Source organism: Mastacembelus armatus, chromosome 9 (genome assembly GCF_900324485.2).
Source record: "Mastacembelus armatus chromosome 9, fMasArm1.2, whole genome shotgun sequence".
Lineage (NCBI taxonomy): Eukaryota > Metazoa > Chordata > Actinopteri > Synbranchiformes > Mastacembelidae > Mastacembelus > Mastacembelus armatus.
Window position 1 is genome coordinate 11621501 of NC_046641.1, and position 53536 is coordinate 11675036.

Below are 53536 nucleotides of genomic sequence, written 5' to 3' on the forward strand. Positions count from 1 at the left end.
AGACTGATGTTGGTTTCTCAGTTGTAACATCTGTCCTTAAAGCATCACTTGTTTGTTGTATAGAAGATGCTGTTACAGCTGAAATCTCAGATCTGGTGACTGAGGAGTCTGTGGATTCAGAGGTCATTGATGTTGGTTTCTCTGTGCTAAATAATGAGGAAACTGTAGAAGATAAAGTCTCTTTGCTAGATGTCTCAGTTGTCCCTTCACCAGAGCTATCTTCTTCTGTTGTTGGAAAAGTGAAACTTGTCTCTGATGTGACTGACTCATCCTCAGATTTACTTGTTGAAACAGTCTCTTGTGATTCAGGGTGAGACTGATGTTGGTTTCTCAGTTGTAACATCTGTCCTTAAAGCATCACTTGTTTGTTGTATAGAAGATGCTGTTACAGCTGAAATCTCAGATCTGGTGACTGAGGAGTCTGTGGATTCAAGTGTCATTAATGTTTGTTTCTCTGTGCTAAATAATGAGGAAGCTGTAGAAGATGAAGTCTCTTTGCTAGATGTCTCAGTTGTCCCTTCACCAGAGCTATCGTCTTCTGTTGTTGGAAAAGTGAAACTTGTCTCTGATGTGACTGACTCATCCTCAGATTTACTTGTTGAAACAGTCTGTTGTGATTCGCGTGAGACTGATGTTGGTTTCTCAGTTGTAACATCTGTCTTTAAAGCATCACTTGATTCAGGTCCAGAAGATACTGTTACAGCTGAAATCTCAGATCTGGTGACTGAGGAGTCTGTGGATTCAAGTGTCATTGATGTTTGTTTCTCTGTGCTAAATAATGAGGAAGCTGTAGAAGATGAAGTCTCTTTGCTAGATGTCTCAGTTGTCCCTTCACCAGAGCTATCGTCTTCTGTTGTTGGAAAATGGAAACTTGTGTCTGATGTGGCTGACTCATCCTCAGATTTACTTGTAGAAACAGTCTCTTGTGATTCGGGTGAGACTGATGTTGGTTTCTCAGTTGTAACATCTGTCTTTAAAGCATCACTTGATTCAGGTTCAGAAGATGCTGTTACAGATGAAATCTCAGATCTGGTGACTGAGGAGTCTGTGGGTTCAAGTGTCATTGATGTTGGTTTCTCTGTGCTAAATAATGAGGAAGCTGTAGGAGATAAAGTCTCTTTGCGAGATGTCTCAGTTGTCCCTTCACCAGAGCTATCTTCTTCTGTTGTTGGAAAAGTGAATCTTGTCTCTGATGTGACTGACTCATCCTCAGATTTACTTGTTGAAACAGTCTCTTGTGATTCAGGTGAGACTGATGTTGGTTTCTCAGTTGTAACATCTGTCCTTAAAGCATCACTTGTTTGTTGTATAGAAGATGCTGTTACAGCTGAAATCTCAGATCTGGTGACTGAGGAGTCTGTGGATTCAAGAGTCATTGATGTTGGTTTCTCTGTGCTAAATAATGAGGAAACTGTAGAAGATAAAGTCTCTTTGCTAGATGTCTCAGTTGTCCCTTCACCAGAGCTATCGTCTTCTGTTGTTGGAAAAGTGAAACTTGTCTCTGATGTGACTGACTCATCCTCAGATTTACTTGTTGAAACAGTCTGTTGTGATTTGGGTGAGACTGATGTTTGTTTCTCAGTTGTAACATCTGTCCTTAAAGCATCACTTGTTTGTTGTATAGAAGATGCTGTTACAGCTGAAATCTCAGATCTGGTGACTGAGGAGTCTGTGGATTCAAGTGTCATTAATGTTTGTTTCTCTGTGCTAAATAATGAGGAAGCTGTAGAAGATGAAGTCTCTTTGCTAGATGTCTCAGTTGTCCCTTCACCAGAGCTATCTTCTTCTGTTGTTGGAAAAGTGAAACTTGTCTCTGATGTGGCTGACTCATCCTCAGATTTCCTTGTGGAAACAGTTTCTTGAATTTCAGCTGAATCTGATGTTAGTTGCTCTGTGGTAACATCCGTCCTTGACGTGTCACTTGTATCAGATTGAGGAGATGCTGTCACAGCAGGAGTCTCTGATCCAGGGACTGAGGACTCAGTGGATGATAAAATCAATAACTCTGTAGTAACATCCAAAGTGTGGTCTCCAGAGAACTCTGTGTCCGTGGAACTGAAAAGTGATGTAGTTTCAGGTTGCACAGTTGAGCCTACGATGGAGGGAATGGCTTCAACTATTGATGAGTGAGCACTAGTATCTTCTGGGTCAGGAAGAGCAGACGATGCAATAGTGGACAAACTTTCAGAAACTGTTCTTTGTGTCGATAAAGGCAGATCAGAAGTTGAAGAAGCTGATGGTTCCTTTGTGTGATCAGTCTTTGGAGAAACTGAAGGCTTTTCTGTCTGTTCACTCAGAGTACTTTTTGTTTCAGTAGCTAGCACTGATGTTGAGTTTTCTGTGCTAAATAATGAGGAAGCTGTAGGAGATAAAGTCTCTTTGCTAGATGTCTCAGTTGTCCCTTCACCAGAGCTATCTTCTTCTGTTGTTGGAAAAGTGAAACTTGTCTCCGATGTGACTGACTCATCCTCAGATTTACTTGTAGAAACAGTCTCTTGTGATTCAAGTGAGACTGATGTTGGTTTCTCAGTTGTAACATCTGTCCTTAAAGCATCACTTGTTTGTTGTATAGAAGATGCTGTTACAGCTGAAATCTCAGATCTGGTGACTGAGGAGTCTGTGGATTCATGAGGGACTGATGTTGGTTTCTCTGTGCTAAATAATGAGGATGCTGTAGGAGATAAAGTCTCTTTGCTAGATGTCTCAGTTGTCCCTTCACCAGAGCTATCTTCTTCTGTTGTTGGAAAAGTGAAACTTGTCTCCGATGTGACTGACTCATCCTCAGATTTACTTGTTGAAACAGTCTCTTGTGATTTGGGTGAGACTGATGTTGGTTTCTCAGTTGTAACATCTGTCCTTAAAGCATCACTTGATTCAGGTCCAGAAGATGCTGTTACAGCTGAAATCTCAGATCTGGTGACTGAGGAGTCTGTGGATTCAAGTGTCATTAATGTTTGTTTCTCTGTGCTAAATAATGAGGAAGCTGTAGGAGATAAAGTCTCTTTGCTAGATGTCTCAGTTGTCCTTTCACCAGAGCTATCTTCTTCTGTTGTTGGAAAAGTGAAACTTGTCTCTGATGTGACTGACTCATCCTCAGATTTACTTGTAGAAACAGTCTCTTGTGATTCAGGTGAGACTGATGTTGGTTTCTCAGTTGTAACATCTGTCCTTAAAGCATCACTTGTTTGTTGTATAGAAGATGCTGTTACAGCTGAAATCTCAGATCTGGTGACTGAGGAGTCTGTGGATTCAATAGTCATTGATGTTGGTTTTTCTGTGCTAAATAATGAGGAAACTGTAGAAGATAAAGTCTCTTTGCTAGATGTCTCAGTTGTCCCTTCACCAGAGCTATCTTCTTCTGTTGTTGGAAAAGTGAAACTTGTCTCTGATGTGACTGACTCATCCTCAGATTTAATTGTAGAAACAGTCTCTTGTGATTCGGGTGAGACTGATGTTGGTTTCTCAGTTGTACCATCTGTCTTTAAAGCATCACTTGATTCAGGTCCAGAAGATGCTGTTACAGCTGAAATCTCAGATCTGGTGACTGAGGAGTCTGTGGATTCAAGAGTCATTGATGTTTGTTTCTCTGTGCTAAATAATGAGGAAGCTGTAGAAGATGAAGTCTCTTTGCTAGATGTCTCAGTTGTCCCTTCACCAGAGCTATCTTCTTCTGTTGTTGGAAAAGTGAAACTTGTCTCTGATGTGGCTGACTCATTCTCAGATTTCCTTGTGGAAACAGTCTGTTGTGAATCGGGTGAGACTGATGTTGGTTTCTCAGTTGTAACATCTGTCTTTAAAGCATCACTTGTTCGTTGTATAGAAGATGCTGTTACAGCTGAAATCTCAGATCTGGTGACTGAGGAGTCTGTGGATTCAAGAGTCACTGATGTTGGTTTCTCTGTGCTAAATAATGATGAAGCTGTAGGAGATGAAGTCTCTTTGCTAGATGTCTCAGTTGTCCCTTCACCAGAGCTATCTTCTTCTGTTGTTGGAAAAGTGAAACTTGTCTCTGATGTGGCTGACTCATCCTCAGATTTCCTTGTGGAAACAGTCTCTTGTGAATCGGGTGAGACTGATGTTGGTTTCTCAGTTGTAACATCTGTCCTTGACGTGTCACTTGTATCAGATTGAGGAGATGCTGTCACAGCTGAATCTGGCAAATCAGAGGTTAGAGAAACTGGTGGTCTCTGTGAGTATAACATTTTTGTTGTTTCCTCCTGAACTTCACCTTCTTTTGTTCCAGTTGATATCGTATGTGGTGACTCAGTGCTGTAGATAAATGATTTAAATGTCACCTCAGAGGTCAGAATGACCCTGTCTTCAGTCTGAATACCTGAGCCATCTTCATCAACAAGAGCCAGGTAAGAGCTTGTATGACCTGTAGGGACCACCTTTGTTGTTGAACTGTACTGTGTGCTTGTAACTGTGTCAGGGATGTCACTAACTGGTAATTCCTGTGAACTGGATGGTTCATCTGTTTGTTTACTAGTCCCTTCGATGTCTAAGCTGAATTCAGAGGAGGGTCCTGGGCTCACACTGGTCTCAGAAGAAATAGTGCTTGCTAATATTTCCTCAGATTTTAATGGTTTTATGGTTCCCTTTGTAATGCCACCCTTTGATGTTTCAAGAGATAATGTCTGGCCTTCAGAGCTCATCTCATGTGTCGATGTGAAACTTGAAGCAACCTCAGAAATAGCAGATGTCCCTTCAGCTGTCATCATTTCTGGTATTCCCTTCAAAACCGATGACACTGTTGGCATGTCAGTGCTAAATGCTGAAGGATCTTCAGGGTCAGTTGTTGACCCATTAATTTTTTCATGCTGTGTTGTTCCTGTAACTCCTTTCTCTGTGCTAGTCATGCCAGAAGTTTGGTCATCTCCATTTTCTGCAGCAGTGATAGAATAAATTGAATCTGTAGAAATTGTCACTGCTAAAGTTGTGGTTAAGATGTGTGAGGAAGTCTGATCACCGGACGTCTCCTTATCTGTGACCCCTATGTCCGTTTCCTCACTTATATGAGGCAATTCAGTCGTTATTGAATCTAAGTCATTATATCGTGTTGAGGATTGACTGAAGTAATCAGTGAATGAGGATATTGTTGTCTTGATAATTTCAATGGCACTGTAGAAGGGGGAAGCAGTGGTGGCAATAGATTCATGAGAGGGCAAAGCTGTTGTTTCATCTGGTTCCCTCTCCTCCTGTATGGTGATGGGTGTTTGCACCGTCTCACCAGTAGCAGGAATGGACATTTTATCTGTGCCTTTTGTTTGTATCTTTTGTGACGTTATTTCACTTTCCCTTGTATCTTGACTTGTCACGTACGAATTTGGAGGTGATGCTGCAGTCCTTGCAGAGGCATGTGATGGAGACCTGGCTGTAAACATGTTTACCGTTTGAGCCTCTGAACCCTCCTGCTCAGGTGTAGACTTTGCATCAGTTATTACTTTCTCAGGGGGTGAGGTCAAAAGTGTATGACTGACGGTACTCCCTCCCAGTACAGTCTCTGAAGTTTTAGCCAAGGTAGTTACTGCGGACAATGATTCACTGCTGCCTGCATCTATAGCTGGTGTTATCTCAGTTTTGGCTGTCGGTTCAGAAAAGGCTGAACTACTAGATACTAAAGGAGACATTGTGCTGAAGGGAAATTCTTTTGGGGTTTGGGTCTCTCCCTCTACATGTTGAGAAGACCTCTGTGAGTCATTAGTTGTTGATGTTGGTGTTTTCCCATCAGAGGAAGGGGGGGGGCACAGTCTGTGACGTAGACTGAGTGCTGCCTTCAGCAGCTGGAGAGACAGATGTGCTCTTTGTTTCCTCTGTGGGTTCAACTTTATCTCCAACGTCGTAAAGTTTGGCTGGCGAAGTAATAAGGGATTGGTCCTCAGCCTCCTCTGTCTGACTCACCTCTGAGTCACTTTTCACATATGTAGGAGTCCTCCTTGACTCGCCTACTTCATCTTGTACAGATGTGGTGGTGACAGTGGCTGTTTCAGTTGTAGTTTGGCTTTCTTTAGTTTTTTCTGTGATCTGTGACTCTGTTGTTGTTACTGTAGGAGCAAAGTCAGCAGAGGTAGTTGTAACGTCACTCATTCCCTCTGTTGTATCTGTGGCAGATGGGTCAACTTCACTTTTCTGTGTAGTTTTAGATGGAGCTGTGTCCTCAACTGTTGAAGCTGGAACAGAGGTTGAGTCTGTTGTTGTCTGCTTATCAGAGTAAGGCGGACTGAATTCAACAAAAGGTGCATTTGAATCATATTCATCATCATCTGTGATTTGTGTGAATTCCTCTGTAGATTGGCTGGAGCTATCAATAGCCAGATCATTCCAACTGTAATCTATTACTGTGGTCATTTCACTGCTTGCTCCCAGAGTTGTCATGTTTGTCAAAATCTGGGTACCTTTGACTTCTTTTTCTTCTGGGCTTTGTGGCTCTAGTGTGATCTCATGTTTACCATTTATAAAGCTAACCATTGGACTGATGGTTGCAGCTGCTGGGGTGGTAATGTCTGGGTCTCCACCCGACTGGATGTGCTCATCAGTGGCTGTGGATGGGGAAGGATGGTCAGGTACATGTGGTGTGGCAGGAGAATTAAGTTTTTGTGGCTCTAGAACCTTGTCAGCTGTGAAGAAAACAAAGAAAAGACCACGTTAGTGTATTATAGTAACTGAAAGTGAGCAAATGCAATCACAAAACTAAAAACTATTACATATTTTAAACAAAATTGTTTGAATTATTGTAAAAGACTATCGATGAAAGTTGAATTGGTATGTTCTGTGTACAAAAACCGTAAAACACTGTTTTAACTACTTTTTCTAATTCTGTATCCACTATTGATTCAGTGGATTTAAAAAATAACTACAAATCAAAGATTACCTTGAACATCTAAATGTTGAATAGTGATTTATGGTTATCACAGTAGCAATTCATTCACAGTTCTTACAAATACTCTCATTAAATAATTCTTTCAAACCTAAAAAGAAATAAACACTGCACCCTTGGCCAAGATTATGTCTGAACTTAATCCAAACCATGTTTCGAAGATTTATATTCTAATGAAAATTGAATTTGAAAAGAAAATATTGTCAGGAGGCCACTTGAACATGATATTGTCTATACTATGTCCTTTAACAATGTTAACTAAGCATGCATCTGTTGATTTATTCAAGGTACTGTACTATGTACTGTACTGTACTATGATTGTGTATTATGAGAAAATCAGTGACATGAAAATGTCCTGTCTTCAATGAAAAAAGTAAACATATTTAACAGAGGGATTATGAATCATAATATATAGTATATCATGCAACTTCAGTTGTAACTTTAAATACATTTATAATATTGAACACTGAACACACCATCAACCTAATGTACAGCTTATGATTAGAAGAGACATGAGCCAAAACATTTTCGTTCAGTGCATCAGCATCATGACCTTCGGAAAGGTAACGTGACAAATTAAGACTATAGCAATATGTTTTCAACAGTGTTCATGTTATTGTGCCCTGTCTCTGTATATTATCTAAACAGAGCACCACAGACTAAATGAGTTCAGATGTCAGCAGTTGTCTGCTCGTAATTTTAAGTCTAAGACAGAAGCAGCATTCAGTTCCCTTTACAGCATGCAATGTTATCATCATCTACCTACGCTGTGTTGCCTCAGATGGCTTTATCTATTTATATAGATAAATAAGATGCTGTCTGGCTGGAATAAAATCCACTTCATGAGTCAAGAGAGTCACTTTTCAGTTCTTTGAAAAAAGCAATGAGAGTGAGCCAAAATGTTGCTGTGATTAATCCTACAGTGAACACTTTGTCCATGTTTATCAGTGACAAATGTAGTTCTTGAAATCCTTTAGTACGCAGGCTTTCCTGTTTCTCTCCCGTAACCCCCCACCCCACCCCCCCACCCCGTTTCCCACAAATGGTGTTTCACAAAGATTGTTGGTTGTGACCATGAACACCTGGGCAAGCTCAGCTGTGCAGAATAACACCTGTTTAAAACCCAGGTCAGGCCTGGGAATTCAGACAATTGACCAACTGCACCGTATCTCACACACTGTCTCTCTCAGATCCACACGTGCACAGGCCTTTCCCTCTAGTCCCAGGGCACCTTGCAGCATGAGTTGGTTATACTGAAGCTCCCAAACTCACACTAAACACGAATTCCAGATCATTCCAGAGTAATGCATTACAAACGTAATGCCATTGCAATAACATATACATTTTTTGCTGTAATAATTTTATACCTGCTACAATTTCAGTAAACGTTGTTACAACAAGGCATTTTAACCTGAATTTACGTGGTGTTAGTTTTTTTTAAGATTTTACCAACAATGTCAGATATCCCAGGACAAAAGCAGGTAAAAAAAAAGTACTTGTTTGTCTATTTCCTGTTGCTTGGATTTGATGTTTGCAATAACTGCAGAGATTCTACATTTGAGAGATGGACACACTTCCATTATTTTCAGTTCATCAGACAAAAGGACAAGAACATAATGGTTCTACAGTATGTGCAACACTGAGGGAACTCGCTACATGGAGAAACAGCACAACCTCCATTGGATAAACAATGGACAAATACACTACATATTAGCATTTTAGAATGCCCAGTCACATTCTGTGGTTATCTTGGTAAAAGGAACATAAAAGTAATGTAACGTATTACAATTCAGAGACAGTAATATTGTAATGTAACTAATTAGTGTAATTCGTTATAATTACTAATACATAATGGATTACATTTTGAAAGTAATTTGCTACACTGGTGCCAAACTATGTCTTGGCCAGTTTCCAGCTAACCAGCAGAGACTCCAAGAAGTTATCACTCCAGGCCAAAAACATGATTCAGACATTTGTCTAACTATTCCTTTAAGGTTTAGCTTAGCAATCGCAACAATGTACTGTTGGTGTTTCCGTGCATTGTTTTGTGACATTTATGGTGACACGCCTTCACAGTAATTAATACTTCAACCAGTTATTATATGTCAAATAAACAGTAAACAGGGAACTTAATTGTCTTCATTTACTCAGAAGCACATGGGCACTGTTGGCAATAACACAGATGGCTTTTGAGCAACACAAATTCGTTCAGTGGTTGTTTTAACAGCCTGATATTATTGTGCACTTTGTTACCCTGCAGCCAGACAACACAGTTCTCCCTGTGCCACAATATTTCTCCAAGATTTACCCACGCAAACTGGGAGGGCAGAAAAAGACGACAAGTACTTCAACTGAGCCACATCACATTGTGCAGCAGTAAAGGTTGCTGTAATCACCCACTTTTGTCAGGCAACCTCCAGCTGTCCTCACACACACACACAGAGTTTGTGTTAGTGATCACATCACCTCTTAAAGTGGTGTCCAGCCTATCCTGAAGACAGGCATCTGTGCTTACTCGAATAGACTGCCATGGTGGCCGTCATTAAGCTGGAACACACACTCACAAAAATACTGCAAATGAATACATATATGCAGTAGAAATACACACAAAGTGACACAAGACTGCCTCTCATTGATATATATGACTTTACAAGCACACATGACCATACAAGCTATGTAATTTCTACTGTGCAATTAAACTGATTACACTGAATATACACAGTACTGATGAACACACCAGCATTTTTAGTGTGTATAGATTGAAATGCAACTGCTCTCAGGCTTTTTTTGCACCTACCATGACGCCCGAGCAAATTCCAAACTGTCAAATGACTTGGACACTCTCCAGGTCAACATGAGCTGCTCTTCAGGGGCAAGAGCTGAGTCACCATGCAAAGTTTGTAGCTCAGATGGAGAGAAAATTAAGGGAGTAAAAAATGATACAGCTGCTGTTTGCATGTAACATCATGTGCTTCTACCTGAGTGGTCTTTAGTGGTCTAAATATGTATCTGAAAATTAACAATTCGCTGTAACCAAATATCTATAAATCATGTCTAATATAAAATAATTGACACAACTCAAATACTCAGTTTAAATTAAGTTAAACTTTAGCTAGCAGGATATGTACATCTGACAAAGTTGGATTTAATACTCATGTTTATGGAAAGCTTTTAGCAAGTATAAAATTAGGTTTTATCTTATGTTAGAACTTAAAGTTTTAAATATTTTGTGTATGACACAACCCTGATCCTACTGCTGTCCCTTTGTGCCTTTTTTTCTCTTTCTCTTTCTCCCCCTATGTCTTTCATCTCACTTGTCTTTGTCAAAATCATTATCAGCACACCTGCTCAGATGGATTGACTGAAGATGTCCTAAGGCTAAGCAGTCTCTCAGCAGCAGTCCACACTAAGAAGACATATAAACATGAGCCTGGGGGAACCGGAAAACAAAACACATTGACTTGCCTGACTGTGGAAGATCAAAAAAGACTCCTTATTATTAGTGTATAAATAGATTACAATTACCACTAAACCTTGCTGTTTAACAGTTTATGTGCTTTGGGAATAATAGTCAAATTATGGAACAAAGGATAATGCTTTTGTTTTGGATTTATTTTGAAAATCCAACAGCCCTAACAGCAGAGGTCCTACACATTACCAACATTACCTACAAGCATTCAAATCAATCTCAGTCTTCACTTCAGCACCCTGGACAGAAACTGCCCCCCATTCTCCAACTACTGCACAGCACAAATATGATTATAAACCAGCCTGAGAAACCATGTGCCGCCTGCTTTTTTGTGACCTCACTGTTTTTTTCACTACTGTGGCCAAATAAAAATAAAATGCTAATTCTTTCTCAGACAACCATATGTGCAATTGCACTCACCGTGCAATGACAGTAAAGCCTATTCTATCTTATCTATACATTCTAATTAAAATAGTTTGCGTTGAATGCAAAAGGTGTCAAAAGTTTCAAAGGTTTAAAGTCCTTACCTGATACATTCTGCACATGCATCACAGTAGTCACTTGGTTGGACTGCTCATCAGGAACCACTGTGCTTGGAGCGGTGGTCGTTTCACTCACAGATGAAGCCATGTGAGCAGATGTAAAAAATTCTGTGCCAATCTCTGTTTTGTCGTCCTCTGCCAGGGTGTCAATGCTGCGCTCTGGCACCTCAGTGCTGGACTCATCAAACACACTTGTTGATGATGTCTTATCTTCAGCTGAGATTTCGCTGTCGATGAGGATGGTGGTGGCTGTTGCAGCTGCAGATCTGGTCACTTCCTTGTAGACAGCTGCTGAATCTAAATCCTCCGTTTTAGGTGTGGTTTGTGTTGTCATTGGTGGTCCTGTGGTGGTGATCTCCACCTTTATGCCGGGTTTGGTGTTACACATAAAGGTGGCATCAGTGGGAATGGCCGTGGGAATTGTTGTTCCATCAGTGATACTAGTGCTACCTGATGGGAGCACTACAGTTGATTCTTTTTCTGTGGAATCAGAGGTACCTGCTGTCATGATTCCAGCATCCAGCATAGTTCCCTCAGTCTTCCTCTCAGCAAACATGCTGATAGACGTGTCGGGTATAAGGACATCAGGTTGGATTGTGCTGATCTCGATCACTGACTGATCATCTGTCTCCCCGGCAGGGTCAGGCATTGACTCTGTGTCTGGGGCTTCTTTGATGGGGGGTGTCATTGCAATAATTAACTCTTCTTCTTTGTCTGCTGGAGTGGAGAGAGGTGGAGCCATACTGGTAGAGAACATAGATGGAGGATCTGTAGGAACTGGAGAACCTGGAAACTCTTCTGGCACTGATATAGTTTCAAATGTTGGGGTCAGTGTGGTGGTACTAGTCTCCAGTAAAGGGATGGAGGTAGTGGAGCTGACTGTCATAGTAAGGGTTCCTACCAGAGTCACATCCACAAAGGACGTCTGGTTGATCAAATCTTTCCTTCCTGTGAAAGATACACACATATATGTTAAAAAAAGTGATATGCATATGCAGCAGACACCACGCTGAGGTCTAAATAAAGATAAAGATAAGATCCTTAAAAGGTAAGGAGCAATGTGCCAAAGTAATGTGACACTTAACATTAAAGTACCCAGAGTTAAAGTTTCCTAGAAACTTTAGTGTGAAGCACATCACACCACTCTAAATTTCTTTGTTTAAAGTCCAGATTTTGGCAGATGAGGTCATTTTTTTTTCTGTTTGAAAGGGTTTCAAGCGACTGTATAGCAGGAATTAAACAGCATATAAACTCAGGAATCTATAGCTTTGTGGTTTGGTCGAAGTTCCCTGAGTATTTTCTCCTACCCCATGCACTGCTGTTTCCCCCACCAGTTATAGCCTGTTATTGAACAGCACTCCCTGATTTAATCTATTTAGTTCTCAGTGACGGTTCACACTCATTCCTGTTTTATTAATAAGTAAATTGCTGCATGTTTTTCTTAAATTGGGCCTCTTCCTCCTTATCCCTCTGTCCTACCATGCACTCTTATTCAGCGTAACATCCTTAGAAAGTGTTCCTCGGCGGTGCAGACAAATTTTGAAAAGCTGTTACGTACTGGCCTCACATCTTTCCTCATGAACTATCTCTGAAACAAGGTGTGACACACGTTCTTCCTAACAGGAAAAATAGAGGGTGTGCATTATCTCACTGATACATTTGAGCTGTCGATGTTACCAAGGCTGTTCTCCTCGTGCAATCCAGAGACAAAGTATCTCCCTTTTCCCTCTACATGCATCCGTTCTCACTATCTTTCTGTGTAGTCTAACTGTTATAGACTTAGATAATATTTTTTTAAGACATTTTAGGCATTGCAAAGCAGGAAATGATGGAGGGTGCTTGAAAAGCACTTAGATGTGGGCGTACATACAACATGACTGAGAGAGTTGAATTCACAGAACGGGGGGTGAGGGTGGCCTGTTTGTGTGCCCTCTGAACTCCATGGGGACTTATCACTGCAAGAATTAGCATTGTTCAGGGGGTAGTAAATGTCTAGGCAGGGGGCAGCTTATCTGCCCAACCTCTCATTTGTAAAGATGGAAAGGCCAGGTCAGAGGTCACTAAGGATGACTGAATTTAGAAGTCCGGCGGCAGCTTTGTCCATTATCCAAACGTCAGCTCTGATAAGTACAAGTGAGAATGACAGAGGGCAAAGAGCGGAAATGAGAGGAGAAAGGTGAAATGGGAGTCAGATAGTGAGGTGTGGTATTAGTTACTTTTGCTGCTTCTCTAAATAGAGACTCTCATCTGTCATGTCGTTTTGCCCTGGGGATACTGACTAGTTAAGAGCACTCACATTTTGGCCAATTGCAGGTAATGTCCAGTGAACCGTGACACGTCAGTCTTTCTAGACAGCCGTAGCTATCCTTACTTTTCCTCCTGAAAGGTTGCTTCCATGTATACTTCAAGTCATATTTACATTAAAGTTTATAGAGGTAATAAACTGAAGGATTGTTACATCCCCAGCACACTGACTACTCAGGTTTCTTTTGGACTTGACATGACTGGAAGTACAACAAATTTGGGCCTTTATAAAGCTGATATATAATCTGAGTAGTGCTTAAGTACATAAAGTGTTTGTTCCACATCAACAATGGGGTTGTATAAGCATAAAACTTAGGAAGTCTTGATTAGCCCAGCTGGAAGTAATAAAGATAAAAAACACAGACAGATATTGGCTCTTCACAAACTCCAAACTTCACAAAGTCCACTATTAGTCATTAATCCTATGCTAGAATAAGAACCGGCCTGGCCATTATTTTAAAAGTAGAGTTTACTACTATGATCTCACCCTACTCTGGGCTAATTTTGGTGATACTGCAATAGGCGGGAAAGTAAAACATGAGAAATTGAGGTCATTTGGACACTGCCATGTGCAAGACCACTCTGATGCATAGTGTGCAATAATGAGAGTATGTTTTTACCTTTAAAACAATAAGCTCCAAGCTTCCTGGTTGGTCCTGGGAAGCCAGTCTGGTTGCGGTGGCGGTACATGGTCCTGACACCGAGCAGGCCTCCCCCACACTGCATCCTGGGTACTGCAACAGGATGTCGTACGCTGCCATCTGAGAGCCAGCCATAGTCACATTTGTCCAGGCCCTGTCGCCAGGCAGCATGGAGCTGGCCAGGCGAGGCCAAGACAGCATTTCTCTTCGCACACTCTTCACGGGCCTCTTCAAAAGTCATCTTATGGGTCACAGGAGCAAAGAAGACTTCACCTGAAATAAGGATGAAAAAATGCACTGAAGGCTTATTGCAGAAGCACAAAGTCAGAGGGAAAATGGCAACAAATGGACCAACGGATCAATCTGATTCAATAAGATATGACAGCTTAATTCATTGTTTAAACAATATGAACAATTTTCAAATGGATCAGTACAGTATCATTAACATATGGACAATCAGTTCACATTTCATTTTTAATAAATTATTATGAACATAAAACTAAAAAGCTTAGGATTTGGAGTAATCTGAAACTACAGATTTTTAGACAATTTTGACCTTTCAGAGGAGACACAGCCCAGAAACAGCTGACAAAAGTCATTGCTGTTCAGGGCATGCACCCAGAACATCTCCCACCAATCATATTTAGGACAACAGTAGTTCATTCATTATGTCAATCTGAGGTGGGATAGCAATGCAGACAATGTGCCTGGGCTGTCAGTGAATGCATCTGTAACTCATCTCATGGGATGAAATTACACCTTCTGTGTTTCCTTCCTTCATGTTATTCATGTCAAGACACTTCTGAGAAAGGTCACTGCACTATAGCAATTATAAATATTTATCGTAACCCACAGGACAATACAAATGAAAAACGACAGAAAGTCCAGACTTGAATTGAAGCCAAACTAACAAACATTACAAGAGAGGATGACTGACTACATGTTTTCAGTTAGTCTTGGGTGTAACATTTCAAGTATCCCATGTTGGTTTCATCCCACTGATTTGCAATAGCATCAAGATATGACATTCTTTCCACCCAGAAATACATTCTGTTTTAAGAGCAGACATAAAATCCTCCCAGTCACTTTCAACATACAAACTTCACTAGTTTATGTTCTGCATTCGTGTCTGCCCTTTAAATATAATAAAGAAGACATTTGTTAAGTTATTAATAGTTTCATATTAGAAAAAAATAATTGTACATTTCTGTCTCAAACTCTTCTTGATTCATCTCTTCCTCATGATTAGTGTCAAATTTTAAGTCTAATATCCACTGGGTGAATTTTTATGAATAATGTTATTTACACTGAGGTGCAAACCAATGTGGGTTTCAAAGCTGTTCCATTAACATAAAAACACACTGCTCAAAAGAACAACCCAAATACATAGCATCTATGGAAACACATTGGTATAAATAAATACGCTGGAAACAACATCAAGATACCACCCTGTAATTTATAGCACTAGCATGTCTTGATTTCTTACAAATCATATCAATGGAAAACACTGAGACAATATTAATCAACAATAGTTGGCTAATTAACATCCAGGATGTTGTGACGTTCCAGCAGTCTAAGACACATACCATGTAACCACGATGCTCTCAGTGTAACTTCAGAAAAAGAGCACTGTCACATGCCGTCTTTGTCTTTGTCTCTTTCCTATCATTCTGTATGTTCAACTAACTAATAATGGCAAAAATGCCAGGATGTATTATACTAATTTCCATAACCAATTAATACACACGATAATGATCCAACATATGTTCATTAAATCAAAGCATTTAGAGAGTTTCGATATGTCTTTGTGTGAAACATTGTTACATATGAGCACTCCTTCCCGTCATGTGCAAAAGGCCCAGAATGCAGTCAGATCAAGTAGAAGATGTATGTATATGTCCCTGAAGGGTGGAGTGTTCCTTTTATTACTTCTACATCTGCTCATAGCCCTAATAATATAAATGTCACAAGACTGACTGATGGCTTCATATTCACAATTAATTGGTTAGTAGATTGTGCCAAAAAATAAACTTACATTATGTACTGCAATAGGAGAGTACAAATCCTACATAAGAAGGGCAACTGCGGAAGAATGTAGTTCAGTCAAAAGGGATGTTAAAGCTCATAAAAGTGAAGTGGAGTTGAGTCCATCACCAGTTAACAGGTTGGATAATGAACAGACAGAAAAGGACTGTTGGCTGAGAACATAAGACTTCCCATGAGCTGTGCCAAAGACATTTAAAACCCCCCATTACCACTTTTTTATTGGCAAAGTTTGCAAAAACCATCATGGTGGAGAATGAATTTTGATCTCTGCTTTAGAGTCAAATTATTAGGAGTTTCTCTCTAACCATTACTCCCATTTCACAGCAATTATCTGGCAAATTTATAAAAGGTCACACATGGCTGTGGTAAGGAAATGCACACAGTAAAAGGCAGAGATCAACCTAGAATACACTAATCATCCCCATCACAACATCCTGATGGAGAAGAGAAGATGCTGCAGTGGACGACTCACCTAAATGAGCTGCAGGACTGAACGATACACTGCACTGCTTTATTACTTGCTACTTACTACTTCTGTCAATGGACGTGCCTCATATTGACACCTCATTCAGAACTAGAAAAGCTTAAACTTGTGGCCGACTTACCATTAAGTTTGTCTACATAACAATATACATCATAGGTTTCTGTTGGTTTCCTAATTCCATAGGACCTAACACCAGGTTTGGTCTGAAGGTTGCCGTAGCAGCCCTTCCTTGGCTGTGTAATTGGGTATCTGTACAGATAGAGAAACAAATAGCCATTATAAAACATTAGCTCACATCACCTCTACAATGTACAAAATCATTATACTTCACTTAAGAACAGAATTAAATATATGTCACTAAATAACTCGTTAAAAAGAAATTGCTTTACGGCAGAAAACTTAAATGTAACCAACCTCACTGTCTGGTCAGCAATCCAGCCAGCATCACATTGATCAAACCCATCCTCATAGGCTGCTTTCAGTTGGTCAGATGTAGCAATGGTTGCACCAATATTTTGACAAGTTTGAATGGCCTTTTGGTAGTCCAGCGTATACCTGCTGGTATTTGCCCGGTAGTGAAACACAACACCTGCAAGCAAGTAATAAAAAACATGAAAGAAATATAAATAGGATTTCTATAGAACCATGAACATAACGATCTGGAGTTCATCAATGTAATTTCATAATAATGTCATAAATTATGACAAACATCTTTTAAAGCACACACCATAAGTGAAACAGTCGAATCTCTCAGCTTCTTTGGAAAGGAGAAGCTTTGCAATAAACTAAGGACTCTACAGTTCACCACAAATGAACAAGATAACTGTGGATGATGCCATGGTTCTGAAATCACCATATTTGTGGACAGTAAACAGACGCAAAAGATATGATTGATAGCTCTAATTAACATTGCAGATAGTTCGAAAAGAGGTTGGGCAGATTGTTCACCAGTGAAAACCAAAACTATCCCAGTATCCCCCCACTCCACCCATGTTTTTTACATCCCCACAACATGAGTTATTTCTCCCAGAATACTTCTCAAGTGAGAAAATGTAGAGTGCACAAAATGACACTACGTAAAGTCTTGTAATAGCCACTAGCCCCCTCCCCACCAGAAAAAGATTCTGACTTCTGCTTTGGAAGTAGTGCATAGTAATATTGCATTATCATATACAAAAGCTGTGTGTTGAGGGACATTGGGACACAAAGACAAATGTTGTCTTTGTTTGATGAGGGCAAAGTAAAAAAGACTTGGTAACACCCACTGAGTGCCCCACCTAAGAGAAAAATCTCCTCTGAGAAGGTGGCACCCAAGATGACAAGGACGCATGAGGTTATCTTAGCTTCTGCTTTGCTCATACCAACATCTGGAATTCCAGCCACATTTGGCCTCAAATGGTCGAATGGGTTTGAATGGGCACTGCAGTGCGTGGTATAGACAGGGACCTAAAGTTTCATCTGACTCTTTTCAAGCCTCTGAAATAACAACTGAGAACTGTGGTTACTCTGCATAACTACTGGGTTGCTGCTGCTATCAAATAAGCAGAAGGACGCCCATAGTTCTCTCACGTTGTTTACTTTTCTATCACCACTTGTATTGCATTTCACTATTATTAAACCCTTGTAGCAACCCCTCTACATTTGGTTAGGATCTTGAGGAATCTTTCATCTGATTTCAGTTTGACAAAGGAAGGACATCTTCAATCTCTTACCGTTGACATTGAGGTTGACTGTATCCTGGGTGTCTGCAATCCCATATATGACCTCACAGCGATAAGTGCCTGCGTCGCTGGCACGCAGCTTGACTATTGTCAATGAGGCATCACCAACATCATCAGGGTGACTGGGCACTGATACACGGCTCCTGTAGCTGGATCCTATCTTGATGACCCCATTTTGTGCTACCAGCACTGTGGATTCTATGTCTCCCGATATTTTGGTCCATTTGATCCGCAGGTAATCTCTGCTATAACTGGATGTTCCACTGGGACTTATGACTGGTGCTGAGGTTGGGATGAGGGAGAAGAAGCAGGGAAGATTTACCTTCCCTGATAGGGATCCAGTGACTGGTCTGATTATCGATAGTGTGTTGGAAGCTGAAAGGCAAAAGGGGTTAAAAAAAAAGTCAAATGTGTATTTAATTTATATGAACTGTATTTTTGTGCTGTTCTTTGTCTTTCATTGTTTTTCATTTCATTAAAATACATATATATTTTGTTTACGCACACCATGAAAGATGCAAGTCAGTGCTATAAACCATCTGACTCATTTACATTGAATGGGTGTGACAACTACACCCAGCTTAATAAAAAAAAAAAAAAAAAAAAAAAAAAACATACATCATGGCCTGAAAATGGCTCTTGGAAACTCAAACCTCATCCTTAAAATGATGGGTGTGTGTGGGAACACATTTAACACTGACAGAAGTGTGTGTGTGTGTGTGTGTGTGTGTGCAACATGCTTGTATGAAGTTAAATATAATTGGGAGAATGATGATTGCATCACTTCATGTTATGCTGAATTCTGTACATGTTGGTTTTTCTTCTCAAATAATCCATTCTTTACAGACAGACTACATGATGATCCATAAGAAAAAATATATATCATCAGCGTGATGCAAACTGAAGAAACATGATGTTTATGTCACTTTGCTTTCCCTCCTCAAGAGAAGGTTTATAGTTATCATACTTAACCCCCCTCCCGCTTGAGCTTCATCCATATTTGAGGCTGCTGACTGTATGTCTCACTCCATGTATGAAGCAAACCACACAAGATGTCAGGCAAGATGCCAGACAGGAACAAATGTCAACAGGGTGAATCACAATTAGCCCTGTGGAAAGAAAGGTGTTTTTGGAGGGGGGCTGGGGGCATTCACAGGGAACAGTGTGGGGCATGGTCTGGAAACAGTGGTGAGACAGCCCAGAGGCATGAGTGTGTGTGATTTAACATAGGGCTTTATTAGGATGAGAGGTGAAACCAGCTGTTATTTCTAGTCTAGGAGCAGAGTATAATTGAAAGGTGTGTCCAGTTAAATGCAGAGATAGAGCCAAGGCCAAGGGGCCAGCACAGCCAGGGGGGCCAAGGGGGCCTGAGATGCAAACCTCCATGACTAGGTCACCTTCACATTTGAGTAAAGTCTGGCAGGTTTTATAGGATGAATACTGAAATGGGCCTATCAGAGTCTTCTGCTTTAAGTATAGAGAGTAAACACAATGTTGACACATCACTGTTGGCAACAGATAAACCAGCTAAATGTGACCATGTCAAATGACTTTGTGTTTGATGAAAGATACAAGACCATATGTAGAGAAAGAGAAGAATAGAGGTGAAGAAAAAGATGGGGGCTGATGAAAAAAGGAGGGAGGCAGAGAAAGAGAGACTGAGGGAGAAGGAGAGAGAGAGGACAGACTGATTAAGATAGAGAGGTATACTGAGAGAATAACTTACCTGTTGCAGCTGCAGCTCCGCAGAGACAATATAGCCACAGGATATGCTTTATATTTAGTATCATCTGTTAAAAAATTAAATATGTGCATTAGAAAACAAGGCATACAAGGTTTTATGTGTATTTGAGATTCTTTTAGATAATCCATAGTGATACACAGACATGCTCTGTCTGCTATCAATGTTTAATTTATAAATCTGCTGATAAATCTTGATAAATCTGTATGGGTTTAAAAAAAAACTACTGTATAAACACTTAAACATTGCAAAAAAATCTATCAAATATTAAGTTGGTGCAGCCTAAAATCTTTATATTAAACCAGATTATATAATCTAGAATTTTACTCATCCCAGAAAGCATTTTTTTCTGGATAATAATTTACTGAATCCCTTCTTTAAAATATGCTTACACTGTGACAAGTCGAAGATTTGTGTCAAAAACTGACATTCAATCACCCAGGCTGATGTTTTCAGTGAATTTGTGGGTGGCGGGGTGAGAGGTAAAACTTCCTGTGGGGTCTAAGGGCAGAATTTTAGAGACAGGCAGACAGGAGCAGTAAGCCCCCCGCACGCATTTTGCACCCCACTGTGTAAACACAAGTGGTGGGTCGCAGTGGGACCAGAAAACTGATATTTTTCTTAAAAAACAGACGCTCACTATGTAATGGTAACTGGCAACAAAAGATCATCATCTAAAATATTTCTGGGTGGGTAGACTACAGTCTGTGACTCTGACTAATGCCAGCACTGACAAGTCTACCCTGAATCAGCGGACCCACCCTAATGGAAACCAAATTAATAAGATGTTGTCGATCAGGTCTTATAAATTCACGTGCGAGTGCATATTTATTTCAGGTTTAGGTATAATTTGTTAAAACAAATATCTGTGATATGCAGTGGGCCAGCGTTTTCTAGGAAATCAAAAAAGATTGAAAATGAAAACTTGGTCATCCAAGGAAAATGAGTTGAGCATCACACAGGCTATAATTGGTTGCAGATTTTGGAGACAGTGGCCGTTTGCGCGCAGCTCAGATGATGCTCCATAATTGCTGTGACGAATATCTGCTACTGTGAGCCAAAACACTGTATTCCCACTAAGAAATGATTATTTCATTTGTCTTCCAAAAACACCTGGTACATGTGGAGGCTGAGCACAAAGCATAACAGCAAGACATGGTATTGATTGGAAATGGTAAGTTGTTTTTTAAAAAATGTCTCCTTGTGCTGAGTTTTGGAAATTCACTTGTTTCAGTAGCGGGACACACCAGTTATCTGAGGACAGCGCGGCATCATCCTGCTAATAAACCTGTTGACTTAGACGTTAACACACTGTAAATAGATTCATTGGTTTTTATTTGTCAAAAATTTTCTCGATATCATAATAAAAAGCTGCACACAGGGTAAACATTTAGCCAAGACTTGCATTAATAGTCAATTCTAAGGTTTCGACCAACAGTCTCAAATCGGATATTTAGGTAAAAAATACTTACGGTTAAAGGTGTTTTAATCCATAAAATGTACATGTGCTGATAAATGTCCTTAAACCTCGCTAGTCCCAGCGCGTAGCATGCGTGCGTAAAAGCTATCCAAATCTGTCCTCTCCAAATCGGGGACAAGGCACTTTTCTCCCCGCTGCGCCTTTCTCTTCACTTTGTTGCTCCACAGTTGCAGGGTCCCACTCCGGGATGATCCTGAACTGAACGAAGGAAAATCGTGAAGTGTTGGCAAGCAAGAAGTTCAATTTTCCCTAACGCACCCTGTCGTCAGTGTAAGGAGGGGCAGAGACCCATCTGAAAAGTGAATGAGAGCTCGGGGAGGAGGGGAGAACTTAATTGGGCCCCGCGCCTGAAATACTGCAGGTCCTCATCCAATCGGACCGTTTCGAGATCCAGAGTATCTTGCAGGTAACACGTAGGTCATTTTAGAGTGAGCGCATCTGCGCTTCAGCCACCACGTTTTTGGAAATTAACATAAAAATGATTAAAGTATACTCTGTCAAATATTCAATTTTTATTATGCAGGTGTCGTCTTTTTATCGCGTTCTACGGCTATAATCAACTGAAATCTCCCATTGAAACCTGGTGCAAAGCGCACCAGTCACATCCTGGGGTGCGCGATGGAAATGCGATGGTGCGGACGTGTCCCGGGTTGATTTTGACTCACAGTCTACTGTTTGTTCCGACAGCACATTTCTGTCAATAAAACTGCTTCTTCCCACACATTCAGAATCACTTCAAACAGACAGAGTCGCATCTCTGCCGAGTACCAAGATATAGCGATACCCACAACTGTACCAATTAAGTCTGTATCTAGGATAAGTTTTATTCTAGACAGTTGTAAGTTGTAACTGTAGCGCCTTGTGTGTTTACATGACGACAGTGTACAGGATGCATAAGGAGAAGCTTTGGCTTCATAAACGGATCATCTGAAGTGGAAGTAGATTATCTCTGTATAACGTGACCGACTGACTGAAGTGGCTGGGAGTCAGCTAGAAGTGGGTAACTGGAACCTTTGTGCTTGACTTTTCCACATGGGGGAGAGGCTGGATCACAACTGTATCAACTCTTGCCTAATAAACACCATGGTTGGCTACTGCTATATAGGTAGGAGTGAATAATAATAATAATAATTTTAAGGGTTCAGAGTTTTGCATAAGGAGTCTTCTTTGAGACAATGAAGCTAAAACACTTTAAAAATAGACCTGTCTGCAAATATGAAATGAAAAATTTGTAGTTTTGCTAGTACTTTGAGACATTAATTACATCAAAGAAGCAAAGGAGATTATTGCATCAATACGTCAAGGTGAAGATCAGCATAATGTTTAGTAGTGTTCCTTAATGACAGCCTCTTTAAGACATAGGGGCTTCTGCATGTGAATCAAGACAAACAGGTCTGTTTGCTAACCCCTGTGGGGCGGTCTATCCATCCATTATCTATACCTGTTTATTCCTTAACCAGGGTCACGAGGATCTGCTGGAGCCTATCCCAGCTCTCTTTGGGTGAAAGGCAGGGGTCCACCCTGGACAGGTCACCAGTCCATCACAGGGCCACATAGAGACAAACAACCTCACACACTCACACTCACTCCTATGGGCAATTTAGAGTCACCAATCAACCTGACATACATGTTTTTGGACTGTGGGAGGAAACCAGAGTACCTGGAGGAAACCCGCACAAGCACAGGGAGAACATGCAAACTCCACACAGAAAGGCAACTGAGGGGTTACGAACCTGTGAGGTAACAGTGCTAACCACACAGCCACCTTGCTGCTTGGGGCAGTCTAATGGTTCAAAATCATGGCGCTGTCTTCTGAAGACATTTAAGAGCAGGAGAACAAGTGATAAACCTCTGACAGAAAATACAGCCCCTAAAGGCCCGAGGGCCCTTGTAAAAAAGTCATAGGAGCCATTTCCATACTTGTGTGCATTGTAATCATCTCAGCAACAGTTGTCAATGGCTCAACTTTGCTTGCCAGACTAGTCTTGTCAGACAAAGAGAGGAGGTGAGAGAAACATTGAGGAAGCTAGAATGAAAAGGCAGGAGTTAATCGGTTTTCAATTATAACTCATTTCCTGTCCAACATATACAACCTGCTGCTTACTGAAGCAGTGAACTCAGTGAACTCTCAGTTCACCAAGTTATTAATCATATGCAGTTTAACATACTGTTTGAACTCAGAATCTGCAGTGCAAATAAAGATGCATTTACAAAAATCCATAATAGACTCTGCAAAAAAATAAATCACATAAATAAAATGTATTCTGATTATACAGGTGTACCTGTACCTGTAAGTCCCAAAGAGAACTGGGTGAATTAGGAATAAGCAGGTATAGATAATGGGTGGATGTATGGATGGATGGGTGGATGGATGGATGGATGGACGGATGGATGGACGGACGGATGGATGGACAGATGGACGGACGGATGGATAATACTGTCCTGACCTTGTGTCATTACTGACTAATCAGAATTACAGGAATCTTTGAATAATTTTACTGCTTTACCTTTTTAACTACCATAACTAACAGTCATGTAAAACGTCTCTACTGAGTAACTATGGGAGTCCTGTTGCCTTTCAGCACTGATAAATCAAAGTCAAAGAGCTAATCAAAGAGCGTTTGATCCTGGTGATAAGCTGTGCAGGCCCCAAGACAACCCACAGGATTTATAAAGAGCCCAAAGGATCTGTCCTACTGACACAATTTTAAAGGCCAGTTTATTTTGTTTTATGGAATACGTACAGTACACTACAACCCACATACAGTTTGTTAAATTACCCTTCTCAGCACTACTAGTAGAAAAATAATAATGGTGTGAAAAGGTTGCACAACTGAAATGTCAAACAAAGGCCAACCCAGCAACCCAGAGAAAGAAAAAAGTAGCTTGTTTTCACTTCCCAAGGAAACCTAGCTTGTGTATTTGTGAGTGAACCCCCTGTTTAGAGCAGAAAATGAAATTACCTCCAGGCAGACGTGAACATTGATCCTTTGGAGCCAAGTGTGGAGGCTCAGACCACCAAACCTGATCTCTTCAGCTTTAGGAAGAGGCCAAGAGAGGTAAGCGACAGTGCAGGAACTGACTTTAATAATGTTTCCCCATGCCAAACTCCATATATGCTTTTGTGTGAGGAGAAAATAATAGAAACATACTAATAAAATAATTCTGCTAAAAGGCTAGAGCCAGAGGGAAATGAGATTTTAGAGGCAGACACTGATATTTAAGAAGCTAAAAAAAACAATCAGGGACAACAATATGACCTAGAGCCCTTAAATGTTTATTACTGTGAGAAAGACAACGAAGCAAAACTCTGCTTTTAAACATGACACAGTATTTCTGAATAATAAACCATTAAAAAGACACAAACAAAACCAAACAATTTGAAACGCTGAATGTGAATTAGAAGGAAATGGGTCAAAATGACTAAAGATTTCTGTACTGCAAGCTTACAACCTGGAGATCGATAAGTAATGTTTGCCTGTAAATATACAGTATTGGCCAGGATCTAATACAAGATACTGTATGACATCCCATAAAAAATATCTCATCAGGGCAAAAAACATTTGGGATTTTTCTCTAATACAGGATATTCCCGTCCTGGTGGTTTACACAATTATTGACGCATTTCCTATTTTATATTGGAAAATGTTGGCTGGATCTCCCCAGATATGTAGCAACTTTGCTACATAATGTTTTACACTTGGTAACATAAATTATGACCTGTGTTTTAAGATAATCACAACCAGAGAACAGCAGCTCAATGCTGGCACACTTGTCTTCTTGGCTTACCACACACATTTTTTTTCAACATTTCAATATAAAAATAATTGAAAGAAAAAAGAAAACTTCATAGTGAGGATGACTGAACAAGTGGCAGTCTTGAACTCCTCAGGACCAGGCTACAGGATTCGATCAACAGGTAGGCGTCACTTGTGGCAGTGACAGCTGGAGGATTGTTATTTTGTCTCAGGGGTATACAGACGTACATAGCCCTGTTGTAACTGTGACCTTTACTTAGAGCTGCTCACTCTGCCTGTTCTGCTTCACTCCATTGATTACGTGTTATCACAATGTGACTGAGCCACCCAAACCAAACCTTGATATCAAAGTTCTAATGGTCACTGTTTGACAAGACCAGCAGACTGGAACTTTATTTCTCTGCATCTGCCACCTAGCAAGTCACTTTAATTTGAAAGGATGACAAAGGAACAAAGACAAGAAAGTGAATGAGTCAGACTGCAGGGACAGAGCAAATGGTTTGATAAACAGAAAGAGGCCACTCCAAGACACAGGTCTGTGTCAAATGTAGTTCACATACTGCAGCATGGTAGAGCAGCATACTGTGGTGGGAAGCATTTAATGCTCTAACCTTATCCCTTCTATTCAGCCTGTACACGACCTGCGGGTAGTCAGGGTTACAATATTTCACATGAAATACTCAGTATTATAGTATCAGTATTATAACTCAGTATTAAAAATGTGACTTTGAAAATGAACTTCCTATGAAAAATACACCAAAAGAGCCAGCTTATACTTCCTCTACACAAGAAAAGGGTGTTTGAGACAGTCAGTTATTAAGCCAAGCAGCAATTAAGCCTACATGAGAGAAGCCAGTGTGGACTGCTCGCCAAGCCTTTGCTCTCTGATCAGAGCAAGTCAAGATAATAACACAATGCATTCTGAGAAACAAGAGAAAACTCAACCATAGAAGGTCATTTTGGTTTCTTTAGCTCATGTCCTAATTTTAAAGGCTGATTCGGCAACTGCAATAATGTATATTATTGTACATTATTAAGTAGCACCGTCTTGCAGAAAAAAAATTTAATTTAAAAATATGATTGTGTGTATATACCCAGAGGCATCCCTCCATTAGACGCACCACTTACACTTTCAGAGGGTCATGGTGCGAGTGTAGCTGATCCCAGCTGTCACAGGGCAAGAGGCAGGATACATTCTGCACAACACACCAATTTATCATAGGACTGACACACCAACTGACACAACAATTCACCATTCACTCACATTAACACCTACAGGCTGTGTAGAAGTGCCATTTAACCTACCCCCCACGTGTTTAGGACTGTGGAGTGAAACCAAATATATATATATAAAGTTGCAGACATCTTCACTATGTGAAAAAGAGCAAGTCTCCCTCGAGCACAGTCTGCAGAAGGATGTCATTATTACCCAATTAATGTTCAACTACCATACTCTTAAAACCTGCAGAACATTTGGTTTAATTCCAATAATGAGGCTAATTAGTTTACACCAGCATCTCAAAGAGAAACCGCTCGTTATTTGCAATGATCAAAAGGCTTTTTTTTTAATGACTGTGCTGAAACAAAGCCGATCCTCTTTGCCCGTGGCAAAACATGTAGACCAGCGCAGACTCCATGACCAGAAGACAAGTCAGCCTTGACAGTGGAGCAGCCAAATAAGGTTTATTTGTAATATACAATATGTGACTTTAATATATGGACCTTTTTTAAGTTTACATGTATCTTTACACCTTAGCCTATCGGTCTCCTATGTTAAGTTTACATGTGTAACACAAATACAAAGGTTTACACACTCAGTTCAAAGTGAGGGTTCACTGCTGGTTATGTATTGACCTGAAATACCAGAATAATGCCTCAATTTCAGAAACTTTGCCCATTGTTTTACTTTCATGTGCTACCCCAGCAGAAAACACAGAAGCAGGTAATAGAGTCTGACACACTTGGCCCAATAAAACAGATTATAGTCAGAATAAATTTGGGTCTAAAGGGTTCATTGCTCAACTGAACACTAGTTGCACTAGTTGTATAATGCACTTTTACAGAATCACAAAATCTGCTTCATTCACACTTTGTGATAATCAGAAGCAGAAGTTTATGCGCAAAGTGGTCCAACTGGTCCACGTTGCAGTGTGAGTAAACTGTTGCCATTACTCAACACAGAGTATTTGATGACTGAATTCAACAAGCTGTCATCTTCAGGTTTAAAATGCTGCTTGTGGCCAGGTTGTTTCAGACATTACAGTATAATGTGCTGAGCAGTGGCAGCACAGCAGAGCCCTACAACAGACAAAGGCCACTCTGTCTCCCTGCAGCTCGGTAGCGGGAAAGCAGGAATACTCTTGTCATTTCCCTGGATGATGGAAACCCTACAGGTGCACACAGTAAGTGAATGATGATGATAAGCTAGTGACTGCACATTTAATTTCAAGCTAGCACAGCCATCATCGCTCTCTCACAATCAGCCTTAACCCCTTCTGCTGCATCAGCTAATGTGTAGCCTATTGATCGAGAGTGCCCTTGCTAGAAAACCATGAGGCTGTAGCATCAGTTTTAATCCAAAATGCAATCCAGTTTGAAGAGAGCTTTAGATTTATCACGTATCAGTAAATTAAACAGATGTGTTCTCTAGAGGTGACAACAGATTTACAACACAAGTGATCAAGAAATTTAACATTAGCCAACAAAAGAATTGTTGGTTATTCCACTGAATGTTGCATCACAATACAAATCCAAGCAAATTACTCCCTGGAGTGCCACCTAAACTGAATGTTATTGGAAACAGAAAAGGAAACAGACATTAAATTGTGCTGCTTGACATTAACATTTTACTGTATTCAATGTTTATGCTTTATATTTTACTCTTCTCACATGAACTTGTGGTCAGTACATTGGGTTTATGTATTTCCCATGGCACCAATATTTCTTTGTTAGTGTACATTACTGCAGCTCAGTGCAATGAAATGTTGATATGACGGTTCACCATGAACCAACTGACTAAGGAAGAGTATCACATTTTGATTTTCCCAAATACCTGATGCAAGAAAATTCAGGTGAGTTTTCTTATTTTGACAAACTGCTGCAGATTTTCCTTTTTAAAAATGTTTTTGCTTTTATGTTAGTAGCCAGTCATCATAGCAAGTTGCTCCTAATATAAAATACCTAAAAATAAACCATATAATCAATAAGAATGAGAGAGGCTGACAACTTTCTTTTATATAATTTATGTTCAGTCAACGTATCTATAAACATACATACACTACCAGTCAAAAGTTTTGGACACAGCTTACCTTTGAACTGAATGAGAAAGTGTGTCCAAACTTTTGACTGGTACTGTTTATACAAAAAAATTCTCCCATAATGACAGAAACATGTTACATGTAAAATCAACTCAAACCTTATTAGCGTGCAAATCACCGAAATGGCACACTTGGTTGTATCTTAAGACCATGATGCATGAGTTATAAAGTATTTTAGAAAATATTATGCACAAAAGGCAAAAAAGGAAAATGTTTATTGAAGTCAGATAGACAATAACTGGTCTGATACATTTCAATAAATATTTACCACAAAGTTATTTGGGAAACATTCACATTCTAATTAAAATATTACTTTCTTAGTCATGTATTTTTAATACATTTCCACAAAACTTATATTTAAAATTAAAATAAAAAAATATTTGTCTGGACACCATCTAGGTGAAAATCATAATATTTACAATGCTTTTAGAATAGAAAAAATGAATAATTTAAAATCACTTATTTGTCTTGCTTCCTTCATTTTAGTATATTTTGCATCAAAGCATGCTGTTCGATTATCTTTTCTGTAAATTGTCCTTGCTGCACTGGACTTCCCTGTACAAAATGCCTTACTAATGGGATACATAGAGTAGAGAGTGTGACACTTCTGTGGGGATTACCAGCTATGTGGATTGTAGGATGACCATGACAACTATCTGTGGTCCTCAGCAGTTATCATCAAAATCACAAAAGACAGCAGGAAGGTCCAGAAGTCAAAGGTAAAATGGTCAGATAAAGATAGTTGGTCTCCATATGTTCACACCATGATGACCTAAGGACCTAAAGCTGGCAGAGGTAAAGGATGAGGTGAGGAGGTGAAGTCAACATTACCCTATTAACCCTTCACAGGGCACCCCTCAGGTACTTCAGGCCACAGAAGAGGATAAAGTAGCAGATGTAAACTAAAAAGGTAGAAGAGGTTAAATTATCGTTTGCAAAATGCTAGTTTAAGAAAAGTGGAAAATGGAAGAGATGGCACACTTTCATAATGAAAAGAGGGAGGAAAACATCATCAGGACATGATGAATAAGCAGCAACAAAGAGTAAGAGGGAGAAAAACATCAGCGAGACATGATGAAAAAGCAGCAACAAGCAGCTTCAGTTCCTCAGTGGTGACACCCTGTTTTCTGGGTGTAGCCTGTTGTGCCTCCGTAGTTGTTACTCCTACTCCAGTCTAAGACTGCCAAGGCAGTGGGGCTTGGCAGCCAAATTCAAGCTCAGGGCGAAATCAAAATCTTGAGAAATTGCTTCCATACTCCTGGTCCAGATTCTCTCCGTACCCCATGCTCTCCAACCCATTAGCAGCAATGGCACCAGGTCCTGAGGAAGCTCTGGAGGGTGGGAAATGCTTATTATCACCTGACCACCAACGCATGTGGGCAACGTTTACAGCATCACAGAACAGAGCACACCATGTGCAGCTTTTGGGAAAGGGTGACATCATTAATAGTTCACCCTTTAATTTACTGATGACAAGAGACAAAGCAGCAAGTCTCTCAGGAGAACTGAGCAGGTAATTGTCAAAGTTAAAGAAAACCAGATGGTGGTGCTGTACTTGGAATGTGTGAAAATTAATTTCACAAATCTGGCATCATATTTGGGGACGGCTCCAGGACCCTGTTGCCTGGTTGTCGCTGTTTTGATTGTGTGTATCTAGATGAAGGCTGACCAGCGTGCTACATTGATGCATGTGGAACAAGAAAACCTGGTCACCAAAAAAAGCCTTAGGTTTTGGGCTTAAGTCATGTTGATGAGTCCTGTGTGTCTTGTGTTCATTGTCGAGGTGGGGGGAAACAAAACAGAAGGCTAGAGAGGCAAAGACAAAAGAGAATAGAGCGAAGAAAGGAAAAAAATGCATACTATACAAGTGCACTGATAAACACAACATTTTAACTCTCAGAATGGAAATGCACTTTGGGAAATAATAGTTCGATTACCAGATATGAATCAAGACTGAATGACATTATTTTATGTATAAAAAGGATCACATATGTGTTTATACACAAAAAAGAAACAAACAAACAAAACATGAGCAACAAATGAAATCTAATAAAAAGCAATGGTGATGGTAAAAATGAGAAAATTTTCAGTAGTGTTTATTTATGGCCAAATGCGAGCTGCGGTAGGATCTTAGCACTGGCATGAGGTTAAGATTTGAAAGAAATCATCTTAGTAAATGTACCACCCCATTGTAATGGCTGATAGCTGAGTATAACTGAGTAACTATTCCAGCACAACATCACAACTCACAGTGGAGATTTAGTCATGTTGTTAAGAAGTGCACACCCATACAAATGTATTCTAATCCCAGTTATGGAAATTCTTATTATGCGAAAATGGGGACCAGACCTGATGTAATTGGATTCTGTGGAGTGTACGTGTGTGGGTTTTTGTACATCTACATGTGTGGGGTTTTCTATAACACCAACAATGAAGACAGAAGAATGATTGAGCTTGCTCTAATGTGCGAAGTGCAAGGAACTGAGGATATAAATTCAGTTGAGCACCTCACATCTGTTACGGGAGGGGTTTTTCTCAGTGTCGAAAATGAAAAAAGCCATAAATGAAATTTTATGGAAAAGAAAACATTTCACATGACCTTAAAGCTTGATATGATTTTTTGTACTGTTGTAAAACATGGAACTGCTTATTCTTTAACAGAAAGATGAATGGAGAGACCGTGTGTCATGTCAACACAATTTCAATGTGAGCTACTTGAAAATCTGCAAAATATAATCACGTTTTCTCTTAAATTCTTTCATCTAAACTCCTCCAAAGATTTTTATTTTTTTTGTCATTCTACTGCCACTGTATGTGCTGCACAAAACAGCTTCATAAACTAAATGAAGTATGGTATCAGTTATGCTGAAACATTGGTTATACTTGTTCACTGACTAACCTTTGATGTTATTCCTGCTCAGAAGGTCCTGTGCTCACGCTTCCATCTCAGTGGTTCATCTTCATCATCAGAAAAAGCCTGATCCACAGAGATGCCCTGACACACCAAGCTACGCCCTGAAATCAATATAAACAATACACACAAACACAAAACTGTTCAGAAAACTACTTCTGATACTGTGGGACTACATTACTACATTGCTGTTGCTACTTTGAGGCAGCACATATTAAATTAATGATGTCACATCAAGGCAGTCTATCTGAAAAATCAATCATGTCTACAATCAGTCAGACGCAATAAATGCACAATTTCCTCAGACTAAAGTTCCTTAGAGGCCTTTAAATGCCAGTATGCCAAATTCGTCATCTTCATGGCTGGTTCTCCACTAGTGCCATTTGTGGCACGTGTAGCAGAGTTGTTGCAGTTCAGGGCATCTTCGATCAACGTCAGATAACCTTTGTTAACCCTGGGCAACTCTACACCTGAACTCCTGTAGACCTATCAGGAATAGAGATCTGGCATTCCACACAAGCCCAGTCACACTCAGAAACAAAAGTTTATATACAGACATACAAACACACCTGTTTGCCCTTTAACACTGTTGCTAGCCCATTTGTATTCACTGATTAATTGACAGATAAAAGGTAATACTTAAAAGACTTGAACTAAACTGATTAAAAGATAAAATTAATACTACAGTAGATATTCACAGTGCAATAAATAGCACACACACTTAAAAGCAAACACTTTATTTCTTTTACACTACCCCTTTCCTTTTCTGAGAACTGCCATATCCTCATTCTGAAAATCACACTGCGACTCTCCTCTCCTTTTATTCTCCCTATTGCACCTCTTATCTCTTTTATCTTCCGCCACCCCACTGTGAGTGACTATGTAGTCACTATCAGATGCTAAACCTGGAGGGAACAAGTCACAGAGAGACTTACTTCTTTTGTCTCCAATTCTGCGCTGCCATTACTCTCTCTTATCAGGCCTCTACAATATGAAAACACAGCTTGATGCACCGCCCGAGCCTGAGGCTTAACAGGGCCAAGAATGTCAAATGATGGTAAATTTTATTTATATTTCTAAATGCAAATAAAACATCAAGAAAGCCAGGCAGAGACAAGGCTGGTCTGTTGGACAACTGGATTAGTGTGAATATGACATCACACACAACCTCACAAACAAGTTGAGATACACACCCATAATGACTAAAAAGTACATAATATATAGAGAACTGGGAGACAAACCTATTGAGGCATGTAGATGAAAGACAAGAACCAGGCGATTTTCATTAACAATCTGAAAACACAAGGCAACATTGTAAAACGCTTCTGGGCTGCAAACATCAAAGTGTGTAAGCCAAGGTCCCTGCTGTGTGATCGACAACCTCCATCCATTGCCACTGAGGCCAGGATGTGATCTGATGCACATGTGTGTTTGATAAAAAAGTGCAAAATGAGGGCAACGACAGAAACTGCTGATGTCACTGTAACACTGTGTTTTGCAAATGTATTATCCTCTCAGGGTGGCTTAAGCTTGGCTCTGAACACAAACATGGCCATTGAGAGAGCGATCAGTGGGTTATCCCATCAGATTGCAGTGCTGCAGTAAGAGGGGGTATGACTCAGCTGATGGTCTACGATGCAGGAAGGGGAAGACTACCTCATGGCCAGTTGTGCTGGAGCAATCACAGCAAAATTCGCTGGGTGGGTTTATGACTCACTGAAAAGTGTTTCCTAGAACCCAGCTACCCTAGGGTATATTCTCTGCCTGTGTGTGCTTTCAAGTTTATATTCAAGCCCCCTGCTTATGTAATCAAAGCTAAAACCTGAGAGTTTCACTTAGTTGGCATCATTCTTATGCTTCATCCTGACCTATGACATCATAAGGAGTCGCAGGAATGGGTCAATACGGGCACATCTTGCGCCACCAAGACATGTGGCATCCATACATAATATGCATGGAATATTATGGCACAATGACTGTAACAGTAAACATGTCCCATGCAGAAATCCAAAATGAGTTACTGTCTAAAATTATAAATGACATTCCTGAAACCTAATATATACATGAGCATTAAGCCTTTACCTAAACAGCCCTAACCTCCTGACCAATGCATTAATTACCTGGTATCTTTGTATTTCCCTTTAAAGAATCATATCCCTGAACCTAAACTGTGCTGATGCAAATATGAAATGTTTCAATCAAGTCATTATCATCAGTGTTGCTATTGCAACACAGTGTGACGCAGGCAAAGATGAAATCACTTTTCCCAATATTACTGATTTGTGGTGGTTTATTTAAGGGCCTTAGGGCCAGTTTTTCTTCAAAAAACGTGCGCACACACACATACACACACACACACACACACACACGCACGCACGCACGCACGCACGCACACACACAAATCCACTTGCAAACACACCTGTGATGAGGATAGTTGACTCCTGAGATGGATGGAAGCTGTGAACTGTCTCCTCTCTTCTGTCCTGAGTGGTGTCATTGTTACTGAAAAAATGTACACAAATTAGACAGGCTGTGTTTAATACATATCATTACATGAAGGGGAGCATGGCAAACGATATAAAGCCATACATATGAGCAGACATTATGAGTCTCTGTGGCAATAAATGATACAAGATCTAACACAGGCTTGCAAAAGACCAAATTAGCCACTGTCTGGGTTGCAGAATCCAGAGGTGTGGCAAACCAAATCTGACAGCAAGATTTGTTTCCTGCCTGGGAACAAAATTTTCAAATTTGTAACTAAAGCAATAGCACGATAATTCATTTTAAATTCTATCAAATACTAAAATAACTGTCACACAGCAAATTGCTTTTCATAAAATGTTAATCCCTCAGAAACACCCAATGGTGCTGTAACGCCTGAGAAAGAGAAACTAGTTTTAAACAATAAAATGTCAACATTTTTATGAAAAGTGAGGATAATTCTATGCAGTTATAACATAGAAACATAGGGTATTTGTTTCTTTCAGCTGAAGATTGTGCCATTAAATATAAAAGCATAACATAATGAGACATAATGAGAATTTGCAGCTTTTTCTTGTTTTACATAAAGAATATCAATTTTGGATATTAAGCTATTGATGATTATATAAAACAATTGGCAGTTTAATTGCTAATGATAGTATCAATTAATATGCCATTTTTACTATTTCAGGAGACACCTTGCCTTTGGAACCATTAGAGTTGAAATGTAAATTAGTTTGATTCACTGTGCTTCTGAATATTTGACATACAGTAAATCCCCCACTGGAATGAACATATACAAGTACAATGTATGTCTATACTGCACAGTAACATTAAGTAGACAAAGCAGTTTTAAGTAATGACCACATATATTTATAAACAGATAAACCCCATGCATAAAGAATCAAACACGTCACTGGTTCCTGCATTTTAAAGAAGCAAAGTGTGCCTGTTATATGAGAGCTTTACAGAATCAGTTTGCATGTAAAATTAGTATCCTGACCTATGTTGCCCCTTCTTATGCCTCCGCCGCTCAGGGGTCTGTTGGAGCTGTCGCACAGCATCCTGCAGACCTCGGATCTTGGCCTTCTTCTCGTTCAGCACCATGACAAAATGGGAGTGCATTTCCCTCTCCATCATCTCTTTGTCCTGAACCTGCTGCTTCAACCTGGTAAGAAAACCGCACAGACACCAGGATACGTACAAAAACAACAATAATGGCGCTATATGTGTACACGTGTGCATCACATAAAAACAAATCCATGTTTTAAAAGCTGTGGATTAGTGTTTGTGTTCCTTCTGAGGAATGATGGCGATGCCTCCACCCTGTGCAGACATTAAGTCATCATCGTCCTTTGTGTCTGGTAATACTGGCCTAAGAATGAGTATGTAAATAAACATTTACACAAAAAATGCTCTTTCAAAATAAGTCAAGTACCATTGATCTATAAATTGAAAGCCATACAAATAAATAATTTGAATTCAGTTCCCAGAAATCACAAGCCAACACTGGGTGTAACCCTCAATACTCTCAAATGGGCGACCAGTGGTGATGTCATACTGGGTGATTGTTGTGGATATAAACAGCTGGAGGCATGAATTAAACAGCAAAGAAAACCTGTCCCAAACAACACAATCAACAAACAAATATCAGCACTGAGCATCTTAAGCAATGAATTAGATTCTGGCAGGGTATTTTTTTATGTGAACTTCTCATTTCATACAAAACACCCATTTTATGTCTCTAGCAGAACTGTTTTCCTGCTCATCCTTACTCTCCAAGTATTCGCTGCTGCTCTTGTTTCAGTCGATGGTTCTCCTCCAGCAGCTGGCAGTTCTTTGACTCCAGATCTGTGCTTAACTTGAGAGACTGGCCAATCATCTCTCGGTTCAGCTCTAGAGGATTTGGAGCTGGCTGCAGCTCCACAGAACCCAAGTGCACCTGAAGGATTGTGGGAAAGAAGAAAAATTAGAAATCAAATAAAAACTGGAAAATTACGTTACAAATCACATGAGGTAATGTGAGAAAACCTCAGTCCTCAACTTTTGAACTTGCACAACTGGGAAGAGACAGAGAACAGATTTAAGACTACATCTCCCAGCTGCACCGGGAGTCCCAGGGCATCCTACAAGAGAAGCCGGGCATGGTTACCTGGGAAAACCACTTAGATTGATAGTCACATCAAAAGCAACTTCAACCCAAACATGAGTAAGCATTTGCACCTTACCGTCATCTCAAAAAGCTTTGCAATATAGAAGTGGCACAAACCATTACATCACATTTTGTTTGAAGTGTGAGACTTTTTAAGATGCTGGCATGTCTGGGAGAAATACAGATTGAATTCACTGGTCACCAGGAAACAGTTTTCTCTCTGTTGATTCATGTCAGTGGTTCTTTCACAAGTAGGCTTTAGATGTAATAAAGCATTCGTCATTTGGTTTGCCTTTTGGCACCACTACAAGTCACAGGCTGAGGCACTGCAGCTGGCAGCAAATAAGACTGAAGACATTTTCCTACATATCGTGGATATATAAACCTTTCTTCATTTTTATAAATAAATACAGCGTCAGAGAAACATTGTTCAACCTAGAGTAAGCATCTGCTCATCGAAGCTGCCTCATGAAAGATATTTTCAAACCGAAGCACAACCTTTGTTTGCACATTGCCCTGAAGAAACACCCATTCACAAACACACACGCCTTGACGCACAGAGAGAGAGAGAGAGGTACCAAGGTGCTAAATCTTCAATGGGTCATGTCAAGGTCGCGGACCCACTGTAATAAAGCCACCATTTTCAAGACCTTTCCTAAAATACTTGTCATTTTCGCCCGAGGTTATAGCTGTCCTGGCAGGCCACACAGCTGTTTTCTCCTTCACCTGTGAACCTGAACATGTTTGAATGAGTGGACATTCACTACGCATTTCTCTCACAGCTATACTCCCTTAGCCTGCCTGTCTGTTTTAGTCTATCCTCCAATTTTTGTTCTCTCTTCTCCTGCCCACACCCTTAGAAATACAGAGCTTTCTGCAGCCTTTTGTGCAAGAAACATTCTACGACTAAATGACACCAAGAGGAACATTAACTACTATTAAGCCATGTATCACATCCCAAAAAATAATTTTCTGTGTTCCTTTGACATTTCTCCTAAAAGCCACCAGCAAATAATCACACATCACAACGGTCAGAACATCGATTGGATGGATTTTCATTCAGTGTGTAACACTCTTCTCGTTCATCTAGCAAGATCTAATCAATTGTTTAAACAACTCATACCCAAAAAAAGCTTTACATTAGCATGAGCTGTAACATCCGCATGTTCACACATGGAAATGAGATGATAAACATGTTAGAGTTTGCACTTTCTAAACCTTAGCATGTTAAAACATTTAGCTCAAAAGTACCATGAATTGTATTCCCAATTGTGTTGTTTTATAGGCTTGAACGGCATCAGTCTTTCTCTGCAAAGAAAAAATGGCATTTTCTAAAACTTCTCACGTCTTCTCTAATTGCATAACTTATTCAGTGCTAATGCTGCCAGGGCCCTCTGTCCCCCTGCTCAACAACAACAACAAAATCTGTGATTAAACAAAAACGTAACAGGATCAGGACACGGGGGAGACCACCCAAGATCTAAAGGAGGATGAGGTTCACAAGAACTCATAAAAAGCTAGAGCAACATGAGGATGTCACAGTGATCTGGTGCAGGCTCCTCTCAGGGATTTAGAGAGAGTTTGTGTGACTCTGAGTGTCATAAGTCATCAACAAGTTGATGTAGCTGCTCAGTGTTTGTGCAGGATGGACCACCGACCACCATTAATAAGAAACAGACAAGTGTAGATAGACACCCAGTGTTAAGTGGTTATGAATTTCAATAGTGTGTAAGTGATCATGTCCACTTGCACACTACATGTTACTATCTAGCTATCTACTATCTACATATGAAAAGGTGCACAGTTTTTGGAATCTCTGATCTCTCCTCAAACCCCAAACCTTTTGCTACCTGTACATACATTTCTGCTGTAGGTCACCAAGTCATCTGGCAATAAATCAGTCATGAGAAAGGATAATGTAAAGGCTTCGTACTCTAACATGCTGAGTACACTAATATTTCATACTTTAAAGAATGTTGTCCTATGTCCTTTATTTATTGTACATGTCTCATGCTAAAATAATGACTGCGACTTTGTCTTACTCTGTCATTAAACCTTTATTCACTGAAACTGTGGAAGAATATAAATCTTCCTGAGCAACTTGTTAACATTGTGTTACCAGTTTAAGACACCAGATACAGAAATCTAAACTGCTGCAAGCACAACCTTTATTTACCGGATTAACATTTGAAATCGCTCTCAGCTGCTATTTAGATTTTTACTCCTTCCTTGAAGTAACAAAGGTTGTCTTGCAAAGAAAAAAAATTATGTTTTCTAAAACGTGAATTCCACATCACCAGAAATTAACATTAAGTTGCAAGGAAAGGAGAAGGATGCACTAAATAAGATATAAACTGGAAAATGCAGGTAAGTAATATCCAAGTTTTTGCATAGCATCGATATAATTTCAACGAATGAAGGTTCTTTTTCACAAAGATGTAAAAAGACTAAAAAAACATCTCTTTATTTTCTTGTGCTTTGATTTCTCTCTTGGGAGAAAGATAAAGTTAAAGGTCACTTTTCACACTGTTACCAGACTCTGCCAAGATGTGGGAGGTCAGACTGATTGTCAAGTGATGCCCTCCCCACTGCCACATTTTCTTTTACTGTGTTACTCAATAAAACGCCATTAAAATGTGTTAATGGTTCTTAGCAGATGTTTCAAACGATCACAAGACCAATGCTGTTAACATTAAAATCAGAGCAACATTGAGAAAACTTCTAAAATACAATAAGATGCTTTTCTTGATGTGACATGCAGTAGTTCACCCTGAAAAATCTACTGTACATAACATCCATTACACCACATTTAGCAAAATATGTGACTTCAAAATCTCAGGATGAATTTGTCCATATAACAAATAAAATGTGATCAAGTGTAGTTTTGTGTGTGTGTTTGTGTTTGTGTGTGTGGTCTAACTGTTTGTTTGTGTGTGACACTCTGGATGGCTAGTCAGACCATAAGGTCAAACCCGTGGAGAAGGAGGGATGTAGGTGTGGAGGACAAAGGCAAAAGAACACAGTCCCAGTGAATATGATACCATAGCATGCTGTGGGCACAGAGGACATAAAGCTTTCCTTATCACATCGTCCAACAAACTGCTGGAGCCTATTTATTCCTGGGACAAAAACGCCTTTTAACCAATTAACAATAATTATTACTACTAACATGACATTACCGACATTACCATAAAGGTTTAAAACATACCAACTGTGGTGATCTACTAACAAAAGGTCTGCCTCTTAATAAAATGTTCACAGTGCCATGCCAGACCAGGACAATGCCACCATACCCTATAATTTAAAACACACACTGAGCATTTCAAACCCCTTTCTATTCCTTTTTCTATGTCAAACTAACTATTGTGTCTGAGGGACGAGGGAAGTGAGTGGGTGAGGCATGATGACAAAGAGACAGTGTTCAAGGGTGGGCACAGGGACACAGTATGGGAAGTGTGGGCACTCAGTAGAGACAGTAGAGATCAGCTTGTCCCTAATCCGCCAAGCAGAGGCGTTAGGCCAGATAAAGAGCAGGAAGTGAGGGGCGACACCAGTCAGGCCATCCCTGATAGCACGAATGCTCTCAGAAACAGCAGGCATGCTACGGAGTTGTACTGACTTGAGAATAGATAGTGGGGGGAAATGAAACTTCATTTCACTAAGGTGTCTGCTGGGTTCCTATAGATGTTTGGAGCACCACATTCTTGACATTAGCTCATGTTAAGATTGTGAAAAAAAATGCTGTGGCTTTTACTTGTGAGCAGGAGAGTTGCATCAGCAGATCAATCTCTCCAATGTGGTCAGGATCTGGCTTCTAGCTGTGCCACAATTTCACAGGCAGAAAACTTGACTACAAAGGCATTTTTGATTTTTGGATGGTTTGGTGATTTTAATTACTTTTTTTTTTTAGCAGATTAAAAGTATGTTCGCCACTTCAAGGAATTGAAAATCACCAACAATGAATTCAGGGGCCATTACTCAATAAATCCAGGTCACTAAAAACATCAGTCTGCTGATGTGGGCAGATGGTGCTGTTTGTCATAAGCATACAGATGATGCACAGGCAAGGCCATGTGCTATACCAGTAGCACTGAAACATTTCCCAGTAGTCAGTTAATGAATAGGACTGCTTCATTTTTGTTGTAAAACAAGGAGAAAATCCTGATGGTGGATCTCTCATCCAGTCATTTTGTACTTTCTTCTTCTTCTTCTTTTGACAACCTACAATTAGTGTGAATTACATGTATATGCAAAATGAACTACAGATCCTCATTTAAAAACACTAGAGTGATTTGCTGTATAATACATGGCTTGATTTTTGGTATGACACAAAAAAACTGTTATTTTGGTTTCATTATATCAATTGTTTTGTGGTTTGTCAGACTGAATTTCATACAACGGTATTCTTTGAATTGGTTATGCATTTGTAATACTGGCAATTAATGTAAGGTGTGAATATACAAACACACTAACAAATGTCACACTACATTTGGGATTATTTGATCAGAACAAGAGAACATGGCATCATGTTGCACAGCTGGAATCCCCAGTCAACTATACCACAAGTTCTAATTGACAAACATAAAACATGACACAGTCAGAGTCGCATTCAAGCACACAGACCCATCCAGAGCCCCGTTGCTTCAATTACCACAACTGTCAAGAATTAAAGACTCCCAGTCTCTCTGGGCTGAAGCTGGTCTGAATTAAGAGCTGAACTGTAACTGTGAGTCAAACACAGTTTTGATAAAATTACAGGAAGTCTCTTGATAACTGATCAAACATTTGTGCAACAATCATGCTGCACTTTTCATTAAACAAAAAGGAGGCAATGATGAAAATAAACTAATACACAGAAAACTAAGCCTTATAAGTTTGGTACCATAGTACCACTGTCTATTTATGTCATCAAACTTACAATTTGGCCTTTAGAAAAACACTAAACTGAAAAAAAAACATGTAGTTTGGGTTCATTATGTGCCATATCTGGGAACCAGTTTAGGTAGACCTAAACAGACAGACCTCTGTTAATTTCACTTAAATGATCTAAAGTTCTTGATCTGAAAAAATATTAAATCGGTAAATTTTGGTATAGACTTTTTTTCCTTACCAACAAATGATCTGTACTTAAACAGACATCAAGGAGAAGATAATGTACGACTAACTTGTGTAAAATACATAGACGGTGATAGTTTAACACCAAACATGCAATTAACATTCATCATTACAACTTCTGGGGTCATATTCATAAATATTAATGTCAGGTTGAGTTCACCACCTGTTTTGTCTCTATCCTCATTTTTTCTCTATTCCCAAAGGGAACTTGCCACATTTCTGTCATTTCTGCAGCTTCAAATTATCTGGCTGGGAAAATATGTTCCAGTGTTTAACCTCTGACATGTTCAAAAAAAAGGTAAACGATAGAGACCCAAAAAAAAAAAGAAAAAAGAAAAGAAGCAGGTGTTAGACAAGAGTGGTAGTTTGCACTTAATGCAAATAGTCCCATGCGGTTCTTTGATTTGTGTCTACCACACACAAACTGCACACAGCGATGATTACTGTCAGCAACAGTCTGAGCATGAATTAGTTTCTTTCTAAAGCACACATGAGACTGGACAGATCTGGGCCAATGTTGATCAGTTTGTGTGGTCTAACTGTACTTTTTGGCAGCAACTTTTCCCTGTGTACAAAAAAAAAATTTCAACATTCAACGGAAATGCACTGCAGAAAAATGTCAATATTAATTCTGTGCTATTCTATTTATTCTGTCTGAAAGACACAAACTACAAATGTGTGCAAAATATCTATTCTTGCTCATCTTAAGCTGCTGATTTTGAAACATGGGTTGTAGTTATATGAGATAAAGTCACATGCAGTAGAAATAACCCGTTAAGTATGGCAGTCAAACTCTGCCCTAGCCTGGCAGCCTCATCTGTGCCTGTGCATGTCCAGACATGGGTACGGACGCACAAACACATCTGTGGACACGGCCCACACTCACTGAGACAAAGAAAGCCAAGGGGAGTTGGAGAAAGAAAATAAAACGGCTCTAATCAGTTGTTGTTTAACATTGTTAGATCAGGATGGCTCAGTCCATAAATCAGGGTTTTATGGTCTCCACAGTGTTATTAACCCCCTGGCCATCCCCCTCTGGTTTCTTCGACTTGCACAGCACATTGTGGTAGAAAAGCACCAAAAACCACTGAAGGCTTGATGCCATTTTTCTATAAAACCTGTCATTCACTATGAGCAAAAAAATGACCAACTTAGCACAGTACATAATACTTTTCTCTGACTATTTTGTATTTTTATTTCACAAGACACATGCTTTCATTTGGGGAAGCAACTGTTACCATTAATGCAAACTCAAATCAACAAACCATTTTCTCCAAAGGTTTTACAAGCTGTAGGCATAAGACAACTACCTCATACAAACGCTATTGGATAATTCCTATCTGTGGCTTTTTCCACTGTGGCCTGAAGGTAACCAAGCCTTTCCCATTCTACTATAAGACTATAAACCTTATCTTTTTAATAGCCCCTTGTAAAGAATAAGACTTCCTTTCTATTTTGTTGTGTGCCATTAGTTGCATTTATCCCCAGGGAACAGTGACAGGAGAGAACTGCATGATGTTGTGGAATTCAAGGCTGAGCATCTGATAGTGAATGATAGAGCTATAAAATCAAGAATGATGACATTCTTAAAATGATCTTCTAATTGATTCTCCACAACTCTTTTCTTTCAAACTATCTACTTCTGTTGACACCTCTGCTATACCTCTGTTAGATCTGTCATTACTATATAGGTAAGGCAAGCAAAAGCTTTTGTTTCAGGTGCTGGGGAAACGATAAAATGCCATTCAGAAAGACTAATATAAGAAATAAGTTCAGGAGTTTCTTGAGTCCAAAAAATAAATTGCATTTATCTTTAACCACAACAATTGCACAGTAAACAGTAGAAATATTGCACTCACACTGCAAAGTCATCTTCCAGAAATATGGATTTAGGTGTATTTGATTGGACAATATATTGGATGATGTTGTGTTGCACTGCAACAAAAGTTGTGGGAAGGTTGAATTTTTGTCCAGTAAACCATGCTTTTTTTTTTCATTACACACATTACAGATGCGTTAACGTAGCAGTGCCACTGAAATAAGTTAAATTATTTTTTATGCAGTGCTGTTGTGAAACAGCCTTAAGCTTCTATTTGTGCTTCTTTGCTTAAACGTGATTTTATTAATATAAAAATGAAACTGTTTTGTCAATTAGTCCATACCGCACTGTATTTCCTTCCAAATACACAACAATGAAGATTTCACAACACGCAAGAGCTCGATAATCAGAACCTGCCCAAGGCTTTGGCTCACCAAGATGTCATTAGAGATCTTCTGATAAGATAGATGACAGTGATCTGGAGTGAGGTGAAAAGAATACACCTCCTGGCCACCTTCTTTCCTTCTCCCTCCTCTTCCTTCTTCACCTCTTGTTAGTGCCTGAAGAAGATCCTTGACATATCTTTCCCTTGTGACTCCCATTTCACTGGCTTCCCTTGTCACCTCTTCCTCTGAAACTGAACAGAAAGCTGTTGATCAAACATACGTATTCTCTTAAAGACATTTTTTGAATTTTTGCATCATGTCCTACAGTTAAGTGCAACCGGACAGAGAAAAGAGGTGACAGCAGACTTGCGAAGCAAAACTATAAACATAAATTATCTAGTAATGCATGGATACTTGTCAAAGCCTATTTGAAGGGGAGCATGCAGAGAAACCAAAGGGAGTTCCATTGGCTGTTGCACAGCTGCTCACATGGGGTTGAGGGTCCCAATTAACACATCAAACACAAACACTGTCACAACCTGGTCTCTGCCTGTCAACTCTGCAGATGGACAGCAACAGAAAAGTAGGGAGCAGTTATGTTCCAGGTGTCCTTCCATATGCACCCTTGTGCATATGAAACCAGACACAGACACACACACACACACACACACACACACACACATACACTAATGTGTAGACTTGCACATACAAAGACAAGCCTTGTAGAGTTTAATCTACTTTATACACCTGTAAGCTGCAGCACAGGAGTGAACTGGGATGATGAGACAAGGTCTTTGCTGTCCCTCTTCTTAAAGGACCAATAGTTACAATATTAAGAGGTGGGGTTCAGCCAGGTGCTTACATAGTGGGGAGAGTCTAATGAATAGTAGGACTGGTGACAACCCAGTCTAGTCAGTCATAAAAAGCCTTGGTTTATGGGTAAAATACTTTGACTGGTCCTTAACATTTAATGTCTTACTGAATCTTTACCTTCTCCGATCCAAGCCGAGTTGCCATCAGTGAGAGCTAATGTGAACCCAGCACCCAGGTCTACAGCCCAGTCCACTCGCAGAAAGTAGGGGGTACCTGGATCGGTAGTTACAGTGATCTGTCGGACTGTGCCGCTCATGTCTCTCATATGGCCTTCAGACCTGTGGAGAAGCAAAGAATTCTTAAAAAAGCAAGATCATGATTCAGCAACAACCCCATAGCACTGTGTTCGGGATATTTCGTAGGACTGCCGTTAGTATTTGGTCCCAGGACTTCCTTTGAAGACAGGCCTCCAATCAGTCCTTTTTGTTGTTGTAAGGTTGTGTTAATCTTCCAGTTGCATCAGTGTACCTCATTGTTTCACTACTGAGATTTGGTAATAAAAGTCCCTGCATGTGTCTTCAGTGGGGGTCTTTCTGAGTCAGTGGAACCACACAGAGATTAACCAGTTTTGGCAGGTTTTGCTCTAAGAGTGTGGCCTCCCTGACCACCAGCAAGGTAATCACATGCTGTTAAACATTTAGAACAATGTTACCAAAAAGCCCCAGTTGTTGTCTGATCAAATGTGAATTGGCTTTTATTGTTGTTAGAGTATATAGTGAAGCGAAATAATGTTTCTCCAGGAATCATGGTGCTACATAAAACAACACAAAACTACACAAGACCACACACATCTAATAATTAGAGTGAGAGCCCTAAGCTACATCAAAGTGAAATTAATTCAGTGCATACATTTATCCAAAGATATGCAGTACATATATTTTTATAGTAAGATATACAACTGCTTTAATCTGAAAACATCTTCTCAAGGACTGATAAAACCTGATTATGCTCTAAAACCTGCAAGCCTTGCAAAGCCCAATATATTTACACATTACACTGTGGGTAAAAATCTACTTCTTTCAATGGGCAGTTTGGGAAAAATGTGATATCTTAAAGCGAGTAAGAGCCCTTCATGTCATGTATTCACTCACGTGTAGAGGATGATATCTGTGAAGGAAAGATCTCTCAATCATACATCGCTACAGCCTAACACACTTCAAGCTAATCCATCCATGGTCACATGCCAAATCACAGATAACCGAAGCAAGGACCCTGGAATCCATGAACTTCATACAGTGGCAAAAAAACATTACTTGCCAACATTAGCAATGTTCAGTGACTATATTGAGCAAACGTACTTGGGAACATCAACTTGCCCTAAGGCAAATATCTGGGTGAACTGACTCTACTGCAGCTGAAGTTAGGTAGGATGCCAGAAACAGCCTGTGCTCAACAAATTACAAATGTTGTTGCTCTAAGGATTACCACACGACCCATGCTATTGTTGTCCTGATTTACTGACAGCGCATTGTTTTCTTCTGAAAAAGGTTTGAGAAACTTTTACTTGATTACAGATGTCCAGGCCAGAACATGTGATTACCACTTCCACATGAAGTGAGAGGTGAGTTAGTTATCTTCCCTGTTTAACTACAGGGCAAAGCGTGTGGAGATGGAGGGAAAAGGACAGCTAAATTGCCAGTTAGCCAAGCTGGACATGTTTCAAAAATGAAAATGAACGCCTTCGGACACTGCACTATAAGTTATGACGTGACCCCGCATTTTTTATATTCTTTCCCTCTGTCCACCATCATATATGCTGACAAAGCAGGTGGTCAAGGTTATTCAAAATGAGACATGCACTTGCACCAGTGCATGCATATGTGCACACTGCACAAAGAACCTTGCAACAGATTAAAGCTGACCCTTTGCGCCCCAAGAAGGGGTGTGGCTGGTCAAAGGGGCTGAAAAAGATGAGGCAGCTGAAGGGTTCAACTTTAACCTCATAAACTGAGCCCGGCTACTCATTAGTTACTGTAACATCTGTTATGCTGGGACTATGACCCTGTGGTAATGACAGAAGGACACTCCAATTAAATAAACAGCACTGTCAGGAATGGAGAGCCGCGCAAAGTCTTCAAAGTCAATCCTGAAGTCTTCCTGTTCAGCATCTGTTCAGTTACTCGATCAGCAGACCCAATCACTGGAATGCTTAAATCATCAACCCAAAGCTCCACTGCAACTTTTCTTACTCCCTCTGTAATTTTTTACTCAACCTTTTCATTGTCATTTCTTCTGCACTGCCACATTTGAAAACTGTAAGCCATAAGTCTGTGTGCAGGAAGTATTCGGCAAATGAGTCACAAATGAAGTCTCTAATTATGCATCTTGTGTCTCAAATGAGTTCATACAGTGTAGAAAAAGCCAAGGCAGATAACTGTCTCTTTTAATGAGCACTGACAATTAGACCTATCCTCTCACTGTCCTTTCACTGCATGTTCACCTCATCCTTTCTCCAATACAATGCTTTCAAGATGAAACAAAAAACTCTGCACTGTTGTCATAAACAGTCGGGGATTAAAGCAGTGCTGCCTAAACAGCAGCAGGCTGTGCCACAGCCTTTCGTTTATTATTCTCCCCTGGTACTGTGTATCTTAAACCACTTGACAAACAGAAAAGGCGCTACACAACAACATGTGTATAAATATCTGTCGGAACTGGTTTACACCATGGCCATGTCAGAAGCAGAATTAGTTATGGTTTCACTCTAACAGGAGTTTTGCCTGCTTTTATATGAAGCCCTGGTTAATGCTATAATTTAAACTCTAGATACTTTTAGCTGCTTACAAAGAGACTAGACCCCATCTCAGTTTGGTAAAGTACCCACGTGTTAAGCTTTGCAACGAACAAATGCTTAAAAGTGTAGAGACCGTCACACAATACAACCTGAGACACTACAACACTGGTGGGGCAATTAGCCTGACTTTATTTCAACACCTTGCAGAGACCATACTGTATTAATTTGAGGGTCAAACCTCCATAGAAACTACATGACTCGTGTCAGAGCAATATCACATCCCTTCAAATGAAAAAATGAAAATAAAAAAACAATAATTGTTCAAATATTTACTCTTGGCAAACAAAGAGCTTAACCTGATGTCTTTTTATTCAAACCCAAAAATCTACATCAAGCTTGGATCTGATTGCAGTAAACAGGCCTGCATGTAGTCTAAACTGGTCGGTGCACTGTAGACTATAAAACGTAATCACATTAGGATCAATGTCTCTGTTTAAGGTTTACAATTGCTCTTCGAGACCACACTCTCCATTTGAACACTTCTTTGTCCCCGTCTACACCAAGTTTGCATCGGCACTGTTGTACAATATGCAAAATGTAATTTATGTGTGGTTTACCATCTGACAGATTTCATGTTACATGAAGAGCACTCCAGGAGTGTCTGAGAACGAAGGGTCGTGAGGAATTTATGAAACACAGTTTAAACGCAATCAAGATGCTGTCATGACTGTCTGAAGGGTGGGGGCTTCATTGTGAAAACTTTGAGGAAAATAGGCCACAAACATTTTACTCTTACAGCATAAAGAAAGAAAACTAATCAAATTTCTCTACAGCATCAAAACCAAGATTTGTATTTTTTTAAATAAGTGCTTCATTGGAAAGTTCACAGCTTGTCATAAATAGACAAATGTCCACTTAGTCACCTGTGCCCAATGGGAAAAAGTAAATTCTTTCTGACCAATCTTCTAAAATCCAAACAATTCACCAAACACATTTAAGCAAATGCTTAGCTACATTTTAGTAGTGGTGGTGAAGGATTATTTAAGTTTTTGAACATTATATATGGTTACGCCTTATGTTGTATGTGTTCACTTCCCATTCCTTTTCATAATATATGAGCTTCTGGGAGTATTAACAGCCTACTGCACTGTTACTCTAAAATCCAGGTTGTGCAAGCGCTTTCTAACATTTGTAACTAGTTTACTACGCACTGCACCGTGGTACAGCAAAGTGTGGAGATATGATTGCAGATAAAACTCCATTAACGCAAAGGCGCCGAGAAATGTCATGCTGCAATGGACCCGAGCTGCATGAATATTACAGTGGTTTTCAGGCGCTCGGACCTAATTCGCTGTAACTGTGGTGTGGATAAAACATGTACATGTACAAACCTTCTTCAGCAGACTTACGGTATTGTGTGGTTAAACTACTGCGGATTCCACACGAAAAAAACCTTTGTATGAAACTGAACTCATTGCTGCTCGCTGTCTTGACACATACAGCCTCAAGTTTCCTCTCCAGCCTTCAGCCAATCAGCAAACGACCTTCTACGGCGCAGTGCGTAATGACGTTGGGGCACCGTTTTGGTTTACGTAACATAAATTCCTGAGAGCAGGAAATGTGATGTGGCTTTGACTCCAAACAAAAATGGTAAGCTTGTTTTATTAAACGGGTCATCCTACTTTTCTGCAGCGACCTTCAAGGAACATACGTTTAGGTTTAATAAATATGAGTTATATACTTTGGTAGCGACTAATGCTAGTGTTCAGTGGAAAGCAGAACATATAGTAAGTGTTAACCTCCCCGGTTAGCACTGGCTAGCTAAGATTGGCTGAAAGTTTAGCCAGTCTAACTATTACAGTATGGTTGTTCTAATACATGTTCATATTTTATCATCTCGGTTGCGGTCTTGTGTGAACGCTAGTTGTTCGGTATTAAAACTAAAGTGTATCTAAATAACGGGTACGATGAATACGAGCATCGCAGCGTTTGTATGTGCCACGTAACGTGAACTGAGCTGCACCGTAGCTCAGGGAGGGTGTGAGTCAGCTGCATAATGTTGTTGTTCCATTGTAGAAACAACAAGTTAGGAAGTTTAGGAAGAGACTAACATATTCCCTGAAGTGGTTGCAAAAATCCCCGTAAAGTGCTGTGCTTGTGCAGGACATGAAGTAACTACACATGCAGTTGAATACATCTTTATAAATAACCTTGTTTTTGACTGTGAGATGTAGGTTTGACGTTTACTTGTATTTTCTAACTGTACATGACAGGTCTGGTAAATGACAGACCCACTATTTTATTTCCAAACAGAGAAGAAATAAGGGAACCATTGTTCTTGGTGTGTTACACTATAATTACACAGAAGATCCGTAGCTATAGGTCAGGCCTGGCAGTCTTATGTCTGCCTTTGACGTTAAAATATGAGATGGTGTAACTGATGCAACAACATTTCTTGCTACAAGTGGCACACTGAATTTTTTTAATCTATCTGAGTTTCTGTTCATAAGCTGCACTTGATGTCTGCACTAAATATACAATTTTCTTTTATTTTGCAGTCAGCCATTTTCAACTTCCAGTCACTGCTAACAGTGATTCTCCTCCTGATCTGTACCTGTGCCTACATCAGAGCACTGGCTCCCAGCCTGCTAGACAAGAACAAGACCGGGTAAGATCAGATGCTATTTGAGATATCAAATAATTCATTTGCTATTGGCATCTACACAGTGATTAATTGAGCAGTCAAATCCCCATCCTGGTTTTGTTGAATGAGGCATCTAGTCGTATAAAATTGCATAATTCACCAAGTCATTTATTACTTCATCAGGAAACATGATGTGTTGCTTCCACCATCACAAACAGCATTTTTAGAAAGTGTTTTGCCATTCACTTTCCAATTTCAGCGGTCAGTTACAAATAGCTTATGGTTGTATTTCAATTTATATCGTTTTCTTTCTGTGGTAGAAAGACTGATTAATGTCATAATGTGTATGAGTGCATGCAATTTTAAATTATCCATCCCTCTGTGAGTCACTATAGCTACTAAGGACAAAGCTCCATGATTGATGAGACAAGTAAAAAAAAAAAAAAAAGCAGAAAGCTTTAAATTTCTATCATTACAAGATCATCATTATTCTTGGATGTACATTTTCCATGAGTCAGTTCTGATTGGTCTGGCACAGCCCAGGAACAGCCACACATATATTAGCTACATTCACTTACAACCTCTCACTCACTCACACACACACACATGCAAACAAACCCATTTTGAGCAGGGAGGAGCAGGGCTGAGAGTGGAAGATGGGATGATTTTGTGTTTTTCCTTCTTGATTGATTTGATGACTAAAAAATGATCCATTGTTTGTGTTGATTTGGTGCCACACATTTAGCAAATTAGTCTTGTGTTTTAGGGTTAGACCTAGAATCTTAGGGGAATACCATCCTCAGACAAAGTCTAAGAGTTTGCTGTTTATAAAGAAAACCATGTCTACACTAAAAGAAGTGAAAAGAAGGAAATGTAACTTCTCACACCAGGGGTATTCTAAGTTCTAACAAATGACTGACACCATCTGGTCTGTATAAAAGTTTTTTTTAAAAAGCTGACTTTTAAACAGGCACAGATTCACTTGCATACACACACTCACACAGGCCAGCGAACACATCAGAAAACTGAAGACCTGAAATGCTACATTTGTCTCAGAGATAATAAAACCTGCCTGCTGTCTGTGCACACTCCTTACATGGAAATGGACATCCGAGAGCCACTCTGACTAGCAGTTGTACTGCCATTGTACCAGCCTGTAATTTATATATTTTATCTTTTAGGCTCCTAGGAATTTTCTGGAAGTGTGCCAGGATAGGTAATCCTTCGATTTTAATTTTTAATATTTTTTTTACATGATTTTACATTTTTCTCATAAGATGTTGCGATGCTGGCTTGAACTTCACATTTCCCCTTTTTTCCAGGTGAGAGGAAGAGTCCCTGGGTGGCCTGTTGCTGTGTCATCATGGCGTTTAGTATATTGTTTATGCAGTAGCAGTCTAAAGAATACCGCAAATGGAAACATCGGGAAAATGAACAGACAACAAGGCATGGACAGTACAATCCTAGAAACACAACAGGACTGCCACTGGTTGTCACTTAGATAATGTAAGAATGGAGACCAGTCACCACTCACCACCAGAGAGAGAGAAAATGTGTCCGTAGGAGGAGGGGTGAGCTGATGGCCCTCAGAGTGTGTCTAGATCTGTCCACGAACTTCCCAGCCTGTCCTTGTGTTTGATTATGTGGAATGTTTACTCCGGATGTGTGTGTGTGTGTGTGTGTGAGTGTGAGAGAGTGTGTGTTTAGGGGGCCAGTGCTTTCTGGTATATGCCATTTAGTTTAAAAAAAATCATCACATTGTGGGATCAAATGGTACATGGTTTGTCCAAACATTTCAAACAGATGGTTTTTTTTCTCTTTTTGAGTTTGTGCTGTTTGAAATTCTCCACAAAAAGGACCTTCATAAATGTTAACAGCACATGCAATGGTGTTAGACTTCTTCATATATTTGCCTGAAGGAGCTAATGATGTTCTTAATGTTAGTCAATTTGCAGCTATTTATTAAAGGACCTTTTGTGAATTCTGGTTTGGGAAGGCTAAAGTTTGTGACCATTTTGATTAGTGTTTGTCAGGATTACGCCACATTAAGATGAACTGTCATTAATAATTACTTTAAACATGCAAAATACATGTTGATAATAATCTGTAAACTTATTGTCGATCTTCTTTCTTTATGAACTTGATTACTCATATATGTACAACTGCAGCAACTTCAGAATTAGAAACTTCCTTGAGAGAAACCAGTGACCTTAAAAGCTGCTGCACTAGGTCACATCTGAAGTGTGGTGCTCAGGGTACTTTTTGGACTGAGATGGGCTATGAAGAGTTTGTGATAACCTCCCTTATAACCCTGCAGTCACCAATCATCTTCACACAGTGTACCGCAAAGAGCTGCCAGCTCAGACTGTACCACGCAACCTAACATTGCCAGATATCTGTCTAGTATTTAGTTCCAGATGTTTAGCAGCGTAAGCTCTCTTGGAACTGAAAGTAGGGTTCTTTCATGCATTCTGAGAAAACCTTAAAAGTAATGTCTTGAACTACTTGACAAATTTCAGAAGACTGAGGGATAGGCATGATGTGGAAAATCTAAAATAATGTTTAACTGCTGATTTCAATGATTCATTTTCATTTCATCTTTTAAAATTGGCAGCATAAAAGAATTTTACATAATGTCAAAAACTGCATCTAAGAAGATCAAATTTAGTGAATCCTATGAAATCGTTCTAAAAAAGCCTGAGAGCATAGTATCTGACTTAATTTATATCATCATCATCACAGTTTAATCAACTTGTAAAGTCCTAACAGATGCAGACAGGTGTTGTGCAAGGAAATAATACAATTGCATCATGGGTTTGTAATTAAGGGTATAAAGGTTAAATCATAGAGGTGTAAACTATAAGCTATAGTGGATAGAACAGTCTTGGCTTTTGGTATTTCGATCTCTGATGCATGTCCTGGTCTTAACATAACCACACACACTCCCTTGATAGGGAACATGGATCCTATATTGGTGTGCACTCCCCATTCGAGATAAAGCATCAAGTGAAGTCTGCTGGTAAAGCCGTGATTATCAGACAGTGACGCAGATACAGGAGACACTGAGAAGCAGGAAGCTCTCAGTCATCTGCTTCTATCTTGGGGAGCACAGATACTGTTCAGCTAGAATAGGACATCACTGGGTCAATCAACAGAGCTGGTGATGATGAAAGAAAAACAATAAGGTAGACCTGAAATCATAGTAGCGACTATCATCAATCCCTTTACACATAAGGAGGATGTGTATGGTTGTTCACACAAAATGAAACGCATCAGGAAAGCAAAGAAACCCATAGGCATTACTTAGGGGCCATCTGAGGACACAATCAAACTGAAAATTTATTTGATTTTAGGTTTTGGCTCTGAATTAATATTCTTAAATCTCCATTAAACTGTGGGCACAGTCGCTAAACAATAACAAAGAAGACTATCTGGAGGTAATTCAGTGACTGGCTGCCTGAAACAACATTTGGACTGTTCCTGCTGTTTCTAAAAGTGATTTAATGCATGTGCTGATTTCATTGTTTGAGTTGGCTCCTCGACATTTATTCAAGTTGATGCCAAATGGCTCAGGACAAGAGAACACACACCCTTTTCTTTTCGGTGTGTCTGAATTCTGTTTTACTTTTCATTCGTTGAGCCTCTTTGCCTTCATCTTCATCAAGTTCTTGTTTCTTTTTCAACTCCTCCAGCCCTTGGCAAGGCAGCATTGTCTGAAGCAGGTTGGTTTGTCTTCATGGAGAGTTAAATGTGTCTTTAAGATTTGATGCTACTTCACTCTGAACCCTTTTACATTTTGTTTAACGGGGACTAGAGGAACCACCAAATTGGAACAGCTTTACCATTTGCCCCCTCAACATCACTGTCATCATTACGTTAAATAGACTATTCTGACAGGTTTTCTTTATAAGAAGAGTATGACATTGTAGTTACCTGTGACGCAGTGTCCAACAGGGAACTGCAGTTCACTCTGTTACATTAATATTAGAGTATTACTAGAATTTTCTTGTATTTTGAATGAAAGATGAATGAAGGGAA

At 39.7% G+C, this 53536-nt stretch overlaps 3 protein-coding genes across 5 annotated transcripts; 1 reads left to right on the plus strand and 2 right to left on the minus strand.

The window, feature by feature from the left end:
* Window positions 1-1335: 1335 nt before the first annotated feature.
* On the minus strand, window positions 1336-19874 carry LOC113138557 (versican core protein-like). Its single transcript, XM_026321096.1, is given in 12 exon segments — window positions 1336-1357; window positions 1828-2534; window positions 2898-3152; window positions 3834-3903; window positions 4024-5745; window positions 5747-6617; window positions 10874-11836; window positions 13813-14106; window positions 16485-16612; window positions 16778-16952; window positions 18076-18459; window positions 19811-19874. Coding segments are annotated over 12 exon segments (5655 nt in total).
* An 8690-nt stretch (window positions 19875-28564) lies between these two features.
* LOC113139288 (DNA repair protein XRCC4-like) lies at window positions 28565-48382 on the minus strand. 3 transcript variants are annotated; one of them, XM_026322385.1, is made up of 8 exons: window positions 48264-48382; window positions 44238-44398; window positions 43296-43498; window positions 35551-35717; window positions 34779-34943; window positions 33711-33793; window positions 31280-31395; window positions 28565-29166 (listed from the first exon to the last, which is right to left on the minus strand). In XM_026322385.1, exons 2-7 carry the CDS (start codon window positions 44383-44385, stop codon window positions 31298-31300), a joined length of 864 nt encoding a protein of 287 aa, XP_026178170.1. In that variant the 5' UTR covers window positions 44386-44398; window positions 48264-48382; the 3' UTR covers window positions 28565-29166; window positions 31280-31297. The 3 variants fall into 3 exon arrangements, with proteins under 3 accessions (XP_026178170.1, XP_026178169.1, XP_026178168.1); XM_026322384.1 differs by having other exon boundaries at window positions 28565-29711; XM_026322383.1 differs by having other exon boundaries at window positions 28565-30186.
* A 33-nt stretch (window positions 48383-48415) lies between these two features.
* tmem167a (transmembrane protein 167A) lies at window positions 48416-51609 on the plus strand. Its single transcript, XM_026322466.1, has 4 exons — window positions 48416-48504; window positions 49413-49522; window positions 50680-50714; window positions 50821-51609. Exons 1-4 carry the CDS (start codon window positions 48502-48504, stop codon window positions 50889-50891), a joined length of 219 nt encoding a protein of 72 aa, XP_026178251.1. The 5' UTR covers window positions 48416-48501; the 3' UTR covers window positions 50892-51609.
* Window positions 51610-53536: the final 1927 nt, after the last annotated feature.

Bases quoted from the DNA above. Each gene is read 5' to 3' on its own strand.
- LOC113139288 (XM_026322385.1), bottom strand. From the start codon at position 44,385: ATGAGAGACATGAGCGGCACAGTCCGACAGATCACTGTAACTACCGAT. The intron at 35,718-43,295 runs GTGAGCCAAAGC...ACAATCCTTCAG, and splicing joins AGATCTCTAATGACATCTTG to GTGCACTTGGGTTCTGTGGA. The intron at 34,944-35,550 runs GTAAGGATGAGC...TTTTCTTACCAG, and splicing joins CAGCAGCGAATACTTGGAGA to GTTGAAGCAGCAGGTTCAGG.
- tmem167a (XM_026322466.1), top strand. The intron at 49,523-50,679 runs GTAAGATCAGAT...TTTATCTTTTAG, and splicing joins CTAGACAAGAACAAGACCGG to GCTCCTAGGAATTTTCTGGA. The intron at 50,715-50,820 runs GTAATCCTTCGA...CCTTTTTTCCAG, and splicing joins CTGGAAGTGTGCCAGGATAG to GTGAGAGGAAGAGTCCCTGG.